The following is a 72089-nucleotide window of genomic DNA, read 5'->3' on the forward strand; positions in this document are numbered from 1 at the left end:
ACCTCCACCCGGGAGGGTGGGGACTTCATCCAGAAGTCTTCCAAATGATTGAACACTGTTGGGAAAGGCCACAGGTGGACATGATGGCGTCCCGCCTCAACGAAAAGCTAAAAAGATATTGCGCCAGGTCAAGGGACCCTCAGGCGATAGCTGTGGACGCTCTGGTAACACCGTGGGTGTACCAGTCGGTGTATGTGTTCCCTTCTCTGCCTCTCATACCCAGGGTAATGAGAATTATAAGAAGGAAAGGAGTAAGAACTATACTCATTGTTCCGGATTGGCCAAGAAGTGCTTGGTACCCAGAACTCCAAGAAATGATCTCAGAAGACCCATGGCCTCTGCCGCTCAGACAGGACCTGCTGCAGCAGGGGGCCTGTCTGTTCCAAGACGTACCGCGGCTGCGTTTGACGGCATGGCGGTTAAACGCCGGATCCTGAAGGAAAAGGGCATTCCTAAGAGGAAGTTATTCCTACGCTAATTAATGCTAGGAAAGAAGTGAACGCAAACCATTATCACCGCATATGGCGGAAATATGTTGCGTGCTGTGAGGCCAGGAAGGCCCCAACGGAGGAATTTCAGCTAGGTCGATTTCTGCACTTCCTGCAGTCAGGGGTGACTATGGGCCTAAAATTGGGTTCCATTAAGGTCCAGATTTCGGCTCTATCGACTTTCTTCCAAAATAGAACTGACTTCACTGCCTGAAGTTCAGACTTTTGTTAAGGGGGTACTGCATAGTCAGCCCCCGTTTGTGCCTCCAGTGGCACCTTGGGATCTCAACGTGGTGTTGGATTTCCTGAAGTCGCATTGGGTTGAGCCACTTAAATCCGTGGAGCTAAAATACCTCACGTGGAAAGTGGTCATGCTGTTGGCCTTGGCGTCGACCAGACGTGTATCAGAATTAGCGGCTTTATCATGCAAAAGCCCTTATCTAATTTTTTTATATGGATAGGGCGGAATTGAGGATTCGTTCCCAATTCCTTCCTAAGGTGGTATCAGTTTTTCATGTGAACCAACCTATTGTGGTGCCTGCGGCTACTTGGGACTTGGAGGATTCCAAGTTACTGGACGTAGTCAGGGCCCTGAAAATTATATGTTTCCAGGACGGCTGGAGTCAGGAAAACTGACTCGCTATTTATCCTGTATGCATCCTACAAGCTGGGTGCTCCTGCTTCTAAGCAGACTATTGCTCGCTGGATCTGTAGCACGATTCAACTTGCACATTCTGCGGCTGGACTGCCGCACCCTAAATCTGTAAAAGCCCATTCCACGAGGAAAGTGGGCTCTTCTTGGGCGGCTGCCCGAGGGGTCTCGGCTTTACAACTTTGCCGAGCTGTTACTTGGTCGGGTTCAAACACTTTTGCAAGAGTCTACAAGTTTGATACCCTGGCTGAGGAGGACCTAGAGTTTGCTCATTCGGTGCTGCAGAGTCATCCGCACTCTCCCGCCCGTTTGGGAGCTTTGGTATAATCCCCATGGTCCTTACGGAGTCCCAGCATCCACTTAGGACGTCAGAGAAAATAAAATTTTACTCACCGGTAAATCTATTTCTCGTAGTCCGTAGTGGATGCTGGGCGCCCATCCCAAGTGCGGATTGTCTGCAATACTTGTATATAGTTATTGCCTAACTAAAGGGTTATTGTTATGAGCCATCTGTTAGTGAGGCTCAGTTATATTTCATACTGTTAACTGGGTATAATATCACTAGTTATACGGTGTGATTGGTGTGGCTGGTATGAGTCTTACCCGGGATTCCAAATCCTTTCCTTATTGTGTCAGCTCTTCCGGGCACAGTATCCTAACTGAGGTCTGGAGGAGGGTCATAGAGGGAGGAGCCAGTGCACACCAGGTAGTCCTAAAGCTTTCTTTAGTTGTGCCCAGTCTCCTGCGGAGCCGCTATTCCCCATGGTCCTTACGGAGTTCCCAGCATCCACTACGGACTACGAGAAATAGATTTACAGGTGAGTAAAATCTTATTTTTTATGTTTTTGATAAAATGTCACATTGTCACAATAAATGTTAAACTACCATGTCATTTTAATTCATATGAAACATTTTCATTGTTAGTAAAATTGATTGAAAATAAAATACATTTTCGAGCACTTGTTGTCCTTGTATTTTATCAATTATAATTACTGGGGGGAAAAAAATAAACACTTCAGGGATTTTTCTCAAATACAAGATGAATATTGCCAATCTGTCAGGTCTGTAATTGTGTCTGTTCACGGAGGGGGCACTAGTGGGTCAGTGGGTGCGGTGGAGGAAACAAGGAGGCTGTAGAAGATTCCTGCGCATGTGCGCAATTATATTTATTTAGCACAGGGATATGAACCGTCAATGAAGCACAATACAATACTGATAGTTTGAGCAAAGAAGATGATGGAGATATAAGTCAGTGCAGTCGAGAGCTGGCATGGGCCTAGGTACTTTTCAAGGGGCGTGGCCTAATCACATGAGGTGTGGTCATGTACCTCTTGAAAAAAATCGTATTTCTCTGACGTCCTAGTGGATGCTGGGAACTCCGTAAGGACCATGGGGAATAGCGGGCTCCGAAGGAGACTGGGCACTCTAAGAAAGAATTAGGACTACCTGGTGTGCACTGGCTCCTCCCTCTATGTCCCTCCTCCAGACCTCAGTTAGAATCTGTGCCCGGCTCGAGCTGGATGCACACTAGGGGCTCTCCTGAGCTTCTAGAAAAGAAAGTATATTTAGGTTTTTTATTTTCAGTGAGATCTGCTGGCAACAAACTCACTGCTACGAGGCACTTAGGGGAGAGAAGCGAACCTACCTGCTTGCAGCTAGCTTGGGCTTCTAGGCTACTGGACACCATTAGCTCCAGAGGGATCGAACACAGGCCCAGCCTCGGTCGTCCGGAGCCGCGCCGCCGTCCTCCTTGCAGAGCCAGAAGCAAGAAGAACGTCCAGGAAATAGGCGGCTGAAGACTCCGGTCTTCATTAAGGTAGCGCACAGCACTGCAGCTGTGCGCCATTGCTCCCCATGCACACCACACACTCCGGTCACTGATGGGTGCAGGGCGCTGGTGGGGGGCGCCCTGGGCTGCAATAAGATTACCTTACATTGGCAAACACACATAATATAGTCATTAAGACTATATATGTGTAAAATCCCCTGCCATATATCCATAAAAAAAGCGGGAGAAGTCCGCCGTGAAGGGGGCGGGGCTATCTCCCTCAGCACACTGGCGCCATTTCCTCTCACAGCTCCGCTGGAAGGACGCTCCCCAGGCTCTCCCCTGCAGTTTCCAGGCTCAATAGGGTAAAAAAAGAGAGGGGGGGGCACTAAATTTAGGCGCAAATACTATATATATATATATATATATATATATATATATATATATATATATATATATATATATAGCTGCTATAGGGTAAAATCACTCATTATAGTGTACATCCCTGTGATTTATAGCGCTGTGGTGTGTGCTGGCATACTCTCTGTCTCCCCAAAGGACTTGGTGGGGTCCTGTCCTCAGTCAGAGCATTCCCTGTGTGTGTGCGGTGTGTCGGTACGGCTGTGTCGACATGTTTGATGAGGCTTATGTGGAGGCGGAGCAGGTGCCGATAAATGTGATGTCACCCCCTGCGGGGTCGACACCTGAGTGGATGGATATGTGGAAGGTATTAACCGACAGTGTCAACTCCTTACATAAGAGGTTTGATGACATTGCAGATGTGGGACAGCCGGCTTCTCAGTCCGTGCCTGCCCAGGCGTCTCAAAAGCCATCAGGGGCTCAAAAACGCCCGCTACCTCAGATGGCAGACAGATGTCGACACGGATACTGACTCGTGTCGACGACGATGAGACTAGTGTACATTCAAATAGGGCCATCCGTTACATGATTACGGCAATGAAAAATGTGTTGCACATTTCTGACATTAACCCTGGTACCACAAAAAAGGGTATTATGTTTGGGGAGAAAAAGCAGCCTGTGGTTTTTTCCCCCCTTCTGAAGAGTTAAATGAAGTGTGTGATGAAGCGTGGGTTTCCCCCGATAAGAAACTGGTAATTTCCAAAAAGTTACTAATGGCATACCCTTTCCCGCCAGAGGACAGGATACGTTGGGAGACATCCCCTAGGGTGGATAAAGCGCTCACACGCTTGTCAAAGAAGGTGGCACTACCGTCTCCGGATACGGCCGCCCTAAAGGAGCCTGCGGATAGAAAGCAGGAGGCTATCCTGAAGTCTGTTTATACACACTCAGGTATTATACTGAGACCGGCTATTGCTTCAGCATGGATGTGCAGTGCTGCAGCTGCGTGGTCAGATTCCCTGTCTGATAACATTGATACCCTTGACAGGGACACTATATTGCTAACTGTAGAGCATATTAAAGACGTGGTCTTATACATGAGAGATGCACAGAGGGATATTTGCCAACTGGCATCTAGAATAAATGCAATGTCCATTTCTGCCAGGAGAGTATTATGGACTCGGCAGTGGACAGGTGATGCAGATTCTAAAAGGCACATGGAGGTTTTGCCTTACAAGGGTGAGGAATTGTTTGGGGATGGTCTCTCGGACCTCGTTTCCACAGCGACGGCTGGGATGTCGACATTTTTACCCCATGTTCCCTCACAGCCAAAGAAAGCACCGTATTATCAGGTACAGTCCTTTCGGCCCCAGAAAGGCAAGCGGGTTAAAGGCGCGTCCTTTCTGCCCAGAGGTAGAGGGGAAAAGCTGCACCAAACAGCAAGTTCCCAGGAACAAAAGTCCTCTCCCGCTTCCTCTAAGTCCACCGCATGACGCTGGGGCTCCACAGGTGGAGCCAGGTGCGGTGGGGGCCCGTCTCCGGAACTTCAGCGACCAGTGGGTTCGCTCACGGGTGGATCCCTGGATTCTACAAGTGGTATCTCAGGAGTACAAGCTGGAATTCGAGACGTCTCCCCCTCGCCGTTTCCTCAAATCAGCCTTGCCAACTACTCCCCCAGACAGGGAGGCGGTGCTGGAGGCGATGCACAAGCTGTACTCCCAGCAGGTGATAACCAAGGTACCCCTCCTTCAACAGGGACGTGGGTTACTATTCCACAATGTTTGTGGTACCAAAACCGGACGGTTCGGTGAGACCCATTTTAAATTTGAAATCCTTGAACACTTATATAAGAAGGTTCAAGTTCAAAATGGAATCGCTCAGGGCGGTTATTGCAAGCCTGGACGAAGGGGATTACATGGTATCACTGGACATCAAGGATGCTTACCTGCATGTCCCCATTTACCCTCCTCACCAGGAGTACCTCAGATTTGTGGTACAGGACTGTCATTACCAATTCCAGACGTTGCCGTTTGGTCTGTCCACGGCACCGAGGGTATTTACCAAGGTAATGGCCGAAATGATGATACTCCTTCGAAAAAAGGGAGTTATAATTATCCCGTACTTGGACGATCTCCTTATAAAGGCGAGGTCCAGGGAACAGTTGTTGATCGGAGTAGCACTAGCTCGGGCAGTGCTACAACAGCACTGCTGGATCCTGAATATTCCAAAGTCGCAGCTGGTTCCTACAACGCGTCTACTGTTCCTGGGGATGGTTCTGGACACAGAACAGAAAAAAGTGTTTCTCCCGGAGGAGAAGGCCAAGGAGTTGTCCTCTCTAGTCAGAGACCTCCTGAAACCAAAACAGGTGTCGGTGCACCACTGCACGCGAGTCCTGGGAAAGATGGTGGCTTCTTACGAAGCAATTCCATTCGGAAGGTTCCATGCAAGGATCTTTCAGTGGGATCTGTTGGACAAGTGGTCCGGATCGCATCTTCAGATGCATCGGCTGATAACCCTGTCTCCAAGGGCCAGGGTGTCGCTGCTGTGGTGGCTGCAGAGTGCTCATCTTCTAGAGGGCCGCAGATTCGGCATACAGGACTGGGTCCTGGTGACCACGGATGCCAGCCTTCGAGGTTGGGGGGCAGTCACACAGGGAAGGAACTTCCAAGGACAATGGTCGAGTCAGGAGACTTCCCTGCACATAAATATTCTGGAACTAAGGGCCATTTACAATGCCCTAAGTCAGGCAAAACCCCTGCTTCAAAACCAGCCGGTACTGATCCAGTCAGACAACATCACGGCGGTCGCCCATGTAAATCGACAGGGCGGCACGAGAAGCAGGAGGGCGATGGCAGAAGCCACAAGGATTCTCCGATGGGCGGAAAATCACGTGTTAGCACTGTCAGCAGTGTTCATTCCGGGAGTGGACAACTGGGAAGCAGATTTCCTCAGCAGGCACGACCTCCACCCGGGAGAGTGGGGACTTCATCCAGAAGTCTTTCAAATGATTGTAAACCAGTGGGAAAAACCACAGGTGGACATGATGGCGTCCCGCCTAAACAAAAAGCTAGAAAAATATTGCGCCAGGTCAAGAGACCCGCAGGCGATAGCTGTGGACGTACCGATCGGTTTATGTGTTCCCTCCTCTTCCTCTCATACCAAAGGTACTGAGGATAATAAGGAGAAGAGGAGTAAGAACTATACTCATTGTTCCGGATTGGCCAAGAAGAGCGTGGTATCCGGAACTTCAAGAAATGATGTCAGAGGACCCATGGCCTCTACCGCTCAGACAAGACCTGCTACAGCAGGGGCCCTGTCTGTTCCAAGACTTACCGCGGCTGCGTTTGACGGCATGGCGGTTGAACACCGGATCCTGAAGGAAAAGGGCATTCCGGAGGAAGTCATTCCTATGCTGATAAAAGCTAGGAAAGAAGTAACCGCAAACCATTATCACCGCATATGGCGAAAATATGTTGCGTGGTGTGAGGCCAGGAAGGCTCCAACGGAAGAGTTTCAGCTGGGCCGGTTCCTGCACTTCCTACAGTCAGGGGTGACTATGGGCCTTAAATTGGGTTCCATTAAGGTCCAGATTTCGGCTCTATCGATTTTCTTCCAGAGAGAATTGGCTTCACTACCTGAAGTTCAGACTTTTGTTAAGGGAGTGCTGCATATTCAGCCCCCTTTTGTGCCTCCAGTGGCACCTTGGGATCTCGACGTGGTGTTGGATTTCCTAAAGTCACATTGGTTTGAGCCACTGAAAACCGTGGATTTGAAATATCTCACGTGGAAAGTGGTCATGTTGTTGGCCTTGGCTTCAGCCAGGCGTGTTTCAGAATTGGCGGCTTTGTCATGTAAAAGCCCTTATCTGATTTTCCATATGGATAGGGCAGAATTGAGGACTCGTCCCCAGTTTCTCCCCAAAGTGGTATCAGCTTTTCATCTGAACCAACCTATCGTGGTGCCTGCGGCTACAAATGACTTGGAGGCTTCCAAGTTGTTGGATGTAGTCAGGGCCCTAAAAATGTATGTTTCCAGGACAGCTGGAGTCAGGAAGACTGACTCGCTCTTTATCCTGTATGCGCCCAACAAGTTGGGTGCACCTGCTTCTAAGCAGACTATTGCTCGCTGGATCTGTAGTACGATTCAGCTTGCACACTCTGCGGCTGCACTGCCGCATCCTAAATCAGTGAAAGCCCATTCCACGAGGAAGGTGGGCTCTTCTTGGGCGGCTGCCCGAGGGGTCTCGGCTCTTCAACTTTGCCGAGCTACGACTTGGTCAGGGGCAAACACGTTTGCAAAATTCTACAAATTTGATACCCTGGCTGAGGAGGACCTTGAGTTCTCTCATTCGGTGCTGCAGAGTCATCCGCACTCTCCCGCCCGTTTGGGAGCTTTGGTATAATCCCCATGGTCCTTACGGAGTCCCCAACATCCACTTAGGACGTTAGAGAAAATAAGAATTTACTCACCGGTAATTCTATTTCTCATAGTCCGTAGTGGATGCTGGGCGCCCATCCCAAGTGCGGATTGTCTGCAATACTTGTATATAGTTGTATATAGTTATTGCTTAACTAAAGGGATATTGTTGAGCTATCTGTTGAGAGGCTCAGTGGTTATCATACTGTTAACTGGGTATTGTATCACGAGTTATACAGTGTGATTGGTGTGGCTGGTATGAGTCTTACCCGGGATTCAAAATCCTTCCTAATTGTGTCAGCTCTTCCGGGCACAGTATCCTAACTGAAGTCTGGAGGAGGGTCTTAGTGGGAGGAGCCAGTGCACACCAGTAGTCTAAAAGCTTTCTTTATAGTTGTGCCCAGTCTCCTGCGGAGCCGCTAATCCCCATGGTCCCCAGCATCCACTACGAACTATGAGAAATAGAATTACCGGTGAGTAAATTCTTATTATCCAATCACAATCCACAGCGCAAGCAACTACCACGGTGCTGTCCCTTTAAGTACCTGAATCAGTACACCAGGTAGTGGGGGCCGCACAGCTCACCCACCTCCCGTACTCTCTTTCCAGGGGCTCAGGCCGAGCGGGCCTGCCTGCCTAAACACCTTGGGGTGGGCTGTGCCTAGTGCCCAGTACTACCTATGTCCACCTTTGGGGAGGGAACCTCTTATTTACTGGGCCTGACGCCCCCTAACCGCACACAGGCCCGAGGCCTGACTTTATCCCTCGGGCCTAGTGCCCGCCTAACTTGCCGCCCGTTGGGTGACCTGGGCCTAGTGCCCAGGGTCACCTTATATCCCTAGCGGCCGCCAAACTGAACTAGGGCCTAATGCCCTCTGATGCCCCCACAGGCCTAATGCCTGAATTGCCCACGGGCCTAGTGCCCGCCTAGCGCGATGCCGAGGTGGTTTGGGCCTAACGCCCAAACCACCTAATCGGAATGTTGACCCCCACCCCCTAACTGGGCCACAGGACGGGGGGAACCCTGACTGTACGTGGCCTCGGACCCAGAGGGCCCGATTAAATGCACCCACGGGCCAGGAGGGCCCAACTGACTGCCCACAGGCCGGAAGGGCCTGACTGCACCCACGGGCCTAATGCCCGATCACCCGGTGGTCTAGGGAGGAGTGAGTACAGGGGCGCCTGAGAAGGGCCTACCTGACCCGCTGGGAGAGGCACCAGGGGGGAGCTTCGTCAGCTCTCTTACTTTCCACCCCTGGTGACCTCTCCGGCGCTCCTTCTCAATCTTCGGCCGCTGGCCCGTCCTGGCCAGCGGCGCCGCCGTCGCCTCGCCGCGTCCAGCCGCCGCTGGACATCTTCCCGCAGCTGGTAGTCTTCTCGCCTCTTCCGCGGCTACAGGACCCTCCTCCGCAACGTCCTCTTTTTCCTCGCGCCGCCGGGATCTTCGCCGCTCTTTGGCGCGGCTTCCTCTCCGTTCGGCTCCCGCACGGTGTCTGACGTCACGCCGGGGGCGGGACCTGTTACGCGGGTGGTCAATAAAACAGGCAAAACCAGTGCTAGTGGCAAACAATCATGATATATGTAGACAAATAGAAGCAAATCCTTACATTAGCTGAATGGGAATTATTGTTTTTATTGACAATGAGCTAGATCCACTTTTAATTACGTACCTGACCTGTAGGTGGCGTATGCTATTTCCCATGCAGTAGATGTAGCTGTAACATTAACTGAAGTGGAATTATTGTTTTTATAGACAATGAGCTAGATCCACTTCTAATTCCAGTCCTGACCTGTAGGTGGCGTATGCTATTTCTCATGCAGTAAATGTAGCTGTAACATTAGCTGAGGGGGGATTATTGTTTTTATTAACAATGAGCTAGATCCACTTCTAATTCAGTTCATGACCTGTAGGTGGCGTATGCTATTTCCCGTGCAGTAGATGTAGCTGTAACATTAACTGGGGAATTATTGTTTTTATAGACAATGAGCTAGATCCACTTCTAATTCCGTTCCTGACCTGTAGGCGGCGTATGCTATTTCCCGTGCAGTAGATGTAGCTGTAACATTAACTGAAGTGGAATTATTGTTTTTATAGACAATGAGCTAGATCCACTTCTAATTCCAGTCCTGACCTGTAGGTGGCGTATGCTATTTCTCATGCAGTAAATGTAGCTGTAACATTAGCTGAGGGGGAATTATTGTTTTTATTAACAATGAGCTAGATCCACTTCTAATTCAGTTCATGACCTGTAGGTGGCGTATGCTATTTCCCGTGCAGTAGATGTAGCTGTAACATTAACTGAAGTGGAATTATTGTTTTTATAGACAATGAGCTAGATCCACTTCTAATTCCGTTCCTGACCTGTAGGCGGCGTATGCTATTTCCCGTGCAGAAGATGTAGCTGTAACATTAACTGAAGTAGAATTATTGTTTTTATAGACAATGAGCTAGATCCACTTCTAATTCCGTTCCTGACCTGTAGGCGGCGTATGCTATTTCCCGTGCAGTAGATGTAGCTGTAACATTAACTGAAGTGGAATTATTGTTTTTATAGACAATGAGCTAGATCCACTTCTAATTCCGTTCCTGACCTGTAGGCGGCGTATGCTATTTCCCGTGCAGTAAATGTAGCTGTAACATTAACTGAAGTGGAATTATTGTTTTTATAGACAATGAGCTAGATCCACTTCTAATTCCGTTCCTGACCTGTAGGCGGCGTATGCTATTTCTCATGTAGTAAATGTAGCTGTAACATTAACTGAAGTGGAATTATTGTTTTTATTAACAATGAGCTAGATCCACTTCTAATTCCGTTTCTGACCTGTAGGTGGCGTATGCTATTTCTCATGCAGTAAATGTAGCTGTAACATTAACTGAAGTGGAATTATTGTTTTTATTAACAATGAGCTAGATCCACTTCTAATTCTGCATCTGAACAGCAGGGTGCAAAAACATACATAAACAGAAGGGGAATTAGAGGGTTTATAATAAATAATCTAGTTCCTCTTCAGTTACTGAAACAGAAGGGGCTCTAGTCCCTATTTGGATAGTGTCTAGTTCCCCTTCCGTTAAAACGTACATAAACAGAAGGGGAAATACAGGGCTTATAATAAATAGTCTAGTTCCTCTTCAGTTACTGAAACTGAAGAGGATCTAGTCTCTTCCCTGCCTGTCCCCATCACGATTGCCTCTCAGCAGTGACAACCTCGGCAGAGTGTTCCTGGACGAGGCTCCCAGCAGCGCTGTGCACTAGTGATTCATGCGCTCGCTGGGACCGGTGCAAAGACTGCAGTTCGCCGGCGGGTAGCCTGATCTGTGTAACCCGCTGGATCTGCAGTGACTGGCTTCCACTACCTGCGGAGGCATGAGAATCGGAGGTTACCAGCAGCTACTAAGGATCCTCTGTGACCCTATCTCCAGCTCTATGCTCCTCCTCTACCTGACACTCATGTGCTCCAAGAGCCGGGAGGGCACCGGCCACCTGTACCGCCCCCTGCTGATGACAGTATTTTGGGTGTGGGTGGGTTACTATGGTGCGAGTGCCGGGAAGGAGGCACAGGACACATGCCCACTGTCAGCGCTCGTCATATGCTCCAGAGTCCTGGCCCTAGCTATAGGCAACTACCTAGGACATGGGGAAATCCTAGGGCCTGCAGAGCAGCACGGCATACTACTGTCAGTGTCAGCACAGCTGTGAAAGTGAAACTACAGAGGAGTCCGATCAGGGGGCGTGGCTACACGGGTCACTGCTGCCTTCCTGCAATGTGGGAAACTGAGGGGAGGAATGGCTCTGAGCTGCAATACTGGACATTGTGATATGCTGCCATGTAATTGTCATGTGTTAAGGTAAGGGAGGCACCATCTATAAGTGAACATGTATGTATAAGTGTGTGGCTGTGAGTATATATGTGTATAAGTGTGTGGCTGTGAGTATATATGTGTATAAGTGTGTGGCTGTGAGTATATATGTGTATAAGTGTGTGGCTGTGTGTATATATGTGTATAAGTGTGTGGCTGTGTGTATATATGGGTATAGGTGTGTGGCTGTGTGTATAGGTGTGTGGCTGTGTGCATATATGGGTATAAGTGTGTGGCTGTGTGTATATATGTGTATAAGTGTGTGGCTGTGAGTATATATGTGTATAAGTGTGTGGCTGTGTGCATATATGGGTATAAGTGTGTGGCTGTGTGTATAAGTGTGTGACTGTATATTTGTACAGCTGTGTGTGTGTGTGTGTGTGTGTGTGTATATATATATGTGTGTGTGTGTGTATAAATGTACGGCTGTGTGCATATATGGGTATAGGTATATGCGGATGTATGATTGCGTCAGAGTACGGATGTATAAGTGCACCAGCGTGCGGCAGTATGAGAGCGTCAGCGTGCGGCAGTATGAGAGCGTCAGCGTGCGGCAGTATGAGAGCGTCAGCGTGCGGCAGTATGAGAGCGTCAGCGTGCGGACGTATGAGAGCGTCAGCGTGCGGACGTATGAGAGCGTCAGCGTGCGGACGTCTGAGAGCGTCAGCGCGCGGACGTCTGAGAGCGTCAGCGCGCGGACGTCTGAGAGCGTCAGCGCGCGGACGTCTGAGAGCGTCAGCGCGCGGACGTCTGAGAGCGTCAGCGCGCGGACGTCTGAGAGCGTCAGCGCGCGGACGTCTGAGAGCGTCAGCGCGCGGACGTCTGAGAGCGTCAGCGCGCGGACGTCTGAGAGCGTCAGCGCGCGGACGTCTGAGAGCGTCAGCGCGCGGACGTATGGGAGCGTCAGCGCGCGGACGTATGGGAGCGTCAGTGCGCGGACGTATGAGAGCGTCAGTGTGCGGATGTATGAATGTAAGAGCATCAGCGTGCGGTTGTTTGAGAGCGTCAGCGTGTGGATGTATGAGAGCGTCAACGTACGGATGTATGAGAGCGTCAACGTGCGGATGTATGAGAGCGTCGGCGTGCGGATGTATGAGAGCGTCGGCGTGCGGATGTATGAGAGCGTCGGCGTGCGGATGCATGAGAGCGTCGGCGTGCGGATGTATGAGAGCGTCGGCGTGCGGATGCATGAGAGCGTCGGCGTGCGGATGCATGAGAGCGTCGGCGTGCGGATGCATGAGAGCGTCGGCGTGCGGATGCATGAGAGCGTCGGCGTGCGGATGCATGAGAGCGTCGGCGTGCGGATGCATGAGAGCGTCGGCGTGCGGATGCATGAGAGCGTCGGCGTGCGGATGTATGAGAGCGTCGGCGTGCGGATGTATGAGAGAGTCAGTGTACGGATGTATGAGAACGTCAGTGTGTGGATGTATGAGAGATGCAGTGTACGGATGTATGAGAGATGCAGTGTACGGATGTATGAGAGCGGCAGTGTACGGGTGTAGGGATGTACAGCAGCGCCGTAACTACGTGTGTGCCATTGGTAGTAAGCGCCGCTGCAGCAGTCCCCTCTCCTTCAGCATTGGCTGCCCGGCGCTGCTGTGAATGCTGGGATGCGCTTCCCTCATCCCAGCATTCACAGCAGCGGCCAGCCAATACGGAAGGAGAGGGGACTGCTGCAGCGGTCTACTACCAATTACATAGCGCTGCAGCGGCTCCTGTCCCCCTCCCTCCTCCTCCTTCTTCCCAGCAGCTGCCCGGGATCTGCCACCACGAGGAGCCTGACTGCCAGCGAGGAGAGATGGTAAGTATTTATCTCTCTCTCTCTCTCTCTCTCTCTAATATGTCCTAGAGGATGCTGAGGACTCCAAAAGGACCATGGGGTATAGACGGGATCCGCAGGAGACATGGGCACTTTAAGACTTTAAATGGGTGTGAACTGGCTCCTCCCTCTATGCCTCAGTTAGATTCTGTGCCCAGAGAGACTGGACACACACTAGGGGAACTCTACAGAGTTTCTCTAGAAAAGACTTTTGTTAGGTTTATTATTTTCAGGGAGCACTATTGGCAACAGGCTCCCTGCATCGTGGAGCCGCGCCGCTGTCCCCCTCACAGAGCCTGAAGAAAGAAGCCGGGTGAGTAACATAAGCAAAGAAGACTTCAGTGAAGGCGGCAGAAGACTTCAGATCTTCGGAGGTATCACGCAGCGGTCACGCTGCACGCCATTCCTCCCACACACAAGCGGCACTAAATGGGTGCAGGGCGCAGGGGGGGCGCCCTGGGCAGCAATTAAACCTCTTTTAAGGACAGGCACAGCAGTATACAGTGCATAGGCACTGTATACAGACCCCCGCCAGTATAAATAAAAGGGGGACACTAGCGCGCCATTTAGGGGGCGGGGCTTCGTCCTCCAGCTCTAATCAGCGCCATTTTCTCTTCACAGCAAGCTGGTCATGGCCCTTCACGTCTGTCACAAGTAACAGGGTGCAAAAACAGGGGCGGTGCACAGCAAATTTGGTGTTGTATATGTTTATATATAAAAGTGCTGCTAGGTCTGGGACATTGTATATTCCTTCAGACCGGGTGAGGCGCTGGTCGTCAGCTGGCATACTTTCTCTCTGAAGGACCTTACTGTGGGTCTGTCCCCTATAGCCCAGTGTGTTAGTGGGTGTCGGTACGTGTGTGTCGACATGTCTGAGGCTGAATGCTCTTCCCAGGAGGAAGCTGGTGTGGGGGCGGAACAGAATGTGGGAGTAAATCTGTCCGCACCGCCGACTGCTGATTGGGTAGATATCTGGAGTGTCTTAAATGCATGTGTGGCTTTGTTGCATAAAAGATTAGACAAATCTGAGTCTCAGAACCAAGCATGGAGACAATCAATGGGAGATGTTTTGTCACAAACTCAGACCCCCTCGGGGTCACAGAAATGTTCGTTTACCCAGATAGCAGACACAGATACAGCCACGGATTCGGACTCCAGTGTCGACTATAGTGATGTCAAATTGAATCCTAAACTGGCTAAGAGCATTCAGTACATGATTGTGGCAATAAGGGACGTATTACATATCCCTGAGACAAGGGTCTGTATGTATAAGGGAAAGAAACCTGAGGTAACATTTCCTCCCTCTCATGAACTGAATACTCTTTTTGAAAGGGCTTGGGAAAATCCTGATAAAAAGTTACTGATTCCCAAGAGAATTTCTATGGCATATACTTTTCCCTCTGAGGATAGGGTAAGGTGGGAATCCTCACCCACGGTGGACAAAGCTCTAGCACGGTTGTCCAAGAAGGTGGTGCTACCGTCCCCTGACACTGCAGTCCTAAAGGATCCTGCGGATCGTAAGCAGGAAACTACCTTGAAATCTATTTATGTCACTATGGGTATGCTGCTCAGGCCGGCCGTGGCATCGGCATGGGTGAGTAGCGCTATTGAAAAGTGGGCAGATACCTTGTCATCTGAAATAGACACCATGGATAGGGATAGCGTGCATTTGAAGCTGGGTCATATTAGGGACGCAGCAGTCTATTTAAAGGAGGCTGCGAGAGATATTGGCCTCTTGGGATCAAGGGCCAATGCCATGGCAATCTCAGCTAGGAGAGCGTTGTGGACTCATCAATGGAATGGTGATGCTGACTCTAAAAAGGCTATGTAGGCTCTGCCCTATAAAGGTGGCGTTTTGTTTGGTGAAGGCCTCGCGGACCTGGTATCTACAGCTACTGCGGGTAAGTCATCTTTTCTACCTTTTGTCCCTCCACAGCAAAAGAAAACGCCTCAGTATCAGATGCAGTCCTTTCGGTCTAATAAATTCAAAAAAGGACGAGGGTCCTCCTTCCTTGCCGCTAGAGGTAAGGGAAGGGGAAAAAGATCGCCGGCTGTGGCAAGCCCCCAGGAGAAGAAGTCCTCCCTGGCTTCTACCAAGTCCACCGCATGACGCTGGGGATTCGCTGCGGGAGTCCGCACCAGTGGGGGCACGTCTTCAGCTCTTCAGTCGGATCTGGGCTCAATCAGGCATGGATCCTTGGGTGCTGGAAATTGTGACCCAAGGGTACAAACTGGAGTTTCAAGACGGGCCCCCTCACCGATTTTTCAAATCGGTCTTGCCAGCTTCTCTTCTGGAAAGGGAAGTAGTGTGCGCTGCAATACAAAAGCTATGTCAACAACAAGTCATTGTCGCGGTACCCCCGTCACAACGGGGAGAAGGGTTTTATTCACGCCTGTTCGTGGTCCCAAAGCCGGATGGCTCGGTCAGACCGATTCTGAACTTAAAATCCCTCAATCTGTATTTGAAAGATTCAAATTCAAAATGGAATCTCTCCGAGCAGTGATATCCAGTCTGGAAGGGGGGATTTTATGGTGTCAGTCGATGTTTACCTACATGTCCACATATATACTCCACATCAATCTTACCTGAGGTTTGCTGTTCAGGATTGTCATTACCAATTTCAGACGTTGCCGTTTGGGCTTTCCATGGCTCTGAGGATTTTCACTAAAGTAATGGCGGAAATGATGGTGCTCCTGCGAAAGCACGGTGTCACAATTATCCCGTACTTGGACGATCTCCTGATAAAGGCGAGATCAAAGGAGCAGTTACTAAGAAACGTTGCGCTCTCCCTGACAGTGCTGCAACAACATGGTTGGCTCCTGAATTTGCCAAAGTCACAGTTGGTTCCGACAACACGGATGTCATTCTTGGGCATGATTCTGGACACGGACCTGCAGAGAGTTTTTCTCCCGGTGGAAAAAGCTCTGGAAATCCAGAACATGGTCAAAGGGATTCTGAAACCGGCAAGAGTGTCGATTCATCAATGTACTCAGGTGCTGGGGAAGATGGTGGCGGCCTACGAGGCCATTCCGTTTGGCAGTTCCATGCCAGGGTGTTTCAGTGGAACCTGTTGGACCTGTTGGACAAGTGGTTCGGGTCTCACCTGCACATGCACTGGAAAACAAGCCTATCTTCCAGGAACAGAGTTTCTCTCCTGTGGTGGCTCCAAAGTTCTCACCTCCTAGGGGGACGCAGGTTCGGGATCCAGGATTGGATCCTGGTGACCACGGATGCAAGTCTCCGAGGCTGGGGAGCGGTCACACAGAGGGAAATTTTCCATGGAAAATGGTCAAGCCAGGAAGCTTGTCTGCACATAAACATTCTGGAATTAAGAGCCATCTACAACGGCCTTCTACAAGCGGAACATCTCCTGTTGGACAACATAACAGCAGTGGCGTACATAAACCACCAAGGCGGAACAAGAAGCAGAGCAGCGATGGCGGAGGCCACAAGAGTTCTCCGCTGGGCGGAAAAACATACAGGCGCTCTCTCGGCGGTCTTCATTCGAGGCGTGGACAACTGGAAAGCAGATTTCCTCAGCAGACACGATCTCCATCTGGAGAGTGGGGTCTTCATCAAGAGGTCTTTGCAGAAGTGACAAGTCATTGGGGAATTCCTCAAATAGACATGATGGCGTCTCGCCTCAACAAGAAACATCAGAGATATTGTTCCAGGTTGAGGGACCCTTAAGCCAGTGCGGTGGACGCCCTGGTGACGCCCTGGGTGTTTCAGTCGGTCTATGTGTTTCCTCCACTACCACTCATTCCAAAGGTGATAAGCCTCATAAGAAGAACAGGGGTTCAGGCGATACTCTTTGTTCCATATTGGCCACGGAGGGCCTGGTATCCGGATCTTCAGGAACTGCTCATAGCAGATCCCTGGCCTCTTCCTCTAAGAGAGGATCTGTTACAGCAAGGGCCGGTTGCGTTTGACGGCATGGCGGTTGAACGCCAGATCTTAGCCCGGAAGGGTATTCCCGGTGAAGTCATCCCTACACTGCTTAAATCAAGAAAGGAGGTAACGACGAAGAATTATCACTGTATTTGGAGAAAATACGTGTCTTGGTGTGAAGCCAAGAAGGCTCTTACGGAAGAATTTTAGCTGGGTCGTTTTCTACATTTTTTGCAGGCCAGTGTGGATGCGGGCCTAAAGTTGGGCTCCATTAAAGTCCATATTTCGGCCTTATCGATTTCCTTTCAAAAAGAATTGGCCTCCCTTCCGGAAGTTCAGACTTTCGTGAAGGGTGTGCTGCACATCCAACCTCCATTTGTGCCCCCGGTGGCACCATGGGACCTTAACGTGGTGTTGCAGTTCCTTATGTCACATTGGTTTGAACCTTTACAGAAGGTTGAGTTAAAATTCCTCACTTGGAAAGTGGTCATGCTATTGGCCTTGGCATCCGCAAGAATTAGTGGCCTTGTCTCACAAGAGTCCCTATTTGATCTGCCATGTGGATAGAGCGGAATTACGAACTCGTCAACAATTTCTACCAAAGGTGGTTTCTTCATTTCACATGTACCAACCTATTGTGGTGCTTGTGGCTACTGAAGCTTTGGCTGATTCAAATTCTCTCGATGTAGTCAGAGCTTTGAAGATTTATGTTGCCAGAATAGCTCGTATTAGGAAAACAGAGGCACTGTTTGTCCTGTATGCTCCCAACAAGATTGGGGCTCCTGCTTCTAAACAGACTATTGCACGTTGGATATGTAATACGATTCAGCATGCGCATTCTATGGCTGGATTGCCGTTACCGAAATCGGTGAAGGGCCATCGGTGAAGTGACAGAACGGGACCCGGGAACGGAGGAGACCGGCTGCTGCAGGAGAAGCGCGTGGACTGAAGGAGAAGGAAGACGCGGCGGACTGAAGGAGACGGAGGACGCGGACACAGAGGACCAGGCCTGAGGTTGTGGAAGGAAGAGACGCGGTCACCGGCGGCAGGTAGTTACCTGCCCCCGGCGGTAAGTGTAAAACACACAGCCTATGACCACACAACCCAGAGCCGCACATAAGAGGGGACTGACAGGCGGGACGCCGCACTAGTCATACCCCAAACATTCAAATAGGACGCAGTTCAGAGGGCACATAGGCATCCACCACACCTATGGTAAAGGTGACCCACAGGGTACACCTGACATTTACCTGAGCTGGGGTCCAATCGGTATACCAATAGGAAGGTATACCTTGCAAAGGGTAGTCTGCAGGACACACCTGACAGTGGTGAAGGAACTGTGGGACAAGGACCAAACACAATATTGAAATTAGGATGCTGACCTAATCATATCTAATTTACAAATAAAGAGTTCAGATAGAAACCATATCAGATTGATCATTGGTGCAAAACCTACAATCAGGCGCAAACAGTCAACACAATCACTTATCCAAGTACCACTCCCATCCCGCAATACCCTATATTCCCATTTTTCCCTTATATCCCCCCCAGAGCGCGCTGACCATGCCAAATCATACCAGAAAGGTGGGCTCATCTTGGGCGGCTGCCCGAGGGGTCTCGGCGTTATAGCTTTGCCGAGTAGCTACTTGGTCGGGTTCAAACACTTTTGCAAAATTCTACAAGTTTGATACCCTGGCTGATGAGGACCTCATGTTTGCTCAATCGGTGCTGCAGAGTCATCCGCACTCTCCCGCCCGTTCTGGAGCTTTGGTATAATCCCCATGGTCCTTTTGGAGTCCCCAACATCCTCTAGGACATAGGAGAAAATAGGATTTTAATACCTACCGGTAAATCCTTTTCTCTTAGTCCATAGAGCATGCTGGGCGCCCGTCCCAGTGCGGACTTTGGGGGTCATTCCGAGTTGATCGCTCGTTGTTTTTTTCCGCAACGGAGCGATCAGTCGCTAACGCGCATGCACAATGTCCGCAGTGCGACTGCGCCAAGTAATTTTGCTATGCAGTTAGGTATTTTACTCACGGCATTACGAGGATTTTTCTTCGTTCTGATGATTGGAGTGTGATTGACAGGAAGTGGGTGTTACTGGGCGGAAACTGAGCGTTTTATGGGTGTGTGTGAAAAAACGCTGACGTATTTTTTAAAAACGCGGGAGTGGCTGGAGAAACGGGGGAGTGCCTGGGCGAACGCTGGGCGTATTTGTGACGTCAAACAGGTACGATACTGACTGAACTGATCGCAATGGCAGAGTAAGTCTCGAGCTACTCAGAAACTGCTAAGAAGTGTGCTAATCGCAATATTGCGAATCCGTCGTTCGCAATTCTAAGAAGCTAAGATTCACTCCCAGTAGGCGGCGGCTTAGCGTGTGTAATGCTGCTAAAAGCAGCTTGCGAGCGTACAACTCGGAATGACCTCCACTATCTGCAGTTCTTGCTATAGTTATTGCTTATGTTACACAAAAGTTCTGTTTCAGTTGTGATCAGCCTGTTGCTGATTTTGGTTCATTCCGTTAACTGGTATTTGGTTAAAAGCCATGTTGTACGGTGTGTTGTGGTGTGAGCTGGTATGTATCTCACCCTTAGTTAACAAAAATCCGTTTCCTCAAAATGTCCGTCTCCCTGGGCACAGTTCCTATAACTGAGGTCTGGAGGAGGAGCATAGAGGGAGGAGCTAGTTCACACCCATTTGAAGTCTTAAAGTGCCCATGTCTCCTGCGGATCCCGTCTATACCCCATGGTCCTTTTGGAGTTCCCAGCATCCTCTACGGACTAAGAGAAAAGGATTTACCGGTAGGTATTAAAATCCATTTCTCTAACGTCCTAAGTGGATCTGGGGACTTCGTAAGGACAATGGGGAATAGACGGGCTCCGCAGGAGATAGGGCACTCTAGAAAAGAATTAGGTCTACTGGTGTGCACTGGCTCCTCCCTCTATGTCCCTCCTCCAGACCTCAGTTAGAATCTGTGCCCGAACGAGAAGGGTGCACCTTAGTGAGCTCTCCAGAGCTTGCTGAGAAAGAAAAGTATTTTGTTAGGTTTTTTATTTTCAGAGAGCTTCTGCTGGCAACAGACTTTCTGCTACGTGGGACTGAGGGGAGAGAAGCAAACCTTACCAACTGCGGGATATGTTGCGCTTCTTAGGCTACTGGACACCATTAGCTCCAGAGGGATCGAACACAGGTACTAACCATTGGCGGTCCGATCCCAGAGCCACGCCGCCGTCCCCGTCGCAGAGCCAGAAGCAAGAAGCACGGCGTAGATGAAGAAATCGGCGGCAGAAGACTTCAGTCTTCAAACAAGGTAGCGCACAGCACTGCAGCTGTGCGCCATTGCTCCCACAGCACACCACACACTCCGGTCACTGTAGGGTGCAGGGCGCAGGGGGGGGCGCCCTGGGCAGCAATAAGGTACCTTTGGCAAAAGTAAGCAGACATACAGGTAGGCACTGTATGTCTGCATGAGCCCCCGCCATTTTTTTCACACAAAATCGCGGGACAGAAAGCCACCAAGAAGGGGGCGGGGCTTCTTCCTCAGCACTCACCAGCGTAATTTTCTCTTCACAGCTCCGCTGGAAGGAAGCTCCCCAGACTCTCCCCTGCAGAATCACGGTTGAGGGGTGAAAAAAGAGGGGGGGGCACATAAATTTAGGCGCAAAACAGATAATACAGCAGCTACTGGGTAAACACTGAGTTACTGTGTTTTTTCCTGGGTCATATAGCGCTGGGGTGTGTGCTGGCAAACTCTCTCTCTGTCTCTCCGAGGGGCCTGGTGGGGGAATTGTCTTCAAAAGAGCTTCCTCTGTGTGTATGGTGTGTCGGTACGCGTGTGTCGACATGTTTGACGAGGAAGGCTATGTGGAGGCGGAGCGGGAGGAAATGAGTGTGGTGTCGCCGCAGCCGGTGCCGACACCGGATTCGATGGATATGTGGAAGGTTTTAAATGAGAATGTTAATTCCTTACATAAAAGGCTAGATAAAGCAGAAGCCTTGGGACAGTCTGATCTTGCTACGCAGGGGCCGTCAGGGTCTCAAAAGCGTCCACTATCCCAGGTTGTTGACACAGATATCGACACGGAGTCTGACTCTAGCGTCGATGATGAGGAGGCCAGATTACAACCTAAAATGGCCAAAGCTATAAGATATATGATTATAGCTATGAAGGAGGTGTTACACATCTCTGAGGAAAGCCCTGTCCCTGAGAAGAGAGATAATATGTTTGGGGAAAAGAGACAAGTGGTGACCTTTCCCCCGTCTCATGAATTAAATGAGTTATGTGAGAAATCGTGGGAATCACCAGATAAGAAACTGCTGATCCCCAAAAGGATGCTAATGGCGTACCCCTTCCCGCCATCGGACAGGTTACGCTGGGAATCCGCCCCGAGGGTAGACAAAGCGTTGACACGCTTGTCTAAACAGGTGGCGCTACCGTCACAGGATACGGCAGCCTTAAAAGATCCTGCAGATAGAAAGCAGGAAGCTATCCTAAGGTCCATATACACACATTCGGGTACCGTGCTTAGACCGGCCATTGCGTCGGCATGGATGTGTAGTGCTGTAGCAGCATGGGCAGATATGTTATCTGAAGAGATGGAAACCCTGGACAAGGATACTATATTACTGACACTGGGGCATATAAAAGACACTGTCCTGTATATGAGGGATGCTCAGAGGGACATTGCCATGCTGAGCTCTAGGATAAATGCTATGTCGATTTCAGCCAGAAGGGGCCTGTGGACTCGACAATGGACAGGTGATGCCGACTCTAAGCGGCACATGGAGGTTTTGCCTTACAAGGGTGTGGAATTATTTGGGGAAGGTCTGTCGGACTTAGTGGCCACAGCTACGGCTGGAAAGTCAAATTTTCTACCATTTATTCCATCACAACCTAAGAAAGCATCGTATTATCAAATGCAGTCCTTTCGTTCACAGAAGGGTAAGAAAGTCCGAGGTGCGTCCTTTCTTGCCAGAGGCAAGGGTAGAGGAAGGAAGCTGCATAACACAGCTAGTTCCCAGGAACAGAAGTCCTCCCCGGCTTCAACTAAGTACACCGCATGACGCTGGGGCTCCACAGGTGGAGCCAGGGTCGGTGGGGGCGCGTCTCCGAAATTTCAGCCACCAGTGGGTTCGCTCACAGGCGGATCCCTGGGTTATACAGATAGTATCCCAGGGGTACAGGCTGGAATTTGAAGAGATACCCCTCGCCGCTTCCTCAAATCGGCTCTGCCAACGTCCCCCATAGAAAGGGAGTTGGTGGTAACTGCGATTCACAAATTGTATCTCCAGCAGGTGGTGGTGGAGGTCCCCCCCCCCCCCCTTCAACGGGGGAGAGGGTATTATTCCACAATGTTTGTGGTACCGAAACCGGACGGTTTGGTCAGGCCCATTTTGAACTTAAAATCCCTGAACGTTTACCTGAAAAGGTTCATGTTCAAGATGGAATCGCTGAGAGCAGTCATTGCGAGCCTGGAAGAAGGGGATTTTATGGTGTCGCTGGACATAAAGGATGCTTACCTGCATGTCCCGATTTATCCACCTCATCAGGAATACCTCAGGTTGGTGGTACAGGATTGTCACTACCAATTCCAGACGTTGTCGTTTGGTCTCTCCATGGCACCGAGAATATTTACCACGGTAATGGCAGAAATGATGGTGATCCTGCGAAAGCAAGGAATCACAATTATCCCGTACTTGGACGATCTGCTTATAAAGGCGAGGTCCAGCGAACAGTTGCTGATCAGTGTAGCACGCTCTCAGGAGGTGTTACAGCAACACGGCTGGGTTCTGAATATCCCAAAGTCGCAGTTGATCCCTACGACTCGTCTGCCCTTCCTGGGCATGATTCTGGACACAGACCAGAAGAGGGTTTATCTCCCGACTGAGAAGGCTCAGGAGCTCATGACCTTAGTCAGAGACTTATTAAAACAAAGACAGGTGTCAGTGCATCAATGCACGCGAGTCCTGGGAAAGATGGTGGCATCATACGAGGCCATTCCCTTCGGCAGGTTCCATGCGAGGACCTTTCAATGGGATCTGTTGAACAAGTGGTCCGGATCACATCTACAGATGCAGCGGCTGATCACCCTATCCCCCAGGGCAAGGGTGTCTCTGCTGTGGTGGCTGCAGAGTGCTCACCTTCTCGAGGGCCGAAGATTCGGCATTCAGGACTGGGTCCTTGTGTCCACGGATGCGAGCCTCCGAGGGTGGGGAGCAGTCACGCAGGGAAGAAATTTCCAAGGCCTGTGGTCAAGTCAGTAGACTTGTCTGCCCATAAACATCCTGGAAATAAGGGCCATATACAACGCCCTAAGTCAGGCAGTAAACCTGCTTCGAGACAAATCGGTGCTGATTCAATCAGACATCACCGCAGTGGCTCATGTAAACCGTCAAGGCGGCACAAGGAGCAGGGTGGCGATGACAGAAGCCACCAGGATTCTTCGTTGGGAGGAGAATCATGTAAGAGCACTGTCAGCAGTGTTTATCCCGGGAGTGGACAACTGGGAAGCAGACTTCCTCAGCAGGCACGACCTCCACCCCGGAGAATGGGTACTTCATCCAGAAGTCTTCACACAGGTGTCAGACCGGTGGGAACTGCCACAAGTGGACATGATGGCGTCCCGTCTAAACAAAAAGTTACAGCGGTATTGCGCCAGGTCAAGGGACCCTCAGGCGATAGCTGTGGACGCACTAGTGACACCGTTTGTGTTCCAGTCGGTTTATGTGTTTCCCCCTCTTCCTCTCATACCCAAGGTACAGAGAATCATAAGAAGAAGAGGAGTGAGAACAATTCTCATTGTTCCGGATTGGCCAAGAAGAGTTTGGTATCCGGATCTGCAAGAAATGCTCACAGAGGACCCATGTTCTCTGCCCTTAAGACAGGATCTGTTACAACAGGGGCCCTGTCTGTTCCAAGACTTACCGTGGCTGCGTTTGACGGAATGGCGGTTGAACGCCGGATCCTAGCAGAAAAGGGGATTCCGGATGAGGTTATTCCTACGCTTATAAAGGCTCGGAAGGTTGTAACGTCTAAGCATTATCACCGTATATGGCGAAAATATGTTGCTTGGTGTGAAGCCCGGAGGGCTCCTACAGAGGAATTCCAGCTGGGCCGGTTCCTTCATTTCCTACAATCCGGAGTGTCTTTGGGCCTAAAATTGGGATCCATTAAGGTCCAGATTTCGGCCCTATCCATTTTCTTTCAAAAAGAACTGGCAGCTCTTCCTGAAGTTCAGACCTTTGTGAAGGGAGTGCTGCATATACAGCCCCCGTTTGTGCCTCCAGTGGCACCTTGGGATCTTAACGTGGTGTTGGGTTTCCTAAAATCACACTGGTTTGAACCACTAAAAACTGTGGAGTTAAAATATCTCACGTGGAAGGTGGTTATGCAGCTGGCTCTGGCCTCAGCCAGGCATGTGTCGGAATTGGCGGCTTTGTCACATAAAAGCCCCTATCTGGTTTTTCATATGGACAGGGCAGAATTGCGGACCCGTCCACAATTTCTGCCCAAGGTGGTGTCATCATTTCATATGAACCAACCTATTGTGGTGCCTGTGGCTACAGGGGACTTGGAGGATTCCGAGTTACTAGATGTAGTGCGGGCTTTGAAGATTTATGTGACCAGAACGGCCAAGGTCAGGAAAATGGAGTCGCTGTTTATCCTGTATGCATCCAATAAGTTGGGTGCTCCTGCTTCAAAGCAGACTATTGCTCGCTGGATCTGTAACACGATTCAGCAGGCTCATTCTGCGGCTGGATTGCCGCCTCCGAAATCAGTAAAGGCCCATTCCACAAGTAAGGTGGGCTTCTTCTTGGGCGGCTGCCCGAGGGGTCTTGGCATTACAACTTTACCGAGCAGCTACTTGGTCGGGATCAAACACATTTGCAAAGTTCTACAGGTTTGATACCCTAGCTGAGGAGGACCTTGAGTTTGCTCATTCGGTGCTGCAGAGTCATCCGCACTCTCCCGCCCGTTTGGGTGCTTTGGTATAATCCACATGGTCCTTACGGAGTCCCCAGCATCCACTTAGAACATTAGAGAAAATAAGAATCTATTTCTCGTAGTCCGTAGTGGATGTTGGGCGCCCGTCCCAAGTGCGGACTTCTTCTGCAATACTGTATATAGTTATTGCTTAACAAAGGGTTATGTTATGTTACATCAGGTTATCTGATGTTTTGTATTGTTCATACTGTTAACTGGGTTTGGTTATCACAAGTTATACGGTGTGATTGGTGTGGCTGGTATGAGTCTTACCCTGGATTCCAAAATCCTTTCCTTGTAATGTTAGCTTGTCCGGGCACAGTTTCCTTAACTGAGGTCTGGAGGATGGACATAGAGGGAGGAGCCAGTGAACACCAGTAGACCTAATTCTTTTCTAGAGTGCCCTATCTCCTGCGGAGCCAGTCTATTCCCTATGGTCCTTACGGGGTCCCCAGCATCCACTACGGACTACGAGAAATAGATTTACCGGTGAGTAAAATCTTATTTTTTGCTATGTGTGTTTAGCTGTTTGTGTGTTTTGTCATATGTGTGTATGTATGTTTTGCTATATGTTTGTCTTTTACTATGTGAGTGTATATACAGGGCCGGCCTGACCATTACATCGCGGAGAGTACCATATGTGGAGGGTGCTGCTGCTGCCTTCTCATGTCCTCCCGAGGTGTGCTCGCACACCTGCTGCACTGCTTAAAGAGAGAGCCTGGATCACAGGGTGAGGTGAGTGGGGAGCCAGGGAGGGAAACCACTGGGACAGGGTCGCACACTGCGGACGCCATCTTTCTGCACCTCTGCCTTAGTCACTCTATACCTGTCACCCACTATCTCCCTGTCAGCCCTGTCTCAGTCAAAGTATAGATAGCGTGGCGAGCCACCGTGCCCGCAACATGGCAAGCCCGCAAGAGGCTCATTTGCGCTTGCCCAGCTGTCGGTATGCCGGCGGTCGGGATTCCGGCGCCGGTATGCTGGTCGACGGGAGCCCGGCCGCCAGCATACCCTGCTACACCCGGGCAAGCGCAAATGAGCCCTTTGTGGGCTCGCCACGCTGCACGCACGGTGGCTCGCCATGCTATCTATACTTTCTCCAGGGCGCTCATGGACCCCCAAGAGGGAGAAAAGATGTCGGTATGCCGGCGGTCGGGATTCCGGCGCCAGTATGTTGATCGTTAGGAGTCCGGCCACCGACAAACAGAAGACCACCCCAGTCACCCACTGTCTCCCTGTCACCCCTGCCTCAGTCACCCACTATCTCCTTGTCTCTCCTGCCTCAGTCACCCACTATTTCCCTGTCATCCCTGCCTCAGTCACCCACTATTTCCCTGTCGCCCCTGCCTCAGTCACCAACTCTACCTGTCACCCCTGTCTCAGTCACCCACTATCTCTCTGTCATACCGGCCTCAGTCATCTACTCTTTACTTGTCACCCCTGCCTCAGTCACCCACTATGTCCATGTCACCCCTGCCTCAGTCACCCTCTATGTCCATGTCACCCCTGCCTCAGTCACCCACTATGTCCATGTCACCCCTGCCTCAGTCACCCACTATGTCCATGTCACTCCTGCCTCAGTCACCCACTATCTCCCTGTCACCCCTGCCTCAGTCACCCACTCTCACCCTGCCTCAGTCACCAACTCTACCTGTCACCCCTGTTCAGTCACCAACTCTACCTGTCACCCCTGCCTCAGTCACCCACTATCTCCCTGTCCCCCTGGCCTCAGTCATATACTCTCTACTTGTCACCCCTGCCTCAGTCACCCACTATCTCCCTGTCACCCCTGCCTCAGTCACCCACTCTCACCCTGCCTCAGTCACCAACTCTACCTGTCACCCCTGTTCAGTCACCAACTCTACCTGTCACCCCTGCCTCAGTCACCCACTATCTCCCTGTCCCCCTGGCCTCAGTCACCCACTATCTCCCTGTCACCCCTGCCTCAGTCATCTACTCTCTACTTGTCACCCCTGCCTCAGTCACCCACTATGTCCATGTCACCCCTGCCTCAGTCACCCACTATCTCCCTGTCAGCTCTGCCTCAGTCATCCACTATCTCCCTGTCACCCCTGCCTCAGTCATCTACTCTCTACTTGTCATCCCGGCCTCAGTCACCCACTATCTCCCTGTCACCCCTGCTTCAGTCACCCACTATCTCCCTGTCACCCCTGCCTCACCAGTCACCCCTGCCTCAGTCACCCACTATCTACCAGTCACTCCTACCTTACTCGCACACTATCTCCCTGTCATCCCTGCTTCAGTCACCCACTATCTCCTTGTCACCCACTATCTCCCTGTCACCCCTGCCTCAGTCACCAACTCTACCTGTCACTCCTGCCTCAGTCATCTACTCTCTACTTGTCACCCCTGCCTCAGTCACCCACTATGTTCATGTCACCCCTGCCTCAGTCACCCACTATCTACCTGTCACTCTTGCCTTACTTGCATACTATCTCCCTGTCTCCCCTACTTCAGTCACCCACTTACAGTTTTTTTTGTGGTTCATGCGATCCCTAATTTTAGTAAGGGAGAGGGGCCCAATGCATATTGTTGCACCTGGGCCCACTATTCTCTAATTCCGCCACTTCCTTTGTCTGTCTCTGTCTCTCTCGTTGGCCCTGGTATCTCTGTCTCTCTCGCTGCCCCTGGTCTGTCTGTCTCTCTCTTGCTGCCCCTGGTCTTTCTCTCTCTCTCTCATGCTGCCCGTGGTCTGTGTCTCTTTCGCTGTTCCGCCATCGTGGAAATGTAAAAGCTGCATAATGCTGTGCTCCAGGCAAGGGGCGTGTGCTCATTAAAATGGGCATGACCTCACCAGAAAAGACTACCTTACACCCCAGTTTTTGGCCCTGCACCAACAGACCTTGGCCACCACAGGGAAAAAAAAATTTTCACCATATTAAGCCCCACACTGCACCATATGCCCCACACTTTAATGCTCGTGATACATTATGCCCTACAGTAAAGCTTCTACACGCTGGGTGTCATGCTTGTTCCCTGGGGTTTCTTAGGCTTGCTGTCTTGCTCATTGCCAGGGATTTCATGCTCTGGGACAGGTGTCATACTCATTTCAGGGGTTTGTAATGCTTGTGGCCAGGGGAAATGCTTGTTGCCAGGGGTGTGTTATTGTTAAACATTTAAAAAAAATCAAATGTTTATTCTTACAGTGAAATTTTACATTTCTGAATTACAAAAAATAAATTGAAAAAAAGCTATGAAATTCCATAGACAAAAAACCTTACGGTTTCACAGGTCCCATTAAGGCTTCTTACACATGATCTGGCATTTCAGAAACCTGTTGTGACTCTTCCACTCAAACTCCAAAAAGCAATGAAATTCCGATTATTAAGGCTGACGCCTTAATGGACGTGTTCCTTGCGCAATACAGATATGGTATGCCATCACAGCCTGTGGGTAAGTTTAGATTCAGCACTCTCACAGAGTGAGATTGCTGTCACTCACACAATGGTGGAGCTGCTAATTCACAGATTTGTGTGCTCATTGGAATACACACATGCAGTCTATGCAACTGAAGGTCTGAGCAGTGTTGTGGAGCTCCCATCCCACACAGTGCCCACAACCATCCCATTCGGTCACCACAACAATCCCACCATTTTACAACAGCCTTCTCACTCCATACATCCATCTCATTTAGTCTACAGATTTAGCTCCCTCAAACATCTTGGTTAATTGCTAAAACTATAATACCCCATCTACGGTCTATGCATCTACACTTACTTCCCCTATACACCCCCATGCTGCCCTGTCTTCCCCAATCCCTACTGCTGTGTTCTTCCATCTGTGCTAGTCTGTACTAACTTATCTGTACCATCTGTCTTTCCCCACCTGTGCCTTGTCTGTACCACCGTTTCCTTCTCTCTGTGCTGCTCAGTGTTTCCCTCTTCAACGTCACTCTGTCTCCTCCAGTACAGGGCACACTGACTTCTCTCCCATCTGCACCAGTTTTCTACCCATCCGTGCCAGTGTTTTCAACCCATCTGCACCATTTCCCCCATCTGCACCGCTCTGTCTCCCTTCCCATACTTGCTGCTTAATCTACCCCCTATCCACACCACTCTTACCCTATTCATATAGCTGTCATCCTGAAGGTAAGTTTCGTGGGTCACTATTGGGGGGGGGGTTTCCCTATCCAACCCACCCAAGGATTAGGCCTAGCTGCCACCCCCCAAGGGGAGGTAAAAATACTTATCCCCTCCGATGTTGGGACTGTATTCCCCTCATCCATGCTGCTCTGCCTTCCTCATCCATGCCATTTATTTCCATCTATACTGCTCTTACCCCTCCCACATCTGTGCTGCTTTTTCCCCCTCATCCACACGGCACTGTCCACCCATCCACGCAGCTGTCTCCTCACCATCTGTGCAACTGTCTTTCCCCCATCTGTCTTAACCCCCCATCTACAATCAATTCAGAATTGATTGTAGATATGCCAAATTTCGCACATCTACAATCATTTACTCTAACATGCGATGTGACGCCCAGCACAGGGCTTGTCCGCCCCGCATGTCAGGCCCTCCCCCTCCCCTCACTGGGCTCCCGGGTACGCATGCACAGTGCGGCCATTGCGCATTCGCACCCCACAAACTAATTTAGACTGCGGTCGCTGCAGTCTGAATTATCCCGTGTTTCTTTGTCCCCACCCATCAATGCTACCTAGTCTTCCCTCGATCCACACACCCCCATCCACAATGCTCTGTGTTCTCCCTCCAATCAACAACACTCTTACCTCATCCGAGCATCTTTGTCTTCCGCTCAGACCTTCAGTTGCATAGACTGCATGTGTGTATTCCAATGAGCACACAAATCTGTGAATTAGCAGCTCCACCATTGTGTGAGTGACAGCAATCTCACTCTGTGAGAGTGCTGAATCTAAACTTACCCACAGGCTGTGATGGCATACCATATCTGTATTGCGCAAGGAACACGTCCATTAAGGCGTCAGCCTTAATAATCGGAATTTCATTGCTTTTTGGAGTTTGAGTGGAAGAGTCACAACAGGTTTCTGAAATGCCAGATCATGTGTAAGAAGCCTTAATGGGACCTGTGAAACCGTAAGGTTTTTTGTCTATGGAATATATATATATTTATATATATCTGTGTGTGTGTGTGTGTCTGTGGTTGGGTATGAGTAGCAGATCTTGCCATGGGCAAGCAGGACTTTTGCCCGGGACGCCGCCTTCCGGAGGGTGCCGGCGCCATTCAGAGGATGTCGCACCATGGCAAGATCCGCTACTGCTGTACCCCCCGCTGCCCGCTGTGTCCCCCGCTGGTTACCCGCTGTGAAGGGAACTAGACGCTACACATCTAGTTTCCCTTCGTGGAGAGGACCTTTGCTGGCGGTGCGCGATGACATCATTGCGCACCGCACAGCATTGTGGGACTGACACAGACGCTAGGGGTTATTATTGACCTCTAGTGTCTGTCTATGCCAGATCTGAGGAGAGGAGCGGTGCCGGCGGAGGTCTGCAGTGGTCGGGAGCGGGGATAGTAAGTATTCATTTTCTTTTTCTTTTTCAGCTGCGCTACTCTACTGTACAAAGGGCGTAACTGACCACGCCCCCTGTATGAAGCCACACCCCTATTTTCCACCCGGGGTGCCAAAAGGGCCAGAACCTGCCCTGTTGGGTATATATATATATTAAAAACGGGGGGGATGAAGGATATATAGCGACCCAGGTGTCAGTATAATAAGTAATTAGTTGCCAATTGTAGTAATATAAAAAGGTATTTATTCACGTATAATTAAAAATACAAGAAACATCTAAAAAAATGGGACAATGATAAAACACAACTGAACTAAAAGCACTTAAATTAATTATATAAAACTACAATAAAAGCAAGTATAAGAGCAAGTATAAGAATTTTTTCTTATCTTAAATGAGGTAGGTGAAGGTTCCCAACACGTTTTGTCTAATGAGACTTCTTCAAAGGGTAAGGGTACAATGGACCTGTGAGTCTATTTATAGCAGTTATAGCATGGTGGGAGGGTCATATCTTAGCAGGGAGTCATGTGATACAATCAAGTGTGAAATACAGTTAGTCTATTTATAAAATGCAGTCTGAAAGGTACCAGTCAATTAGAAATCCACAGCTAGTGAAAACGATTTGATCTGAGCGGTTTTTGAGAAGTTAAACAGTGTGAAAAGTCTATTTATAGTATAATCACGGCACTTCCGCCACACTTCCGGTGACGGAGGCCACAAAACGTCACTTCCGCCACACTTCCGCTACCGTCTGCGCATGCGCCCGCGACGGTGCGATGTCACTGTTTGATCCACACAGCAGCCTTGTCTACCAGGGAATAAGGAGTCTTTATAGTGTGTCCTCTCCCGGCAGCCATGTTTGGTGGGATTTTGTCAATTCTTTACAGGTGTTCGTGGCCATTTTCTAGTAGATTATCTGGCCCAGCATTAGTCCGGTAACCATGGTAATCGTTCCATATGGAATAAAAAGAGATATATAGTATCAGGAATCAGTTCAAAATCATATGATTACATCTTCCAAGTGGTGGTAGCATAATATCTCATAATTGTGGGGCAAGTGCAAGTGCTTATTTAACAGTACTGAAATTTACTTCATAAAGTGCTTGTGCATTGAGTGCTATTTTACAGGGATGGCTCTAAATAAATTGTGCGCAGAATTATTTATGATCTTGAAGTGGCAGTGTTATTATGGTGCATAGTACATTTAAATCAGTGCAGTATATAGCAGTATTCCTATGGTTCGTGATTTTGTATACTAAATACAGATAGAGTGTTTACCTTTCTCGGGCCTCTATGAATTACTGTTTCGTACAGTACCTGATCTTCCCAGATGGTCTCCCCTCCTGGTACTGATCAGGCCCAGCGCTGCTTGGCTTCCAAGATCAGGCGTGTTTGGGCATCTCCAGCGTGGTATGACTGTAGCTATGTTGTGCCTTACGGATTCACACTCTTCATTTAGTGACATAGATTAATTTAATATGCAAATTAGGTTATGTAAAGTGACTATTGAAGTGAGATGGTGGTGGTGGGGGGGGGAGAGGGGGAAGGGGGTTGGGAGGGAGGGAGGAGGAAAGGAACAGGAGAGTTTGGGGTTGGGTGGTGGGGTGGGTTGTTTGGAAAAAGAAGTGGGGTGGAGGGGTAGGACGGAGGGAGCGGAGACATGGTATGTGGGAGGGCATGGATGGGGATAAGGGTGCAGATATTCCAACATGGAGAGTAATAAAAGAACAACGGATGGAAAATAATAGTACCGTATTTTACAAGAAGGGGGCGATCTCATAATTGTCATTGAATCCTTTTGGCTGTAATGTCTGTAGTTGGAATATCCAGAACATCTCTCTGCGTGACAATTTATTAGCGAGATCTCCTCCTCTCTCTCCCAGTTTCACCAGTTCTATGGCTTTAAAGGTAAGGGCTTCTGGGTTGGAGTTGTATGTTTTGGTAAAATGTTGGGAGACAGCGTGAGTTTCCACTTTATTCTTGATGTTCCTTACGTGTTCCTGTATCCTCAGTTTTAAAGGCCTCTTGGTTTTCCCGATGTACTGTGATAAAGCTAAATATTTATCTTATATAAAACCCTTTAAGAGGTCTAAGAACACTGTACGCTATTTACGTATGAAGTACCGTAAGGGTACGCACGTTGCGTAACGATCGCTTAGCCGTAGTCGAGACGCTCAAGCGTCACGTTCGCTCACGGCCAAGAGATCACAGGCAGGCACGCTATTGGCTGCCGACTAACGTAATGATTCGCTATAGCGTAGCGGACGCTCGGGACCACGAGGAGATCACCAGCGGCGCAGACGCTCACAATGTTAAACCTTTATATCTAAACCATAGACAGTGTATTATGCAGCAAAACCTTAGTGTAGTGATAGGGTGTAAATGCAACACAGTATATCCTTATTAACTCAAAAGCTGTTCGAGCGTCACCGACGCTCTGAGAATACTTAACACTATAAGAAATACACAGATACCGTGCTTAGGGTCCAACGCCATATATATATATATGAATGTTATACTTGCAAAAGAATTAATACAATACAAGTCATACACTACAATATAACATAGACTAACTAACCAGATAACTACACAGGAAATACAATACAATTACGTTTTAAGGGAAAATAAGAGAGAAAGAGGAGAAGAGAGAGAGAGATATGGCTCACAATAACAATAAGTACAATATGATTGCAGCGAAGCTTACACATGTGAGGAACAATCGCTGTGCAGTTAGTCAATGCTGAATACCGCATGGGATGGAAGCTAGACTCCATTTTGAGAAAGCCCCCATGATTCCAAAGACTGCACCACATGGTTGAAAGGGGGAGGGGAAAATACCCGGCAGCAGCCATTTTAGATTTGCAGGTCCAAACACATGGCACTCTCTGCTACACCACAATCACATAGCAGAAGACACAAGACTCCATTTTATTCCAAAATGTCCAAGCCTCAGAACAATGCATATGTTCTGATTTTACAATTCCAAACCATCTAAATCACCTTTCACAATTTCAATCCAACTTCCTAGAACCATCTTATTCAATTTCACATTCCAAACAACTTCAGTATCTCAATAACCAGAGCATATGAGCTATCACAAGACCAGACCACCAGGTACCCACAAGTATCAGCCTGCCACTGCTACAAGCACATATTCAAAAGTACTGCATGGTCTTATTCATGATTAACAAGATATATTATAACAAACCAGCACAATCTATTTTAAATCACCATAGGCAAACAAATACCACAAATACTATGCTACAGATTGTCTACTGTTCCAATTCATCACAGACTTCACAGAGTATCAACACAAACACATATTTAAAACTATTCTATGCCAATCAGCCATGAGATATTGAGATTATGATACTTAGCCTTTTGTAAGGAGCCTGGTGATGATCCAGCCATGCTTGCTGTGTGTAAGGTAGCTGTGTGAGTGAGTTACAGTATATCTGTCCTCAGAGGCCCCCACAACTGACCCCGACCCCCCCAGACAGGAACTATTCTCCTGTGTGTCTGTTCCTGGGGGAGGGGTCTCTCTCTCTCCTTTATGATTGAGTCACTATTCTCTTTGTATATGCTGATCAGGTTCAGCCCTGAAAACTTTCTAACAAAGTGATCTTAGCTTTTATACATATAATCATATCTATCCGCTGCAATGTCCCACAACTTCACAACAGGCATCAAACTAACCCACACATCAATCTGCTTGCTTCAATACCAAACATGACGGGCGCATCTGGTTCTGTTCAAATAATACACATTCATGACATCAATTCATCAGCCAATTCTAAATCTCCATGATGTCTGGTGCCCGACATTATTATAACCATGTACTGTATGAAACAAGCGCCAAATCCATCTCCGTGCCATGTCCGAGCAAATGCGTGTGTTACTATATATTGCTGTGCTCGCTGCGCATATTTGCAAGTATAGCGACTTAAATGTGTGCAGTTTGTATGTTCTCTCTATGTAATATTTTTGACTTTGACAGTCCACCCTTTGGCAGTCACCAATAACTGGCACTTCCTAAAACATTTCAAAAAGAGAAAAATATATGTCATATGTAAATACATTTCTGATTGGGTAAGGGAGGAGAGAAGAGAAGGTGTGAAGAGGGTATGACCTAGTGAGATAGCAGAAGCATGTGTGTATGAATCCATGTTTGGGGGGTCATGTATCATCGTGCCGTACGTGTTGTACATCAAGCTTCGAGGTATTGCGAAGTATACATTTGAATTCCTTCTTATCCCGTATTAAGGGTCTGTGGATGAGCTGTCAAACTTTACCGAGCTCTTTTCGGCTGTGGTTGTAACAAATGGGGAGCACATTTTAGTTGATGATACATGAATGGGGGAATATGTGGTTGCTGATATCTGTGCCTGTATTCCCTATCGACTATGTGTGTAATTACCTGAAGGTTGTAGAGATGAAGAAAAGACATAATTACGGTAAATGCAGTGGTATTCTATGTCAGGTAAATGAACATTTGTCGGTTGAAGTCTTGTTCGGTGTCTGTTGAATGCAGTCTTCTTTGTGCTTTTGCCAAAAGGCGTGTGGGCAAAAAGCTTTGTCAATGTCCATAGATTTACAAAAGTGTTGGGCTAGCGTAATTTTAAAATTTCTAGGGAAACTGGGGATCTATGGCAAAGTTCATCAAATATCTGTGTATAAGGTTGTCAAAACTTCTTCTTTAATCCATCAGTTGTCTGTATACAGGATCATCAAATTCCTCGTCCAAGTGGGTCTTTTTACCTTGGGGAAAACGGAAAAACAGGTGAAAGAAACGGACCGTAGAAATCGCATTTTCATCACATCATTGTTTCTACATTTGGGTCATAAATCAAATCCATTGGAATTACAATTTCCTCACTCCTTAAACTCATCACCCTGGTACTTCGTTTACACTTCGTTAAAGCCTGACCGCATCTAAATATCAAGCCAATCGTTATGATAACACCTAAGATACATAGGAGAAACTTCCCAACATCCATTATGACTCCTTGAGCCCATTCTCCTAAACCAGAGAACCAATTTCGCGGATTCAACCATGACACCCAACCAGTCAGCTCATTACCTACAGCAGCAAGAGTGAGATTGTGTCTCCTGCGAAATTCCCACTTCAGTTGGAGAATATCGTCCATCTTTTGGTCTATGACCTCGACCGGGTCCTCGGTACTATTTGTAATATATGTGCAACATTTCACGCCGTACTGCGTTGCCAGTGTGACACAATATCCACCTGTTACTGCCGTGAGATAATTGAGAATCATTCTATGCTGAACCAGTTCTGTTTTATAAGCTTGAAGTTCTCTTCCAGTATACCTAAATGTGTCATCATACATTTCTGTGATATTATCTAACAAATTTGCGAGCGCAGATATGTATTTATAATTCAACACTCCTCTAGCGGTGCGAGTGATATCTAACGCGATTAGAAACTGAATCCCGGTGGATTCATGGATCATGTCAGAGGCCGGATGCTCTGTTCTTTCTATCAGGTGCCGTTTAACTACGTGCTCGTAATGGGTGTGAGTATAAGGAGCTTGGGCAACACGGTGTATATCTTTCATTTTGGCATGTGATACAGTCATTACTTCTGGCAGTACTTTTCCAATATAACACAATCCTTCAGAGTTTGGGGCAAGCCACTTATACGCCTTCCTCCCGCATATGAAATATGCATCATCGGGGAGAACATATGGGACGGAGTAAGACATAACCATATTACACATCCTCCATGTGAAATCTCCTACCCCTAATTCTCCCATTTGTTTAGTACACGTATCAGTTTGTACGATATGTGCGCAGTATCCTGGTGATACCTCTCCAACTCTCGTAATCCTACCTCCTAGGGTATACCTATATCGGAAAGATTTTTCTCTACTGGCTATGTGGCGTATAAGCTCTGTATCTGTAGGCATTCTATCTGCTCTATATGAAAAGGTCATGGTTTGGTTGCTCCATGACACTTCCCAACTTCCCGGCTTTCGGGGATTGGTAATGTTAAAACATATTAGGGATCTATCCACATGATATTGGTGGAGCTTCAAACTAGGAGGACTGGAGATATTAAACCTCCTGTCCACCGGTCTCCCACCCTTTAGCTCAAGTACCTCCCCTACCGTTAAAGGAAATGGTACTAGTCCTGATTTGCTATGACCTTGAGGTACTTGAGAGCATACCCAACAATCTGTTTGATTTAACACTCACTACCCACTAAGGAGTGATAGTCACTCAATGGATGCCGGTCCATGTGGATATTAAAACTAGAGATGAGCGGGTTCGGTTCCTCGGAATCCGAACCCGCCCGAACTTCAGCTTTTTTTACACGGATCCGAGCGACTCGGATCTTCCCGCCTTGCTCGGTTAACCCGAGCGCGCCCGAACGTCATCATGACGCTGTCGGATTCTCGCGAGGCTCGGATTCTATCGCGAGACTCGGATTCTATATAAGGAGCCGCGCGTCGCCGCCATTTTACACGTGCATTGAGATTGATAGTGAGAGGACGTGGCTGGCGTCCTCTCCGTTTAGAGAAGAAATAGATAGGAGAGTGAGAGTGAGACAGTGACACTTCATTTACTGGAGCTTAGGAGGAGTACTCAGACAGAGAGTGCAGAATTTTGCTGATAGTATTAGTTAGTTATACTAGTGACAGAGTGAGACAGTGACACTTCATTTACTGGAGCTTAGGAGGAGTACTCAGACAGAGAGTGCAGAATTTTGCTGATAGTATTAGTTAGTTATACTAGTGACTGACCAGTGACCACCAGTGCAGTTTTATATTATTTAATATAATCCGTTCTCTGCCTGAAAAAACGATACACAGTGACTCAGTCACATACCATATCTGTGCTCAGCCCAGTGTGCTGCTGCATCATCTATGTATAATATCTGACTGTGCTCACACAGCTTAATTGTGGGGGAGACTGGGGAGCAGTTAGGTTATAGCAGGAGCCAGGAGTACATATTAAAAAATTAAACAGTGCACACTTTTTTTCTGCAGGAGTGCCACTGCCAGTGTGACTGACCAGTGACCTGACCACCAGTATATAGTATACTATATTGTATTGTGAAGGTCTGCCTGTAAAAGTTAAACACACGTCGTGTGACTTGTGTGGTGTTTTTTTATTCTATAAAATAAAAAACTCATTCTGCTGACAGACAGTGTCCAGCAGGTCCGTCATTATATAATATATACCTGTCCGGCTGCAGTAGTGATATATATATATTTTTTATATCATTATTTATCATCCAGTCGCAGCAGACACAGTACGGTAGTTCACGGCTGTAGCTACCTCTGTGTCGGCACTCGGCAGTCCATCCATAATTGTATACCACCTACCCGTGTTTTTTTTTTCTTTCTTCTTTATACATACTACATCTCATTATCATCCAGTCTATATTAGCAGCAGACACAGTACAGTACGGTAGTCCACGGCTGTAGCTACCTCTGTGTCGGCACTCGGCAGTCCGTCCATAATTGTATACCACCTACCCGTGGTTTTTTTTCTTTCTTCTTTATACATACTACATCTCATTATCATCCAGTCTATATTAGCAGCAGACACAGTACAGTACAATAGTCCATGGCTGTAGCTACCTCTGTGTCGGCACTCGGCAGTCCGTCCATAATTGTATACCACCTACCCGTGGTTTTTTTTTCTTTCTTCTTTATACATACTACATCTCATTATCATCCAGTCTATATTAGCAGCAGACACAGTACAGTACGGTAGTCCACGGCTGTAGCTACCTCTGTGTCGGCACTCGGCAGTCCGTCCATAATTGTATACCACCTACCCGTGGTTTTTTTTTTCTTTCTTCTTTATACATACTACATCCCATTATCAACCAGTCTATATTAGCAGCAGACACAGTACGGTAGTCCACGGCTGTAGCTACCTCTGTGTCGGCACTCGGCAGTCCATCCATAATTGTATACCACCTACCCGTGGTTTTTTTTTCTTTCTTCTTTATACATACATACTACATCTCATTATCATCCAGTCTATATTAGCAGCAGACACAGTACAGTACAATAGTCCACGGCTGTAGCTACCTCTGTGTCGGCACTCGGCAGTCCATCCATAATTGTATACTAGTATCCATCCATCTCCATTGTTTACCTGAGGTGCCTTTTAGTTGTGCCTATTAAAATATGGAGAACAAAAATGTTGAGGTTCCAAAATTAGGGAAAGATCAAGATCCACTTCCACCTCGTGCTGAAGCTGCTGCCACTAGTCATGGCCGAGACGATGAAATGCCAGCAACGTCGTCTGCCAAGGCCGATGCCCAATGTCATAGTACAGAGCATGTCAAATCCAAAACACCAAATATCAGTAAAAAAAGGACTCCAAAACCTAAAATAAAATTGTCGGAGGAGAAGCGTAAACTTGCCAATATGCCATTTACCACACGGAGTGGCAAGGAACGGCTGAGGCCCTGGCCTATGTTCATGGCTAGTGGTTCAGCTTCACATGAGGATGGAAGCACTCAGCCTCTCGCTAGAAAACTGAAAAAACTCAAGCTGGCAAAAGCACCGCAAAGAACTGTGCGTTCTTCGAAATCCCAAATCCACAAGGAGAGTCCAATTGTGTCGGTTGCGATGCCTGACCTTCCCAACACTGGACGTGAAGAGCATGCGCCTTCCACCATTTGCACGCCCCCTGCAAGTGCTGGAAGGAGCACCCGCAGTCCAGTTCCTGATAGTCAGATTGAAGATGTCAGTGTTGAAGTACACCAGGATGAGGAGGATATGGGTGTTGCTGGCGCTGGGGAGGAAATTGACCAGGAGGATTCTGATGGTGAGGTGGTTTGTTTAAGTCAGGCACCCGGGGAGACACCTGTTGTCCGTGGGAGGAATATGGCCACTGACATGCCTGGTGAAAATACCAAAAAAATCAGCTCTTCGGTGTGGAAGTATTTCAACAGAAATGCGGACAACAGGTGTCAAGCCGTGTGTTGCCTTTGTCAAGCTGTAATAAGTAGGGGTAAGGACGTTAACCACCTCGGAACATCCTCCCTTATACGTCACCTGCAGCGCATTCATAATAAGTCAGTGACAAGTTCAAAAACTTTGGGCGACAGCGGAAGCAGTCCACTGACCAGTAAATCCCTTCCTCTTGTAACCAAGCTCACGCAAACCACCCCACCAACTCCCTCAGTGTCAATTTCCTCCTTCCCCAGGAATGCCAATAGTCCTGCAGGCCATGTCACTGGCAATTCTGACGAGTCCTCTCCTGCCTGGGATTCCTCCGATGCATCCTTGCGTGTAACGCCTACTGCTGCTGGCGCTGCTGTTGTTGCTGCTGGGAGTCGATGGTCATCCCAGAGGGGAAGTCGTAAGCCCACTTGTACTACTTCCAGTAAGCAATTGACTGTTCAACAGTCCTTTGCGAGGAAGATGAAATATCACAGCAGTCATCCTGCTGCAAAGCGGATAACTGAGGCCTTGACAACTATGTTGGTGTTAGACGTGCGTCCGGTATCCGCCGTTAGTTCATAGGGAACTAGACAATTTATTGAGGCAGTGTGCCCCCGTTACCAAATACCATCTAGGTTCCACTTCTCTAGGCAGGCGATACCGAGAATGTACACGGACGTCAGAAAAAGACTCACCAGTGTCCTAAAAAATGCAGTTGTACCCAATGTCCACTTAACCACGGACATGTGGACAAGTGGAGCAGGGCAGGGTCAGGACTATATGACTGTGACAGCCCACTGGGTAGATGTATGGACTCCCGCCGCAAGAACAGCAGCGGCGGCACCAGTAGCAGCATCTCGCAAACGCCAACTCTTTACTAGGCAGGCTACGCTTTGTATCACCGCTTTCCAGAATACGCACACAGCTGAAAACCTCTTACGGCAACTGAGGAAGATCATCGCGGAATGGCTTACCCCAATTGGACTCTCCTGTGGATTTGTGGCATCGGACAACGCCAGCAATATTGTGTGTGCATTAAATATGGGCAAATTCCAACACGTCCCATGTTTTGCACATACCTTGAATTTGGTGGTGCAGAATTTTTTAAAAAACGACAGGGGCGTGCAAGAGATGCTGTCGGTGGCCAGAAGAATTGCGGGACACTTTCGGCGTACAGGTACCGCGTACAGAAGACTGGAGCACCACCAAAAACTACTGAACCTGCCCTGCCATCATCTGAAGCAAGAAGTGGTAACGAGGTGGAATTCAACCCTCTATATGCTTCAGAGGTTGGAGGAGCAGCAAAAGGCCATTCAAGCCTATACAATTGAGCACGATATAGGAGGTGGAATGCACCTGTCTCAAGCGCAGTGGAGAATGATTTCAACGTTGTGCAAGGTTCTGATGCCCTTTGAACTTGCCACACGTGAAGTCAGTTCAGACACTGCCAGCCTGAGTCAGGTCATTCCCCTCATCAGGCTTTTGCAGAAGAAGCTGGAGACATTGAAGGAGGAGCTAACACGGAGCGATTCCGCTAGGCATGTGGGACTTGTGGATGGAGCCCTTAATTCGCTTAACAAGGATTCACGGGTGGTCAATCTGTTGAAATCAGAGCACTACATTTTGGCCACCGTGCTCGATCCTAGATTTAAAGCCTACCTTGGATCTCTCTTTCCGGCAGACACAAGTCTGCTGGGGTTGAAAGACCTGCTGGTGAGAAAATTGTCAAGTCAAGCGGAACGCGACCTGTCAACATCTCCTCCTTCACATTCTCCCGCAACTGGGGGTGCGAGGAAAAGGCTCAGAATTCCGAGCCCACCCGCTGGCGGTGATGCAGGGCAGTCTGGAGCGACTGCTGATGCTGACATCTGGTCCGGACTGAAGGACCTGACAACGATTACGGACATGTCGTCTACTGTCACTGCATATGATTCTCTCCCCATTGAAAGAATGGTGGAGGATTATATGAGTGACCGCATCCAAGTAGGCACGTCACACAGTCCGTACTTATACTGGCAGGAAAAAGAGGCAATTTGGAGGCCCTTGCACAAACTGGCTTTATTCTACCTAAGTTGCCCTCCCACAAGTGTGTACTCCGAAAGAGTGTTTAGTGCCGCCGCTCACCTTGTCAGCAATCGGCGTACGAGGTTACATCCAGAAAATGTGGAGAAGATGATGTTCATTAAAATGAATTATAATCAATTCCTCCGCGGAGACATTGACCAGCAGCAATTGCCTCCACAAAGTACACAGGGAGCTGAGATGGTGGATTCCAGTGGGGACGAATTGATAATCTGTGAGGAGGGGGATGTACACGGTGATATATCGGAGGATGATGATGAGGTGGACATCTTGTCTCTGTAGAGCCAGTTTGTGCAAGGAGAGATTAATTGCTTCTTTTTTTGGGGGGGTCCAAACCAACCCGTCATATCAGTCACAGTCGTGTGGCAGACCCTGTCACTGAAATGATGGGTTGGTTAAAGTGTGCATGTCCTGTTTATACAACATAAGGGTGGGTGGGAGGGCCCAAGGACAATTCCATCTTGCACCTCTTTTTTCTTTTATTTTTCTTTGCGTCATGTGCTGTTTGGGGAGGGTTTTTTGGAAGGGCCATCCTGCGTGACACTGCAGTGCCACTCCTAGATGGGCCCGGTGTTTGTGTCGGCCACTAGGGTCGCTTATCTTACTCACACAGTCAGCTACCTCATTGCGCCTCTTTTTTTCTTTGCGTCATGTGCTGTTTGGGGAGGGTTTTTTGGAAGGGCCATCCTGCGTGACACTGCAGTGCCACTCCTAGATGGGCCCGGTGTTTGTGTCGGCCACTAGGGTCGCTTATCTTACTCACACAGTCAGCTACCTCATTGCGCCTCTTTTTTTCTTTGCGTCATGTGCTGTTTGGGGAGGGTTTTTTGGAAGGGCCATCCTGCGTGACACTGCAGTGCCACTCCTAGATGGGCCCGGTGTTTGTGTCGGCCACTAGGGTCGCTTATCTTACTCACACAGTCAGCTACCTCATTGCGCCTCTTTTTTTCTTTGCGTCATGTGCTTTTTGGGTAGGGTTTTTTGGAAGGGCCATCCTGCGTGACACTGCAGTGCCACTCCTAGATGGGCCCGGTGTTTGTGTCGGCCACTAGGGTCGCTTATCTTACTCACACAGTCAGCTACCTCATTGCGCCTCTTTTTTTCTTTGCGTCATGTGCTGTTTGGGGAGGGTTTTTTGGAAGGGCCATCCTGCGTGACACTGCAGTGCCACTCCTAGATGGGCCCGGTGTTTGTGTCGGCCACTAGGGTCGCTTATCTTACTCACACAGCTACCTCATTGCGCCTCTTTTTTTCTTTGCGTCATGTGCTGTTTGGGGAGTGTTTTTTGGAAGGGCCATCCTGCGTGACACTGCAGTGCCACTCCTAGATGGGCCCGGTGTTTGTGTCGGCCACTAGGGTCGCTTATCTTACTCACACAGTCAGCTACCTCATTGCGCCTCTTTTTTTCTTTGCGTCATGTGCTGTTTGGGGAGGGTTTTTTGGAAGGGCCATCCTGCGTGACACTGCAGTGCCACTCCTAGATGGGCCCGGTGTTTGTGTCGGCCACTAGGGTCGCTTATCTTACTCACACAGTCAGCTACCTCATTGCGCCTCTTTTTTTCTTTGCGTCATGTGCTGTTTGGGGAGGGTTTTTTGGAAGGGCCATCCTGCGTGACACTGCAGTGCCACTCCTAGATGGGCCCGGTGTTTGTGTCGGCCACTAGGGTCGCTTATCTTACTCACACAGCTACCTCATTGCGCCTCTTTTTTTCTTTGCGTCATGTGCTGTTTGGGGAGTGTTTTTTGGAAGGGCCATCCTGCGTGACACTGCAGTGCCACTCCTAGATGGGCCCTGTGTTTGTGTCGGCCACTAGGGTCGCTTATCTTACTCACACAGCGACCTCGGTGCAAATTTTAGGACTAAAAATAATATTGTGAGGTGTGAGGTATTCAGAATAGACTGAAAATGAGTGGAAATTATGGTTTTTGAGGTTAATAATACTTTGGGATCAAAATGACCCCCAAATTCTATGATTTAAGCTGTTTTTTAGGGTTTTTTGAAAAAAACACCCGAATCCAAAACACACCCGAATCCGACAAAAAAAATTCGGTGAGGTTTTGCCAAAACGCGGTCGAACCCAAAACACGGCCGCGGAACCGAACCCAAAACCAAAACACAAAACCCGAAAAATTTCCGGCGCTCATCTCTAATTAAAACTGGATTGGCATTTCTTAATGCACCCATCCTCAACTACGTTGTCACAGAGCCTACAGATACAGTTTTCTTCAGCTAACAATCCAAAAAAAAAAGTGTTTACAAATAACATGGCTGTTAGATTGTTTCCGGTACTCGCCTTTGTTCGGTGCTTGTGTTGCTATTGGAAATTTACACCTTCGTCTTAGTCATTGGAACCTTTCTGGTGTCAAAACTTCTTTCTCGACCTCACTGGTACTCTCACCGAAACAGACTGCTCTGGTCAACATCAGGGTCAACAGGAAAATCCATATCACAGTCTCTTGTGGCAAGTCCATCTTACAGGAGGAGAAAAGAAGAAATTTGTAATGGGGTACAGAAAAACAGTTTGAGGGGGAGAGAAACTTGTTACGATAATTAAGTTCTCTAGTCTTGTTGTTCTTCTTTTTCTGCTGTCATCTCAAAGGTGCTGTCTCTCAGTCTTCCAAACGAACATTCCGGTGATGCAATATTTCTTCCAAACCAGCGATCTTTCTGTAAGGAGCAAAAATCTTGCATTACCATTTGTCTAGCTGATGTATGACATACCATCTTTAAACCATGAAAACATGAGTGAGAAGAGAGGAAAATAAAAAAAACAAAAGAGAGAGAACAATTCATATGCATATATATATTACATAAATCAACAGTAACCAGCAATAGGAAAAGAGAAAAAAAACATTTTTTCGAAAAATTTTTTTTTTTTAACATTGTCAGATCATCAGGCTGTCATATCTACATGTCCAATGATTTCCTTGCGCAGTCCCTCCCCACCAGCACCTGCATTACTCCACTGTCTGTATCTGGCCAGGATACATTGAAGCGGATAGGTCATGCTGGGGTTTGGTAGACTTCTGCAAAGACCAAGCGGATATTCAATGTTTGAGTCCTTACTAATAATCGTCAGAGATGGGGAGAGAGAGAGAGAGAAAAAAAAACATTTTTCACAAATACATTTACAACGTTTCACCTTGTCATTCCTGTGTCTTCAGTGAATGACCTCCCAATTTATTAACCGTTACCTCAGGCTTACCATCAGTCCTAATGATCACCTTTCCTGACTACATATCATGGGTGTGGCCCAAAATTCTTCCTAAAAGCTCCCTGATTATAATTGTGTGTGTTATAATTTTGCTCATTTCTTGGTCTAGGGGGTCTGACTTTATGTGGGTTATTACAGTTGCTGGCATAATGCCCTTCTCTTCTACAATGATAACAAATCCTTGGCTTTCTCCATGTGCTAGGGGCCTGGGGTTCCGGTCGACTTGATGCCTCCTCTAGTGCTTGGATGCTCAGTACCATCAACCGCTCTCCCTGTGCTTCCCTGGTTCTTTGGATATTTTGGTCATGCTCGATAGCGGACTCTCTTAATGCAGCCACCGAGATACCTCTCCAATGAGGTATAGAGGTTTGTACCCTAATTTTTAGTGTGTCTTTTAAGCTGTCCATTGATACAGACACAGCTACCTCTCTGTGGTGTACGTTAGTTTCAATGTCATCTATACCAGTGTACCTAGCCATATCCTGCAGAGCCCGGTGAAAATACTCTGATGCGGATTCACCTTCTTTTTGTTTTATTGTAAAGATTTTATTCCACTTTACTACTGTAGGAAAATATACTCCTAACTGTAGATTGATTCTTTTTACATTATCTTGGTTATACTTGTCTGTTAGTGGTACTTCCTCATCTAGCTTACAATCAGCGATAAATTTCAAAGAATCAACATCGGGGGGTAAACATGCCCTCAAAACTGTCCTCCAATCTTTGTTATTTGGCTCTGCAGTGTTTCCTAGCACTCTAATGTATTTTTGACAAGCAACTAAGTCTTTCCTGGGATCAGGAAATTCAGACAGAATTGTTCTTAATTCTGTTCGGGAAAAGGGGCAGTACATGGCGATGTTCCTGACAGGAGTGACTCCTGAAGAGTCAGTTTTCCCATTTGGTACTGCAATTACCTTGACAGGATTAAGTCCAGTAACATCATTCTGAATTGATTCCACGATATGAGGTACATTTGTTTGTGCGTGATGTATAATATCATACGTACCTGTGGACACGACCTCACCTGACCCTCCGTTAGGGGGTTTGATTACAGTCTTTACCGATTTGGTCGCGTCCACCTGGATGTCTTGTGTGATGGCTGCTGGAAAAGGCTCCGACATTGTGCTGGGCTCACTTTCTTGTTGGTGTTCCTGAGGAAAGTTTAACAAGGGGTGCGACTTGCATGGGTTAATAGTTGTACATTTAACACTTTCATTTTTATAAACCTTATTACGTTTGTTACATTCATTCTTAATATAGTTACTAAGTGCACTTTTATCGCACCCCATCGTGCCTTTCTCCGCAACCATAATCCTCTCCATTGCCATGTCTCTCCTCTCAGGATGAAAGTTAGGTATGTAAGTTACATTTCTTTGCATGTCACTTTCCTGTAGCCATATCTGTAAACAATCATTATGTTTAACTCGTTGTTTCCAGGATTTTATGAGACAGATCCTTCGCCTTAAATTATGCAATACCTCTAAGTCAAAACTTTCTATCCCGGGAAATGGTGCCTTATCCCCCGCAGTCATTCGTGTCCATTCATCACAAAAGGTCTCAGTGTGGGGACCATACCTCCTCCACATTACTAACCGAGCAGACCCTCGGGGTCTGCAAGCCTCTGCAGTCTGAACCCTGACTGCTGAACGTCCCTGTGTTGTGCACTTGGCTTCCATTGTGGACCTTTTTTAACACAGAAAAACTTCCTAAAATGCACCAAACACAGAAGTCTACGGTGGAAATCCTTAAAGCTCTTCCACTGAACTCCTTCTGCTCCGAGTACAACGAATCCGCCCCTTTTAGCAGACACGTGTAACCGTTACAGGCCCTATCTCTAGAGATTTTCCTGAGAGACCAGTGAAAATTCCCTTCTTTACACAAATCACGCTTGCATGTGCTCCCTACAACACGTATGAGGGCAAGATTTACGCATGGATATACTACCTCATATCACGTTGCGTTATTGGTCACACATACAACCGTGCGGTCCAATCGTACCACTTATAGACACTTGTTGCCCATAAATGGTAGGATCATTGGAGTCTCCCTACTGTGCTCCAAAACAGCCAGAGCGTAATACAACGAAAACTTTATCACACTCTGTTGCACGTTTTCACTCAGACCGTGCTCATCACGTTCCACCAAAGATCACCCAGATCACTCAGTTCACAAAGCGGGATTCAATACACTCATACCGTTTTCAACCCACTATCATTCTTATAGTTTTCTGATCAGAAAAATCATTTCCCGTAGTCTGATAGCTGTCCCCAGAGGCATTACAGTAAAGTAAGGTATTTAAACTAAGTTTTGGAAAAACTGAAATCAATTTGTGCTATTATCACGTGGCTATGCTATACCGCCCCCACTAAAACAATGCTATTGTGCGATTTGAGTTTCGGTGGGCGTACCCAGACGCTCCGTTGCGTAATATACGCTGCGTGCGTCGGCCTTTGTGTTGCGTTCGCGAGTCTCAGCCTTTTGTTAGAGACACGTGTACGCTGGCCATACAAAAATACAATTAGCACGTTTATCAATGTAGATGATCTTTAACTGTAATCATCTACCAAGCACCACACAGGTCTTTCCTTGTATCTCAGGCGAAGCTGTGCGTGTGTTTTACAAATTACCCCTTAATGTATCGTTTTTACTCTTTAACTACCAATAGCAACAAATCTTTCTCAGCACGTTTATCAATTATACAATGGCAAACAGGAGAGTGATATGAATAAACACGAAAAAGAAATGCAGCTATATGCGTGTGTACGCAAAACAGAAATAAAACAGTTTTAAAAGATACTAGTGTGTTGTTCTTACCTCCGGTTCCCGGATTCCTTCAGCACCCTTTACTAAGCGAAGCAGACGCTTATCCCGTCAGCACTGCGAAGAATATGATCTCCCGCCCTTTGCTGATGGATAATGTCTGCTGAAATTACCTAGCAGAGATATGTGAAGGACTGGACGAGCAGCCAATTCTAAATCTCCATGATGTCTGGTGCCCGACATTATTATAACCATGTACTGTATGAAACAAGCGCCGAATCCATCTCCGTGCCATGTCCGAGCAAATGTGTGTGTTACTATATATTGCTGTGCTCGCTGCGCATATTTGCAAGTATAGCGACTTAAATGTGTGCAGTTTGTATGTTCTCTCTATGTAATATTTTTGACTTTGACAACAGTTTCCCACAGTCACATTCCAGAAGATATATGACAGACTGAGTATTGCAGTTCATGTATTCCTTGATCTTGTATTCTTTTTTCTTCTCCATGTCCGTAAAGGTTTGCCTGTTGGGGTGTAAGTATCTACATAAATTGCATCGCCCACATTTGTAGGAGCCATTGCATTTGGGCCAGGTGTGATCTTTGTCTTGGTCATTCCTCAACATGCTTGGGGCTAAAATGTCCTTCAGGTTTCGTGATTTTAAAAAAACTATCTCTGGGTGAGGAGGGAGGATTTCCTTAAGGATGGGATCCATGAGCAGTATCCGCCAATGGTTCCTGAAAGACTCTCTGATGGATTTTTCATGTCGATTATAAGTAGTTATGAAAGCCGTGGAGTCTTTCTTTTTCTCTCGTGTTTTATATTCCAGCAATTGGGGTCTTTCAACCAGGTTGGTTCTGGTGATGGCTTCTTTTAGGATTGTGTCCGGGTATTCTTTCTGTTTGAATATGTTAGTATACAGTTCCAATTGTGTCTGACAGTCCTCTGGTTTACTGAAATTTCTTTTGATTCTACTGAATTGGGAAAAAGGGATGTTATTCTTCCAACTCCTCAGATGGTTACTCTTATAGTGGAGATAACTGTTAGTGTCCACGTGTTTAATGTAATTTTTAGTGGTTATTCTTCCATTTTTCCCTATGAGAATCAAATCCAGAAACTCGATGTGTTCTTTGTTCACATTGGATGTAAAAACAAGATTCATTTCATTGGTACAAATATGTTTAAAAAATTGGTTAAAAAGTTCCATGTCACCATCCCAGATTATTAAAATGTCATCAATATATCTTCGATAAAAAATGTTGGTTTTATTAATTAAATGGCTCTTAAAATCCTGATGGTCATATATAAAAACTTTTTCCCAACATCCCATAAAAAGATTTGCAAAGCTGGGCGCAAAAATGGTACCCATTGCAGTGCCGCACTGCTGTAAAGAATAGACAAAATCCCACCAAACATGGCCGCCGGGAGAGGACACACTATAAAGACTCCTTATTCCCTGGTAGACAAGGCTGCTGTGTGGATCAAACAGTGACATCGCACCGTCACGGGCGCATGCGCAGACGGTAGCGGAAGTGGGGCGGAAGTGACGTATCGCGGCCTCCGTCACCGGAAGTGTGGCGGAAGTGCCGTGATTATACTATAAATAGACTTTTCACACTGTTTAACTTCTCAAAAACCGCTCAGATCAAATCGTTTTCACTAGCTGTGGATTTCTAATTGACTGGTACCTTTCAGACTGCATTTTATAAATAGACTAACTGTATTTCACACTTGATTGTATCACATGACTCCCTGCTAAGATATGACCCTCCCACCATGCTATAACTGCTATAAATAGACTCACAGGTCCATTGTACCCTTACCCTTTGAAGAAGTCTCATTAGACGAAACGCATTGGGAACCTTCACCTACCTCATTTAAGATAAGAAAAAATTCTTATACTTGCTCTTATACTTGCTTTTATTGTAGTTTTATATAATTCATTTAAGTGCTTTTAGTTCAGTTGTGTTTTATCAGTGTCCCATGTTTTTAGCTGTTTCTTGTATTTTTAATTATACGTGAATAAATACCTTTTTATATTACTACAATTGGCAACTATATACTTATTAAACTGACACCTGGGTCGCTATATATCCTTCATCCCCCCCCCCCCCCCCCCCCGTTTTTAACAAATCTCATCCAGGGAATCACCATCCCTGTACTCATTTGAAGGATCCAGCTGACGCCCCATTAGGTACACAGGGGAGTGTCTATCTAGATTGCCAAAGTTCACTCTTTTAACATATCTGTTTGTATCACAAGTGGCGCAATATCAATCCCTGTTTCCTATATATATATATATATATATATATATATATATACTTTAAGGCTGAATCTAATGTTGTTTGAAGAGCTACATATCAATCTTTATTGGATGTATTGAGCTTAATTTTGACATTGACACTTAGAACTGTCACTCGCTGCCGCATTCCAAATTCTATAACAAAATTTGGAATAATCTAAAATTGAATATGTCAGTGTTTTTCTCTCACTTCCTGTTTGATCAAAACTGATACTTTTTACTGTTTTGCTGTATTTTTGGGGAGGCATAACTCATAGTAGAGGATGAGTTAAGATTAGGGGTTTGTTTTTTTAAATCTTTTTTCAGTGTAGGGCACTTGGATTTAAGGTTTTTGAGAAAGTTCATTTTTTTTTAATTCAGTAAAATATTTTAAAGACAGGGAATTTCAATTTGTTGTGCATGCTCAGTGGCTGCCTACAGGGAGTGTACTCAGAGGCTTCACTTAGGCGCACAAAGCATTGATAGCTCAGAAGGAAGCAGAGCAAGAAGTTTCCAGGAAAGGGATCCCCACTGCCTGTGGCAAGATAACAGCTGGGATGCAGATCTGTAGAGTGGCACAAGTGCAGCCCCCTATTGAGTACCCGGTGCCTGGAGTGGGAGAGCAGTGAGCTACAGCTGCAGTCAACAATGGCACAAATCATTGGTTCATTGTTTCTGCTGCCTTGTCTGCTCCAAAAGTCATGCCTCATCTACTGTACCCCACCACTGCTGATGCCCCCGGGTACTGCCCTTCAACCCCAGCTGGTGCCTCTGTGTGGTCCGCCACTGCTGCAACACGTCCTCCTGCTATTGGGGCTGCCACTCAGCCTTCCTGCGCTCTCTGATGCTAGAGGAAGGAGACAGAGGGCCCACCAGAAGGCAACAAGGACACCCAGCAGCTGCTGCCGCCACCCAAGGGGAAAGGATCTGGCTGGACTACCGTGGATTATGCAGGCCCTGCTAGTTGTCTTCTGGAATATGGGCACTGACATGTGGCTACAGATGGGGCACTTGTGGAGGTAAGAGGGGTGGGGTACTGGTTATTGCTCTCTTGCTCTTTCACTTCCATGTACTACCTCCCGCTCTGCTCTCCCTGTCTTGGCTTCCCTGTTCTGCTCTTCCTGTCCTGCCTCCCCTGCTCTGCTATCCTTGCACTACCCCCCACTCTGCTCTACCTGTCATAGCCCCTACTCTGCTCTCCTGCTTTCTCTCTTTCATGTACAACTCCTCACTCTGCTCTCCCTGTTCTGCCTTTATTGCTCTGCTCTCCCTGTCCTGTCTTGCTTTCTCTTCTATCCCTGTCCCACCTCTCGTGCTCTGCTCTCTCTGTTCTGCTTCCCCTACTCTGCTCTCCTTGCTCTGCTACCATCGCTCTGCTCTCCCATTATCCCTTTCTCTTCCCTATTCTGCCCCATCTGCTCTGCTCTCCCGCTGTTTTTATTCACTGTTCTGCCCTCCCTGCTCTTCTCCCCACTCTCTTCCATGTTCTGCCTCTTGCTGTCTCTCTCTTTTCCCTGTTCCGCCCACCACTCTGCTCTCCTGCTGTCTCTTCCCTGTTCTCCCACTCACCTTGTTTCTTCACTATTCTGTCCCATCACTCTGTTCTCCCACTGTATCTCTTCACTCTTCTGCTCCCATCTGCTCTCCATGTTCTTCCCCCACTCTGTTCTCCTGCTGTCTCTCTTCTTTGTACTCCCCCCCCTCTGTTCTCCTTGGTCTGCCCCCGTTGCTCCACTCTCCCATGTCCTGCCCAGTTCTGCTCTTCCTCTTGTGCTTCTCCCACTCTGTTTTTTCTGTTCTGCTCCCCCCCACTCTGCTCTCCCATTAACCCTCTCTCTTCCCTGTTTTTCCCCATCCGCTCTGCTCTCCTGCTGTCTCTTTCCACTGTTTTGACCCCCACACTCTGCTCTCCTGCTGTCTCTCTTTCCTGTTCTACCACTCTCCCACTCACACTTTCTTCCGTGTTCTGCCACCATCTGCTCTGCTCTTCTGCTGTCTCTCTTCACTGTTCTGCCCCCTGCTCTGCTTTTCCCACTCTCTTTCTTGTTCTGCCTGCTGCTGTCTCTTTTCCCTATTCTGACCCCCTGCTCTGTTCTCCTATTGTCTCTCTTCCCTGTTCTGCCTCCCCTTTGCTCTCCCTGTTCTGCCCCCATTCTGCTCTTCTGCTGTCTCTCTACTTTGTACTACCCTTTTCTGACCTCTTGCTCTGTTCTCTCTGTCCTGACTCCCCTGCTCTGCTCTCCCTGTTGTGCTTCTCCCACTCTGTTCTCCCTGTTCTGTCCCCCTCTACTCCATCTGCTCTGCTTTCCTGCTGTCTTTCATCACTGTTCTCCTCCCCTGCTCTGCCCCCCCCCCTGCTTTCTTTCCTGTTCTGCCCCTACCCACTCTGCTCTCCCACTGTCTCTCGTCCCTGTTCGGTACCCACTCTGCTCTCCCGCTGTCTCTTCACTATTCTGCCCCACTACTCTCCTGCTGTCTCTTGTTCACTGTTCTGCCCCCCGCTTTGCTCTCCCACTTTCTCTCTTTCTCTTTTCCCTGTTAAATTCCCCACTCTGCCCTCCCACTCACTCTCTCAATTCCCTGTTCTGTCCCATCCACTCTGCTCTCCCACTGTCTCTCTTCACTGTTCTGGCCCCCATGCTCTTATATCCTGCTGTCTCTTTACACTGTACTACCCTCCCTGTTTTGCTCCCGCTCTCTCTTTCCTGTTCTGCCCCCTGCTGTCTCTCTCTTTTCCCTGTTCTGCCCCCACACCCACTTTGCTATCCCACTGTCTCTCTTCCCTGTGCTACCACTCTCCCTTTCACCCTCTCTCTTCTCTATTCTGACCCACCTGCTCTGCTCTCCCGCTGTCTCGCTTCTCTGTTCTGCCCCTGCTCTGTTCTTCCCACTCTCTTCCATGTTCTGCCCCCTGCTGTCCCTCTCTTTCCCTGTTCTGCCCCCACTGTGCCCTCACTGTTCTACCCCTCCATTCTGCTCTACCACTCTTCCTCTCTTTTCCCTGTTCTGCCCCATCCGCTCTGCTCTGCTGCTGTCTCTCTTCCCTGTTCTGCCCCATCTAATCTCCCATTGTCTCTCTTTACTATTATGCCTCGTCACTCTGCTCTACAGCTGTCTCCCTTCACTGTTCTGCCCCGCTCTCCCACAGTCTCTTTTCCTCTATTCACTGTTCTGCCTCCAATCTACTCTCCCTGTTGTGCCCCATACTGTATGCTCTGCTCTCCCATTGTCTCTCTTCACTGTTTTGCCCTCCCTGTTCTACCCCTGCTGTCTCTCTCTTTTCCCTGTTCTACCCTCTCCACATGCTCTGCACTCTGGTTGTCTCTTTTCATTTTTCTCCCACTCACCCTCTCCCTTCCTTGTTCTGTCCCAACTGCTCTGCTCTCTTGTTGTCTCTTTTCATTCTGCTCCCCCTCCCCTCTGCTCCCCCTCTTTTCACTGTTCTGCCCACCCTGCTCTGCTACCTTCTGCTCCTTTCCCTGTTTTGCTACCCACTCTGGTCTCCCGCTGTCTCTCTTATGTGTTCTACTCTGCCTCTGCTCTCTTTGTTCTGCTTCCCCCGCTGTCATCCCTGTTCTATCCTGCTGTCACTGTTTTTCCCCTGTTCTGCCCTCCCACCCACTCTTGCTGTCTCTGTTCCCTGTTCTTCCACTCTCCCACTCACCCTCTCTCTTCCCTGTTCTGCCCTATCTGCTCTGCTCTCTTACTGTTTCTCTTCACTGTCCTGCACCCCCTGCTGTGCTCTACCACAGTCTCTCTTCACTGATCCCTGTTCTTACCACCCACTTTCTTCCCTGTTCTGCCCTGCTGTCACTCTTTTTTCCCCTGTTCTGCCCACTCTGCTCTCCTGCAGTCTCTTTGCCCTTTTCTTCCACTCTTCCACTCTATTCCTCTCTATTCCCTGGTCTGCCCCCATTTCCTCTGCTCTCTGGCTGTCTCTATTAACTGTTCTGTCCCCCACACTGCTCTCCCACTGTTTCTCTTCACTATTCTGCTCCCCCGCTGTGCTCTACCACTGTCTCTCTTCACTGATCCCTGTTCTCACTCCCCCTGCTTTCTTCCCTGTTCTGCCCTGCTTTTCCCTGTTATGACTCCCATCTGCTTTGCTCTCCCATTTTCTCTCTGCTCTAATCTCCCTGTTCTGCCCTGGCCCATTCTGCTCTCCCACTATCTCCCTTCCCTGTTCTGCCCACCCACTCCGCTCTCCCTGTTGTGCCCCCCACTCTTCTACCCCACTCACCCTCTCCCTTACCTGTTCTGCCCCATCTGTTCTGCTCTCTCACTGTCTCTCTCCACTTTTCAGCACTCCCTCCACTTTCTTCTCTGTTCTGGTACCTGCTGTCTCTCTGTTTTCCCTGTTCTGCCCCCCACCTACTCTGTTTTCCAACTGTTTCTTTTCCCTGCTCTCCCATTCACCCTCTCACTTACCTGTTCTGCTCCCATCGGCTCTGCTCCCGTACTCTCTCTTTTCACTGTGTCCCACTCTCTTCCCTGTCCTGCTACCTGCTCTGCTCTACCACTGTCTTTCTTCCATGTTCTATCCCTCACTCTGCTCTCCCCATTCTGCCCCCCTGCTCTCTTGCCTGTTTTGCCCCATTCACTCTGCTCTTCCACTGTTTCTCTTCACTGTTTTGCACTCTCTGTTCTGTTCACCCTGCTCTTTTCTGTGTACTGCACCACCACCTGCTCTGCTCTCCCACTGTCTCTCTTCAGTCTCTTTTGTCAGACATCAGTAGAATTGTTAGAAAGATGGAGTGAAAGAAGGTAGGAGCCTGGAAAGACAGGAGGCTAGTGTAACAGAACAGGATTCTGGAAAGATAGAAGACTTAATGTAGGAAACAGAAGCTAGAGTGATGGGACAGGAGGTTGGAAAGACACGGGGTCGGAGGCTGGTGTGACAGGGCACAGAAGGCTGGAATGACATAAGGCAGGAAGCTAGAGAGAGAGGGGGCAGGAGAGAACACACGGAGAACAAGTCTGGTCAAACCTCTGTATATGATTACATCGGTTGTATTTATACAAAACAGGCATCTTCCCTATGATGTGACTTACTATAGATATTGTCCGAAGGCTATCTGACCAGAGTGGGTCAATTTCTTCAGAGATTTGCCATTGCAGAGAAATCTCCTAATAGGTAAGGTGCATTTTATTTTACTGTAGCTCTCCTACACTGATCCTCATCCTGTAGCCTCTCCCCATATATACTGCTCTCATACTATACCCCTCACCCTGCACACACTGCTCTACTACACTACCCCTCAACCTACACCCCTTCACTGCACACACTGCTCTCATACACTGCCCCTCACACTGCACCTCCTACCCAAAGACACTGCTCTCCTACATTACCGCTCAACCTGTACCCCCTCCCTGCACACACTGCTCTTCTACACTATCCCTCACCCTACACCCCTCCCTGGACACACTGCTGGCATGCACCCTCTCCCCACACACATTGTTCTTCTACACTCTTTCTCAACTTGCGCACAGTGTGTGTGTGTGTCTGTGTATATGGATATAGATAATCTATCTATCTATCTATCTATCTATCTATCTATCTATCGTACCTGGAGTTGTCCATGTTTACATTTTCCAGTTACTAGGTTGTAAATTAGTTGGATGTAACTGTAAACATATTAAAATTAATTAGTAGCTTAGTAGCTCTTCCAACACACCCATGAGGTGTCTTTCCAGTGTTGTGTTTTTGGGATGTCTCCAGTAGCCCTGATCCCCAACTTTACTTTCTATTCAGTTTTATAGTAAATTTTCCATTGCAAGATGGGTTTAAAGTTTTCCTTCTGTTGTCAATGTTGCTATTCCAAGGTGTCACAACTGAGGGCCTGAGCTGACGGGAGGCAGCCTCAGTTGTAGGGGCTGAGATGTAACGGAACCTGGGAGGTTGTATCAGACCCCTAGACATGTAAGTAACATGTAGAATAACTGCCCGAAGGCGTGACCACGACAACCAGGATAAAAGTCAATGATGTTTATTATGACAAACTCCGTAACACAGCAGCAGTAAAGGAAACATAAAAGTCAACAGAGGATAAATACAATTCCTGGGTACTACAGGGTGGCAAGGGCCACAGGCACTGGTAGAGTGAGACAGTTCTTATAATCTTCTAGTTGGAAAGTCCTTACCAGACCTGACTGTAGCAATGGAGAGAACCCAGGATCGTACCAGCTGGTGTTCCAGGAAAGGCTGGGTTGCTGAAGATAAAACGGCTGCTGTGGATACTGGCTGGAACCAGACTGTTGTTGGTACGGAGTGGATACTGGCTGGAACCAGTTAAATAATAAACGAACTTGAGAGCGATGAAATAATAATGAAGTTTGGAGTTTAAGAGCGGTGAAATAATAATACCGGTGGAGAGTGGTAAACTGCAGAAAGGACACCGGCCCTTTAAGAGAAGCTGTACACTGCTGGAAGCTGGGCTGGAAGCAGGTGATTGATGAAGTTTGGAGTTTGAGAGCGGTGAAATAATAATACCGGTGGAGAGTGGTAAACTGCAGAAAGGACACCGGCCCTTTAAGAGAAGCTGTACACTGCTGGAAGCTGGGCTGGAAGCAGGTGATTGATGAAGTTTGGAGTTTGAGAGCGGTGAAATAATAATACCGGTGGAGAGTGGTAAACTGCAGAAAGGACACCGGCCCTTTAAGAGAAGCTGTACACTGCTGGAAGCTGGGCTGGAAGCAGGTGATTGTTGTAACTGGAAACAGGTGAGTCCAGAATGGATCGGAGAGTCAGGCTACACCGCAGATGGAATGCTGGTGCGGGTCTCTATAGCAGAAGTCTGGAGACAGGAGCTGGAACCTGGAAGACAACCACAGGAGAGAGACAAACTGGAACTAGGTTAGACAACCAAAGCACTGACGCCTTCCTTGCTCAGGCACAGCTTACTTATACCTGCAGCAAGGAAGGGGTTGGCTAGGCAATTATGCAAATCAACAATACAGACAGCAGATTGGTGGAAATGCTCAGATGACAAAATCCAAGATGGCTGCGCCCATGCAGACACTTGGAAGGAAGTTTGGTTTGTAATCCATGTGAGAATTGAAACAGTAATGGCGACGCCGGCCACAGGAGACAGGAGACGCCAGACTGACAAGCGCACATTTAACCACGCGGGCACAGCGGAGGCCGCGGCTGATGAAATCACCACTCTGACATTCTGCATGTGGAAACTCAGGAACAGCGGGATCCGGTCCTGGAACGCTGAGCCAGCCTTAGGAGGCATCTGAAGGGTAAGTAATGGCGTCCAGATACCCGGATTGTGACAGCACCCCCCCCTTTAGGAGTGGCCCCAGGACACTTCTTAGGCTTTAAAGGAAACTTTGCGTGGAAATTTCGGACCAAGGCAGGAGCATGGACGTCTGAGGCATTGGTCCAAGAGCGTTCTTCAGGACCATAGCCCTTCCAGTCAATGAGGTATTGTAACTGACCGTAACGGAAACGTGAGTCCAAAATCTTGGCCACCTCGTACTCGACTCCCCGTTGAGTCTGAACTTTGGGAGCTGGAGGAAGTGCGGAATGAAACCGATTCAGGATCAGCGGTTTCAACAAAGAAACATGAAATGTCCTGGGTATTTTCAAGAAGGATGGTAACTGTAACCTGTAGGCAACAGGATTGATGACTTGTTCAATCTTGAAGGGTCCGATGTAGCAAGGTGCAAATTTCATGCTGGGAACTCTCAACCTCAAATTCTTCGTGGACAGCCACACACGATCACCCACCTTGAGAGCAGGAACCGCTCTACGCTTTCTATCGGCAAACTTCTTATACCTGAATGAGGCTTTAAGCAGGGCTGCGCGGACGTTCCTCCAGTTATTTGAAAACTGACGCAAGGTGACATCCACTGCTGGAACAGAAGTTGCGGGAAGCGGTTGGAATTCTGGGACTTTAGGGTGGAATCCATAATTAATGAAGAATGGTGTAGAAGAAGATGAGGAATGGTATTGATTGTTGTGGCTGAACTCGGCCCAAGGAAGGAGTTGAACCCAGTCATCTTGAGAGGAAGACACATATATACGGAGGAAGGCCTCCAAGTCCTGATTCACCCTCTCGGTTTGACCATTGGTCTGAGGATGGTAAGCCGTGGAAAACTTTAACTTGACTTGGAGGGCTTGACACAAACTTCGCCAAAATTTGGCTACAAATTGTACTCCACGATCCGAGATGACCTCTTCAGGAAGACCGTGAAGTCGGAAGATCTCTTGTATAAACACTTGAGCCAACTTGGAAGCTGACGGAAGACCGGTGAGAGGGATGAAATGTGCCATCTTGGTGAACCGGTCAACTACCACCCAGATGGTATTAAACTTGTTGCAGATAGGTAGATCGGAAACAAAGTCCATCGACAAATGGGTCCAAGGTCGACGGGGAACAGATAATGGAACCAGTTGCCCCGCAGGCGACTGGCGGGAGACTTTGTGTTGGGCACACTTTGGGCAGGAGGCAATAAATTCCATAACGTCCTTCTTCAGAGTTGGCCACCAGTAGGACCTAGAAATAAATTCAAGGGTTTTCTGAATGCCTGTATGTCCAGCAAAACGGGAAGCATGGGCCCAATGCATGAGCTTCTTCCTTAGAACTGGCTTAACAAAACTTTTCCCTGGTGGAGGCGTAGAGTCCATCCCTACCGTGGAGAATGCCAACGGATTAATAATAGGATGCTTGTCTGCAGACTCGGACTCATTTTCTTGCTCCCATGAGCGGGAAAGGGCATCGGCCTTACGATTCTGAGAACCCGGACAGAACTGGAGTTTAAAGTCAAACCTAGAGAAGAAAAGTGCCCATCTGGCCTGACGAGGATTCAGACATTGTGCGCCTTTGAGATATAAAAGATTTTTGTGGTCGGTAAGAATGGTGATTGAGTGGGAAGCTCCCTCCAACAGGTATCTCCACTCCTCCAGAGCGAGCTTGATGGCTAGCAACTCCTGATCGCCAATGGCATAGTTGCGCTCAGCTGGGGAGAACTTCCGGGAGAAGAAACTGCAAGGATGTAGATGTCCATCTTTGGCCCTCTGGGATAACACTGCTCCTACTCCAACGGAGGAGGCATCTACCTCTAAGATAAAAGGAGAGTCGGTGTCGGGCTGTTTCAGAACTGGTGCAGAGATGAACCGTTGCTTCAGAAGGTGAAAGGCCTGTGTAGCTTCCTCTGACCACTTGGACGGATTAGCACCTTTCTTGGTTAATGCAGTGATAGGCGCCACAATGGTGGAAAAGTCTCGTATAAATTTTCTATAATAATTGGCGAACCCTAAGAACCTCTGGACCCCTTTGAGGCTTAAGGGTATAGGCCAATTCTGGATTGCTTGGAGTTTCTCAGGATCCATCTCTAGTCCGGAACCGGACACAATGTAACCTAGAAACGGAATGGTTTTAACTTCAAACACACACTTCTCCAATTTACAATAGAGGTGATTGACACGGAGACGGGAAAGAACCTCTTTTACCCAGAAACGATGATCTTCGAGATTATTAGCAAAGATGAGGATGTCGTCTAGATAAACCACGACATGGCGGTACAAGATGTCCCTGAAAATCTCATTCACGAAGTGCTGGAAGACTGCTGGAGCATTGCTCAATCCGAAGGGCATGACGAGGTACTCATAATGTCCGTCACGGGTGTTAAAGGCGGTCTTCCACTCGTCACCCTCACGGATTCAGATGAGATTGTAGGCACCCCTCAAGTCCAGCTTTGTGAAAATAGTTGCACCACTCAAAGAGCTCGGTAATCAGGGGTAAAGGGTATCGGTTCTTGACGGTAATGTCGTTCAGACCTCTGTAGTCGATGCACGGACGCAGACCACCGTCTTTCTTCTTAACGAAGAAGAAGCCTGCGCCGGCTGGAGAAGAAGATGGTCGGATGAAACCCTTCGCCAGGTTCTCTTTGATGTACTCTTCCATGGAGTGTGTCTCAGGCAGAGACAACGGATAAGTTCGGCCTCGCGGTGGAACCTTCCCTGGAATGAGGTCGATTGGGCAGTCCCATTCTCTATGAGGAGGAAGGATATCAGCAGAGGCTTTACTGAACACGTCCGTGAAGTCTTGATATGGAGGAGGCGGAACATCAGATGACCTGGGGAAGGAAGAACAAACAGGAAGAACTTTGTCTAAACAAGTCTCAGCACAGGAGGGACCCCATGCCAGTATTTGCGTAGTCGTCCAGTCAATTGATGGGTTGTGGAGACGGAGCCATGGAAGGCCTAAAACCACTGGATGTGTGGCTCTTGGAATCACTAAAAAAGAAATATACTCAGAATGAAGAACTCCCACTCTCAGTCGAACTGGAAGAGTCCTTAAGGAAATGACTGCATCAAAAATCTTGCTGCCATCCACGGCAGTCAAAGAGATGGACGAGGACAGTCTCTCGGTGGGTAGGGACCACCGTTTAACATAAGCTTCGGTTATGAAATTCCCAGCTGCTCCGGAATCAAGGAGGGCAATGACGTTCCTGTAACGTTGAGCAATTTGGAGCGACACTGGGAGGTTACAGTCATGAGGAGATGAAGAGGAGATCATTACTCCTAGCCGGCCCTCTCCTTGGCGAGCTAGGATCTGGAGTTTCCCGGACGTTTGGGACAGGCATTGATAGTGTGCGACGGAGCTGCACAGTAGAGACAGAGAGACTCAGAGAGACGTCTTCGGCGCTCAGCGGGAGATAGACGAGAACGACTAATTTGCATAGGCTCATCCTTGGATGGAGATGGTTGACGTGGAGGAGGAGCAGAAGATTTAGGAGTAGATGATCTTCCTCGCTCAGTTGCTCTCTCTCTGAAACGTAGATCAACCTTCGTGCAAAGAGAAATTAGCTCATCCAACTTAGAGGGCAAGTCTCTGGTAGCTAACTCATCCTTGATGCGTTCTGATAAGCCATGCCAGAATGCAGCATACAGGGCCTCGTCGTTCCATGCCAGTTCGGATGCCAGGATTTTAAACTGTATAAGATACTGTCCCACAGTACGTGTTCCCTGGCGTAAACGGAGAATCTCAGATGAAGCAGATGTTATCCGGCCTGGCTCGTCGAAGATGCGCCTGAATGTAGCTACAAAGTCAGTATAGGAGGATAGCAGGGGATCAGACTTCTCCCATAAAGGTGATGCCCAGTCAAGGACTGAGCCACTGAGAAGGGAGATGATATAGGCAATTTTGGTACGGTCACTGAAGAAATTGCCAGGTAGAAGCTCAAAGTGGATTTCACATTGATTGAGAAATCCCCTGCAGAACCTTGGAGATCCATCAAATTTAGCTGGCGTTGGAAGATGAAGATGTGGACTGGAAATGGGTAAGGTGGGTGGGGTTACAGCTGGTGTCACTGTGGTGGACGCACCGGACGTGCCAGGTCCACGGAGGGTCGTTTGAATCCCATCCAGCCGTGTAGAGAGATCCTGGAGACAGCGGATGATGTGGCCCTGTGCAGCCTCCTGATGTTCAAGTCGGGCTGCCAGTTCTTGCATTGGCCTGGCCGCTTGATCCTGGTCTCCGGCTGGATTCATTAGGTCAGTGCTTACTGTCACAACTGAGGGCCTGAGCTGACGGGAGGCAGCCTCAGTTGTAGGGGCTGAGATGTAACGGAACCTGGGAGGTTGTATCAGACCCCTAGACATGTAAGTAACATGTAGAATAACTGCCCGAAGGCGTGACCACGACAACCAGGATAAAAGTCAATGATGTTTATTATGACAAACTCCGTAACACAGCAGCAGTAAAGGAAACATAAAAGTCAACAGAGGATAAATACAATTCCTGGGTACTACAGGGTGGCAAGGGCCACAGGCACTGGTAGAGTGAGACAGTTCTTATAATCTTCTAGTTGGAAAGTCCTTACCAGACCTGACTTAAGCAATGGAGAGAACCCAGGATCGTACCAGCTGGTGTTCCAGGAAAGGCTGGGTTGCTGAAGATAAAACGGCTGCTGTGGATACTGGCTGGAACCAGACTGTTGTTGGTACGGAGTGGATACTGGCTGGAACCAGTTAAATAATAAACGAACTTGAGAGCGATGAAATAATAATGAAGTTTGGAGTTTAAGAGCGGTGAAATAATAATACCGGTGGAGAGTGGTAAACTGCAGAAAGGACACCGGCCCTTTAAGAGAAGCTGTACACTGCTGGAAGCTGGGCTGGAAGCAGGTGATTGATGAAGTTTGGAGTTTGAGAGCGGTGAAATAATAATACCGGTGGAGAGTGGTAAACTGCAGAAAGGACACCGGCCCTTTAAGAGAAGCTGTACACTGCTGGAAGCTGGGCTGGAAGCAGGTGATTGATGAAGTTTGGAGTTTGAGAGCGGTGAAATAATAATACCGGTGGAGAGTGGTAAACTGCAGAAAGGACACCGGCCCTTTAAGAGAAGCTGTACACTGCTGGAAGCTGGGCTGGAAGCAGGTGATTGTTGTAACTGGAAACAGGTGAGTCCAGAATGGATCGGAGAGTCAGGCTACACCGCAGATGGAATGCTGGTGCGGGTCTCTATAGCAGAAGTCTGGAGACAGGAGCTGGAACCTGGAAGACAACCACAGGAGAGAGACAAACTGGAACTAGGTTAGACAACCAAAGCACTGACGCCTTCCTTGCTCAGGCACAGCTTACTTATACCTGCAGCAAGGAAGGGGTTGGCTAGGCAATTATGCAAATCAACAATACAGACAGCAGATTGGTGGAAATGCTCAGATGACAAAATCCAAGATGGCTGCGCCCATGCAGACACTTGGAGGGAAGTTTGGTTTGTAATCCATGTGAGAATTGAAACAGTAATGGCGACGCCGGCCACAGGAGACAGGAGACGCCAGACTGACAAGCGCACATTTAACCACGCGGGCACAGCGGAGGCCGCGGCTGATGAAATCACCACTCTGACATTCTGCATGTGGAAACTCAGGAACAGCGGGATCCGGTCCTGGAACGCTGAGCCAGCCTTAGGAGGCATCTGAAGGGTAAGTAATGGCGTCCAGATACCCGGATCGTGACACAAGGCTTTTGGGTAAACAATATTTTTGTCTTCCCACCTCCATTTCTGTCAGTTATTGTAAGTAATTGATTTATGGTTATTTTAGTCAGTTATTTCAGGACATTGAATTATGGTAATTTCTGTCAGTTATTACAGTTAATTAAAATTGCCATCCAAATACAACCAGTGGAATGCCCAGGACAGGCTCCCTGTGTCAAAGTTCTTCCCAGCGTACACCAACAGGAGATCCCACCAGTACCACGGCCTCCTAGTATGTCTTTTGCGATACAATGTTACCACTTTGAACTTTTCTTTCAAATCCATCCAATGAAAGGCACAGAACAGGCTCACCGACTCACAGTTCAGAATAGTGCATTCTGACGTGAGGTCCAACAGACCCCAACCCTCTAGTATGTCTTCTGGGATGCAGTGTTTCCACTCTGTGAAGTTTTCTTCCAAATCCATCCAGTGGCAGGCCCAGAAAAGACTTGCACACACCAGCGGGAGGTCGACTTGAAACCCAACCACCTAGTATGTCTTCTGGGATACCACGTTACCACTCTGTGACATTTTCTTCCATATAAATCCAGTGGAAGGGCCAGAACAGGCTCCTTGAGTCAAAGTTCTGCTCAGCGCATTCCACCGTGAGGTCTGACCAGGCCCCTAACCCCCCCCTAAAACCTGTCTAGGATCCAACTGGACCACTTCGTGTTGGTTTCATCCCTATTTAGAAGAATCTTCTACTGAACTTGAATAGGGTCCATAGGCATGTATCTTTTTTTTATCTGCTGCATCATAAGATGATATAAATAACACTTTGTTAATAGTAAATAACTTATTTTACCCTAATGTTCCAGCCCTTTCTTAGAATTAGCATATAATTTACTGTATTTGCCCACCCATGAGTATATTGTTACTCACACAGGACTTGAATATGGGATTATAGCTACTTTCCATAAAAAACTACTATCATGTTGCTGCATAAGACATGTTTCATATGCTTCACTGCCACAAACTGCTTTAATTTTTTATTTTCATCAATGCAAACTACTTCAAGAAATGTCTTAATGATCTGATGTTGGTAATAAATTGCTAGCACCTGTTGCTTATTGCTGTACATTTAGGCCCAAAACAGTCTTCTGGTAACAAGTAAACTGCCAGTTTAGTGATTCAACTTCTTCCACCTGTGTTACTATAAGACTCTTTTGGATTTATTGCTTGTGCTTGACTGTGACTCTGGGGGGTATACTTTCTATTCCTATTATTATTGATTTTAAATGAATCTAAATTGATATTGAGTTTCAGGTGCTATAACACACGTGTACTAATTATTTTTTATATTCATTTTTAAATGTTAGTACATGTTATAGCCCTAGCCCTAGTACATGTTATAGCCCTAGCCCTAGTACATGTTATAGTCCTAGCCCTAGTACATGTTATAGCCCTAGCCCTAGTACATGTTATAGCCCTAGCCCTAGTACATGTTATAGCCCTAGCCCTAGTACATGTTATAGCCCTAGCCCTAGTACGTTATAGCCCTAGCCCTAGTACATGTTATAGCCCTAGCCCTAGTACATGTTATAGTCCTAGCCCTAGTACATGTTATAGCCCTAGCCCTAGTACATGTTATAGCCCTAGCCCTAGTACATGTTATAGCCCTAGCCCTAGTACATGTTATAGCCCTAGCCCTAGTACATGTTATAGCCCTAGCCCTAGTACATGTTATAGCCCTAGCCCTAGTACATGTTATAGCCCTAGCCCTAGTACATGTTATAGCCCTAGCCCTAGTACATGTTATAGCCCTAGCCCTAGTACATGTTATAGCCCTAGCCCTAGTACATGTTATAGTCCTAGCCCTAGTACATGTTATAGCCCTAGCCCTAGTACATGTTATAGCCTTAGCCCTAGTACATGTTATAGCCCTAGCCCTAGTACATGTTATAGCCCTAGCCCTAGTACATGTTATAGCCCTAGCCCTAGTACATGTTATAGCCCTAGCCCTAGTACATGTTATAGCCCTAGCCCTAGTACATGTTATAGCCTTAGCCCTAGTACATGTTATAGCCCTAGCCCTAGTACATGTTATAGCCCTAGCCCTAGTACATGTTATAGCCCTAGCCCTAGTACATGTTATAGCCCTAGCCCTAGTACATGTTATAGCCCTAGCCCCAGTACATGTTATAGCCCTAGAAACAAATCAATTTAGATCTATTTTACGTGGACGAAAAATGACCTTTAGTAGATATAGGGGTCTATTTTGTAAGCTTTAGATGGAGATAAAGTCAACGTAGAAAGTACCAGGCAATCCGCTCCTAACTGACATGTCACAGGCTGGGTTTGAAAAATTACAATTAGGAGTTGATTGGCTGGTACTTTATCTCCGTCCACTTTATCTCCATCCAAGGCTTAGTAAATAGACCCCATACTCCCAGATGATCATTCTACTAACTCATTAGTCATCGATCCCTGCCTTCCCTTTCAACTCAGCTATAAGTTTTGTGGACTCTCTGTAATCAGATGGACAGTGTTGATTTCTGTAAAAAAATGGACTTCAATTCTTAAGTGTTCCTTTGACCTCCTTATACATGCGAATAAAACATTTTTAGGTGGGATTTGTTGTTGGATCTTGCAGTTTTGGTTTGGGTGCCAATTTCAAGAGTCAGTGGGGCTGACCGCTGATCTGGTCTGTTACAGCTCTCAGCCAATCAGCATGTCCCCATAGTCTTTAATGGGGAAGATGGCATCCCGTACCACTCTGACACCGCCACCCGCACTGCCGATGCTGCCACCTGCACTGTTGACACCCACACTGCCTGCACCCCCGGACTGAGGACAATTCTGGCACTCCTGCACTGCTGACACAACTGGCATCCTCGCACTGCTGACTAAGCTGTCACCCTCACACTGCTGACACACCCAAGCACTGAGGACACCGTCAACACTCCCGCATTGCTGACCCTGTCAGCACCTCTGCACTGAGGACACTGCCAATACTCCTGCACTGCTAACACTACCAGCACAGCAGTAGCACTAACACCTCCAGCTTTGCTGCCACTAGAATGCACTTGACCAACAATCGCTATTATTGTGGACCTGATTTGAAGTTGAATATGGCCTCATCATTCGCAAACGCATTTATGTTTGCTGTTGAGCAGGACATCTTTATTGCAGACTCTGTGATAGCCACTTAGATCCTTGCTTTCTATCGGTATATAGACAATCTTTTCGTCATTTGGGGAGGATCAAAGGAATCCTTTGTAGAGCTCATTAATCACCGCAACTGTACAAATAGCCCAGTTAAGTTTACTAGTTCTACTGACAAATCATCAGTCAATTTTTTAGGTGTCACCATCACTAAAAATTGCTGCCGTTTGAGCATATCTTTATTTAAAAAACCTAAAGATAGGAACAATTTTCTGCTTACATCTAGTGCACATCCTAGTTTTTGAGAGCATTACGGATCTCCAGTAATAGTGAGGCTGATTTACAACAGGTTGATACTATGGGCAATATTTACTAATATTCGTGTTTGAGTCGGTTTGTGTAGTGTTTAAACTCGTTTTGTATCGGGTGCATTTTCATGCAACTTTTTGAATCCATATATGCAAAGTTACGAAGCAGTCGACTTTATGGTTTTCGTGTTTTCCGATGTCGATGCCAGTCGGTTTTTTTTGGCACATTTACGGCCGTTATTGTCGTTTGCATACGTGTTTTTGTTGTATTTGCTGGGTTTTTTCCTAAGTTAAACGCGGCAGGGGTTTTTTTTCCCCGCGGCCGCATTTTCACTTTCAGTTTCGATTTTCATCCCCGTTCGTGATTGGTTGTGTTTCAGATGGTAGGAGTGTCTGTGCGCAACCATATAAATACGCCCCAAACCGTCCGCACCTCGTGGGTTTAGTTAGTGGTGAGGAGGAGGGAGGTTGTGCTGTGGAGGTAGGTGAATTTGTGGTTTGGTGAGGAGTGATGGTAGCGATTTCTGAGTGTGGTATTGTGTTTGAAAGTCGTCTTGTCATTCTTGTTGTCTTGTAGTTTGTGGTTTTGTTTCATTTTTAGTCCAAGTTATTTTTCTTTATAGTCCCTTGTCAGTGTTTGTGTGTGTGTGTGTGTGTGTGGATGTGTGTGTGTGAGTTGTGTAGTGGTAGTGGAGGAGTGTGTTGTTTGTCTATTTTTTTTCTGTGTTAACTGTTTAGACACACAATTATGTGTGACTCAGAGGTGGGTGAGGTGGAGGGTGTGAGTGAGGGGGAGGAGGTTGGTCAGGTGGAGGAGGTGAGTGTTAGTGAGGTTAGTGAGGTGGAGGAGGTGGGTGAGGTTGCTGCAGCAGCCTCAAGTGATAGTGACAGTCAGAGTGCTCCGCAGCCACGCACCACTACTAAGACTGGGCGGAATGTAAAGTTTAGTTTTGCTGAAAATGTGGCATTGGTGCGTGAGCTGATGAAGTATCAGAGGCAGCTATTTGGCCCTGAGTCCGCCAAGGTGCCAACACGGAGGAAGACGGTGTTGTGGGCGAAAGTTATTGCTGCTGTCAATAGTGAGGGGGTGGTCAAGCGGACGGAGGACACGTGCCGCAAACGGTACTATGACATAAAGCGACGTGTCAAGTCCAAAATGGCCAAGGAGGCCAAGTCGGCTCGGAAAACCGGTGGTGGGCAGCCCTATATCGCATGATATCTGGAGTATGAGGAGCCCATGCGGAGTGTAATACCTCCTGAAGTAGCCTCTGCAACCCATGTCCGGGATTCAGATAGGCCCAGGAAGAATGGTGAGCATGTGTATTTGCATTTACATTCTATGACTTTTTTTTGTTTTGTTTTTTTAAATGTGTGTCATGTGACGTTGCATATTACTCCCATCTTCAAGTGTGTGTCAGCAAATACATTGTTTTGGTTAATGTTTTATACAAAAGCCAATGTAACATCTTACTTTATTGTATGTCATGTGTTTTTTTGAAAGATATTTTGCATGTGTAGTTTGGACTTGGTGTGTCTCTGAATTGTCCTGCAATAATGTTTTCCTTTTGGGCGTTTTTTATTAAAAAATTGTGACTATGTTTTATATTTATGTGATCCGTGTGCAATGTTTAAAAAACAGTGGTTGTCATGTTAGAGGCTGGAGTAGTGGAAAGTGGTTTGGAAACCACTTACATGTGTAATGTCATTATTAGATAATGTAAAATTTTTAAACAAAATAACACTATTTCATTGATAATTTTTAGCTTGTATTTGTACCGTGACACCACACTGCAGTGTAATTTTTAAAATATTGCTACATTTTGGTTTGGCTCATATAGTGGTAATGTGTGTTTGGAGTGCCACATCACAGAGCAATTTATATATTGCATCTGTAATATTTATCCTTTCAATACAAAATGAAGATGTGTGTGTTTTTGGTTGGTAATGTTTTTTTTTTACTTGTGGCCTATGTCAGTGTCCTGTACATGTTTTCCTGTGTTGATTTTGCCATAGTGCATATGTCTATTGGACAATATTTATTGTTTTATGTTTGTTTTTTTTGTTTCCGGTCCTTATGTTTTTTTTTTTAAAAACCAAGCATTTCTTAAAGAATAAATGTTTATAAGCATAATGGGTGGATGTATCCACAATAGCATGAATAATAGTTTTTTTTTTAATTTATACAGTGTTTGAAAAAAGCAGTACTACTCGTCGGCCAGTAACTCCTTTCACATCTGATGATGATGAAAACGCTGCGGAAGCAGGTAAAGTGTCCATTGTAGTATAGGGTATGTTTGTTAAGGAATGGCCATAACAAAATTGCACTTTCATTAAAAGGTCCATCAATAGAAGTATGGAGCAGCAGAAGTGGCACTTCTGTAAGACATCACCACAAAAAACCTGTGTCCGAAAAGAAAGCAAGGTCGTATGTCGCGGGCCAACCACAGCAGGCTACCCCGCCACGAAGATTATCGTCCGTATGTTCTGTCCCCCCACTCCAAATCTTGGACACACCTCCAAGACGTCATCCACACTCCCCTCATCTTGATTGTGAGTATCAAACTGAAATAAATGTTAAAAATTTCATGAACGTAATCAAACTTTTTTATAACCGCATTAAGGCAAAACACATCAAAAACTTAGGTACTTACCGCAGTAAGTAAAAGCTGAAATGAAATCCAAGCTAAATGGCCTTGTCCACATCCAGTAAAGATATGTATGTCCACTTGAGCCATACAGTATGACATTGTGTGTAAGATGCTGCAACAAAAAAGCATGTTTTTTTAATGAAAAAAGTAAGGTTGTTTTTCCAAATTTCACATGTGTGTTTGAGGTAACATTGCAAAATACATATAAAAACATTACTATGTTTGTTTGATCAAAGCTATAAGGTAACACATTATGGATTCCAATGTGTTTTTATGGTGGAGTATGTGTGAGCTACAATAAAACTAAAGTGTTTGCTTTAACAATTAAGTAACCAGACACATTTGCCACAAACAGGCATATGTATGTATTTAAGTTATGAGTGATGATGTTGCTAGGCAGAATAGTTGAAAGCAACAGTGAATGACATGTGTTCCATGTGTAGTGATTTGTTTACATTTCTCAAACATATGGATAGCTAACGGAGATTTGTTTAACATTTCAGCTTCTAGTCCTGGGAACAGCATCCCTCCGCAACAACAGCAACACAGTGACATGGAGGAGACAAACATCTTAGAAATACAGCCATTAAGGCAAGGAATGAGCCCCCCAGCACCTGTGAGTACACCACCACAGCAAAGCACACCACCACCAGAACACAGCCCAACAACACCAGTAACACAAGGCCCTGATCAGGTGTTTTGGTCCATTTGGGCTAGACAGCAGGCCACTAATGAAGATTGCCTGCGTAGGCAGACACAAATGTTTGCAAGCCTACCATCTCACCTCAGAAGAATATCAAGAAATCTGAGTAGACAAAATGAACAAACAACCAGAATAGGCAATACCATGGAACTCATGCGTACAGACATTACACAGGTCATGGGCAACTTACAGTGCATAATGGAAGAACAGCACAGACTAATGGAAGAACAGCACAGACTAATGGAAGAACAGCACAGACTAATGGAAGAACAGCACAGACAACAGCAAAGTTATATGAACATTTTTCAAAACAATCAAAAGATTAATGAAAGTTTATTCCGAATTGTAGACAATCAAAATGCTGCTACATGTGAACTCAATGCCACCCTCGCTAACCTGAATGAAACACTCAGATGCATGCACCAACAGCAAACAAGCAGCACTTCTGGTACGACTACTCCAAATATCACGCCAGTCTCATCACCACGAAGACGCTCCACCAGAGCATGACAACATGACAGTGCTAAAGGCAAAGGGCAGGACAAGCAGCCACCAAAAAAAAAACGTGAAAATAATACAAGTTAAACATTTGTGATAAGTAACTCAAAATAGTTAGTAAGTGTTTGTTTGGCAAAAAATATATAACACTTAGCTCCTTGACAATTTTTACAACATCATTAATTATAAGTGGTACAAACAACAACATAAAATTTGTACGCACATTTATTCTTTTCCATTTTTTTTTGTATTGGAGGAGGGAAATGTTGATGGAGCAGCACATACATGTTAGCAGGAAGTAAACTGACCACTTGATTTTTTTCTAATCATTACTCTTTCTAGATTCCAATCATTCTCTTTTCCTGCAGACAATCCAAATTACAATGTTATTGATAACTATTTTACCTTTCTTCTCTATACAACATTACAAGAAGAACACAATTGAGTTGCGTAAAAAGCTTTTAATATGTTGGCATTGAATTTTTAAAAAAACATTGTCAAAATGAATGTCAGTATTGTTTGGACATGTTTGTGTGTGTTAAAAATTAGTAAGAATGTTATTACACATGATGCAGAAACCAACAAATAAGAACTTTTTAACCAAAAAACAAAGAATGTGTATAATAATGTATATATGTGGCAAACTGTGTATTTACTTACACATCATCAAGTTTACTGCATCAAACATTAGGAAATAAATTATTCCTGATTACAGTAAGTTTGTGTCTCTTAAATATGATGGAGCATCACACATAGGGACACATGTATTCCTCAAGGCTAACATATTATATGTTGAGGAGTGTTTTTTGGGAACACAGGTTCTCAAACTTGGCCCTCAGGACACCACACAGTGCATGTTTTGCAGGTCTACTCACAGAATCACAAGTGACATAATTAGCTCCACCTGTGAACCTTTTAACATACGTCTGTGAGTAATTCATACACCTGTGCTTCTACTGGGTTACGTGAAAAACATGCACTGTGTGTGGTCCTGAGGGCCGAGTTTGTGAACCCGTGCATTAGGACGTTACACACAATGATAAAGTGAAATACTAAATGGATTATGTGGGCTTGTAATAAATTAGCACTGCAAGTTTACGATCACTTATCCAGACTTAATGCATGCCACTCATAATCTGTTGTTTTGAGTTTAAAAATACACACAATACACATGCGACATTTGTTTTGCATAAAGCGAGGGTATGTTTGTATGTGTCAAGGAGACAGACACATTCTGAGTAATGGTTTTGCCAATAAAAATGGCAAAACATCTATTTATGATTACACAACAAATGAAATAAGCAAACCAAACTTACCTTAGAAATAGCGAGTGATGAGCTCTTGCCTAACCTGCCTCCCTACATCTGTACTCCAAGTATCACCAGATGTCTCTAATTCCTCTGCTTGCTGGCTTCTTTCTTCCTCCTCCTCCTCCTCAACATGTGGCAGATGTTGTTGCAAACACATGTTATGAAGAAAGCAGCAGCAGAACACAATTTGAGTCACCTTGGAGGGACTATACAACAAAAGGCCACCAGACTTATCCAGACACCGAAACCTAGATTTCAGCACACCAAAACATCTTTCTATCACATTCCGCGTGGACTTATGTGCATGATTGTAATTGTGTTCAGCAGGGGTATCAGGTCGGGACAATGGAGTTAGAAGCCAAGAGAATCAGCCATATCCTACATCACCTAAAAGACAGATATAGTAACGTGATTCATGTTAAGATACAGCAACACATAAGTAACACACTGTGGGGCAGATGTATTAACCTGTAGAAGGCATAAGGAAGTGATAAACCAGTGATATGTGCAA

The 72089-nt window shown here is 47.2% G+C and overlaps 1 protein-coding gene, 1 long non-coding RNA gene and 1 pseudogene across 2 annotated transcripts; 2 read left to right on the top strand and 1 right to left on the bottom strand.

The window, feature by feature from the left end:
* Nucleotides 1–11241: 11241 nt before the first annotated feature.
* On the top strand, nucleotides 11242–26099 carry LOC134916860 (uncharacterized). Its single transcript, XR_010177408.1, has 3 exons — nucleotides 11242–11531; nucleotides 13291–13344; nucleotides 25845–26099. It is a non-coding gene; the product is annotated as an uncharacterized LOC134916860 (long non-coding RNA).
* Nucleotides 26100–32050: 5951 nt separating this feature from the next.
* Nucleotides 32051–32169, bottom strand: LOC134945480 (5S ribosomal RNA; annotated as a pseudogene).
* Nucleotides 32170–68581: 36412 nt separating this feature from the next.
* On the top strand, nucleotides 68582–70953 carry LOC134916965 (uncharacterized). The gene is made up of 3 exons (XM_063920257.1): nucleotides 68582–68683; nucleotides 68757–68969; nucleotides 69571–70953. Exon 3 carries the CDS (start codon nucleotides 69621–69623, stop codon nucleotides 70278–70280), a length of 660 nt encoding a protein of 219 aa, XP_063776327.1. The 5' UTR covers nucleotides 68582–68683; nucleotides 68757–68969; nucleotides 69571–69620; the 3' UTR covers nucleotides 70281–70953.
* The last annotated feature ends 1136 nt before the right edge of the window (nucleotides 70954–72089 follow it).

The sequence above is a fragment of the Pseudophryne corroboree genome, chromosome 1, assembly GCF_028390025.1.
Source record: "Pseudophryne corroboree isolate aPseCor3 chromosome 1, aPseCor3.hap2, whole genome shotgun sequence".
Taxonomy (NCBI): domain Eukaryota; kingdom Metazoa; phylum Chordata; class Amphibia; order Anura; family Myobatrachidae; genus Pseudophryne; species Pseudophryne corroboree.

Coding starts and splice junctions, on each gene's coding strand:
- LOC134916965 (XM_063920257.1), top strand. CDS start 69,621: ATGGAGGAGACAAACATCTTAGAAATACAGCCATTAAGGCAAGGAATG.